Source organism: Perissodus microlepis, chromosome 12 (genome assembly GCF_051167445.1).
Source record: "Perissodus microlepis isolate ML-2025 ecotype Zambia chromosome 12, ASM5116744v1, whole genome shotgun sequence".
Classification (NCBI taxonomy): domain Eukaryota; kingdom Metazoa; phylum Chordata; class Actinopteri; order Cichliformes; family Cichlidae; genus Perissodus; species Perissodus microlepis.
In genome coordinates this window covers 5,204,293-5,276,381 of record NC_140472.1, presented here as the reverse complement: position 1 = coordinate 5,276,381, position 72,089 = coordinate 5,204,293, and the positions used below count along the sequence as shown (strand labels likewise).

Genomic DNA, 72,089 nt, shown 5'->3' with positions numbered 1-72,089 from the left:
CATGAATGAATGACAAATATCAAAAATACGATAGCAGCTACAATAAACACAGCTGTTGCAGCCAAACTCAGGACACAAAGGAAATGCCAGCAGTGTGTGAATCTAATTGGCAGAGCTGCACTGAGACTTAAAAGGTGTCGTTAAAGTGCAGGTCATTCATTGGTGTACAAAGGCCTATAGAGCTTGGAAATACAGACTGGGTGCAGTCTTCCTCCACAGCACCAGTCCTACTGAAGAGCTGGCCTTTTCCAATAACGAGCGTGACCTCTTAAGGAAGTAACTAGCAGCTCCTTCCTTAAAGGAAAATTCATACAGTGTGTGTCAGTGCTTGATTAATATAAAAAGATTATCATGTAACAGATTAATTAGACCACCACCAAAAGTAAGGATTATGGCACAGCCTTAAACGAGCAATATCACTAAATACTAGAATCACTTTTTATGCTTCTGCAATGGTTAATCCGCCAGTTTACACATGCTTTTATTATCAAAATGACATTTCTAATGCTAAAGTATAATTACTGTTGTTATGCATGAATTTTCCTATTTAGCCTAAAGCAGAAAAAAATAGCAAAGCACATTATTATTATTATTATTATTATTATTATTATTATTATTATTATTATTAATTTAATAAGATTCCAAATTACAGTTAATTACTTGCATTCCTTAATAGAAATATTAGTTTTGGTGTGATTGTTATCCTTGATTAATTTCTGATTTCTAACAAGTTTTTAACATTGTAAGCAATTAGTAAAATTTATTTACTCTCTCTACATTTGTAGACATCGGTCTTGCTTCCTCTACCCACTTCCATACGTAGGAATGCAAATTGTAAAGAATCAACCTTTTTAAAACAGTGTAATCAAAGTCCATTTGCTTTCAATGTATGATCTCTAGATGAAAGAAGAACTCCACATAGCCTGTACTCATGAGAGTGTAGCCCAAGCTGGAGAAATCAGGGTTCGACTCTGTCTGTCTGCATATAAGCTGTATTATGAAGCACAACACATGATGTGACTCAGAAACAGTCACATCATGTCAGTCTGAGGCTGCTCTGAGCCCACTGGGGCATCTGATGATGTTGTTTCCAAGATGGCGCGGCCACGTCCAGACGCCTTCCTGACCGCTCCGCTCCGACTATCCACTTTTCTTGTTTTTTACTTATTTTTTGCTCTGGTTTACATCCCAAAATCCTCTAGTCTTATAGTATACGACAGCGGATCACTTGTAAACATCGGTGACAAGGTTGCACATCTAATCTTGGACACTTTTAAACCCGACCCTTCCTGGCCGCCAGAGATTCTACGCAGCGCGGAGAACAACAAAGGACGGGCCACTCATCCGAGGCGCAGAACAAAGAAGCGCTGGGGGAACCGCGCTGGCATTAGGAACAGACTGAGACAGCAGGCGCATCGCGCACCACTGCCCAGTATCCTACTGGCCAACGTACAATCCATGGAGAACAAGCTCGATGACCTAAGAGCAAGGGTCACCTTCCAACGTGACATGAGGGACTGCAACATTCTGTGCTTCACGGAGACATGGCTGACCCCCACCGTGCCGGACCGTGCTGTAACTCCGTCGGATTCATTTTTGTGCTCCGCGCGGACAGAACGGCAGAGTCGAACAAAACCAAAGGTGGAGGAGTGTGTTTCATGGTAAACAGAAAGTGCCAGGAGCATTTCTACTCTCTCCAGCGGCTGCTCGCCACATCTGGAGTTCCTGAGCATTAAGTGCCGCCCTTTCTATCTGCCCCGTGAGTTCACCTCGGTCATCGCCACGGTGGTCTACATCCCACCCCAAGCGGACACAGGTATGGCTTTGTCCGAATTACATGATGTGCTGAGCTCGCTTCAAAACAAGGACCCGGGCGCAGCCCTCATTGTAGCAGGAGACTTTAATAAAGCGAACCTCAGACAAGTCATGCCAAACTTTTACCAGCATGTCTCGTGTCCAACGAGAGGGGATCGAATTTTGGATCACTGCTACACGCCATACAAGCAGGGCTACAAAGCTGTCTCACACCCGGCTTTTGGAAAGTCTGACCACAACGCCATCTTCCTCATTCCCCAGTATAAACAAAACATACGGAGGGAAGACGTAACCACGAGGGAGGTAAAACGGTGGACTGCCCAATCAGAAGCTACGCTACAGGACGCACTCAACGACGTCGACTGGGACATGTTCAGAGCATGCGCAGTCGACATCAACGAGTTTACGGAGGTAGCAGTATGCTTCGTCAATATGCTAGCGGAGGAGATTATCCCCACTGCGAGAGTCACCACATTCCCAAACCAGAAACCGTGGATGGACAGATCGATCCGCACTGCAGTAAACGCCAGGACCGCCTCCTACAACGCGGGTCTCGCCACTGGCGATATGAGCGCCTACAAAGCAGCCTCATACGGCGTGCGGCGCGCGGTGAGAGATGCCAAATGCCGGTACCGGGAGCGTGTGGAGTCCCGCTTCCACCAGGGCGACACACAGAGTATGTGGCACGGACTACGCACCATTACAGACTACAAAGCCAGGGACACTGCGCCGATCAACGCCGACTCTGCATTCACCAACGAGCTGAGTCAGTTCTACGCCCGTTTCAAGGTTAGCCAGGCGGCTAATGCTATCTACCGCCTGAATACCGAGGACAGTGACGTCATCAGCGAGAGACCGGTGACCAGCATCGCGGAGCATGACGTCCGAGCGGCATTGAGGAGAGTGAACACAAGGAAAGTGGCGGGGCCAGACGGCATCACCGGCCGTCTGCTGCGCTGCTGTGCTGACCAGCTAGCAGGTGTGTTCACTTACATCTTCAACGAGTCCCTGGCGAAGTCTGTGGTCCCCACATGCTTCAAAAGATCCACCATTATCCCTGTGCCCAAGAACAGCAAACCCTCATCCCTGAACGATTACCGGCCAGTTGCACTGACCTCGGTAGTAATGAAGGTGTTTGAGAGGCTGCTGAAGAACATCATCTCCTCCTCCATCCCAGACACCACAGATCCGCTGCAGTTTGCCTACCGATCCAACAGATCCACAGAGGATGCCATCGCCCACGTCCTGCACACCACCCTCAGCCACGTGGACAAGAAACAGGGTAACTATGTGCGAATGCTGTTTGTTGATTACAGTTCAGCGTTTAACACAATAGTGCCCTGCAGACTGTTCACAAAGCTCAGGGATCTGGGACTTAACAGCCGTCTATGTGCATGGGTGTTGGACTTCCTCACTGGCAGAACTCAGGTGGTGAGGGTGGGTAGATGCGTCTCTAACAGCATCACCATCAACACAGGAGCACCTCAGGGATGTGTCCTCTCGCCACTGCTCTACTCCCTCTACACTTCAGACTGTGTGGCCACCCATGGCTCCAACACCATTGTGAAGTTTGCTGACGACACAGTGGTGTTGGGTGCCATCTCCAACAACGATGAGGCAGCCTACATGGATGAAGTGAAGAATCTGGCATCATGGTGCCAGGACAACCACCTCCAGCTGAACGTCGGCAAGACCAAGGAGCTGGTGGTGGACTTCAGAAGGGGTCAGCACAGAGACTACAAGCCCATTATCATCAATGGAGCTCCAGTGGAGAGGGTGCAGTCCTTCAAGTATCTTGGTGTCCACATCTCCTCAGACCTGACATGGGCTGCCCACATTCAGGTCCAGACCAAAAAGGCTAGGCAGCGCCTGTATCACCTACGACAACTGATTAAGTTCAGGGTCTCTCCAAAGATCCTCAGGATTTTCTATACAGGCGCTGTGGAGAGCATCCTCACACAGAACATGACATCGTGGTTTGGGAACAGCTGTGTGAAGGACCAAAAAGCTCTCCAGAGAGTGATCCGTACAGCAGAACGCTGCTGCAGGATTGCTCTCCCCCCGCTTCAGGACACCTACACTAGGAGATGCCGGACTAGAGCAGCGCAGATACTGAAGGACCCGTCCCATCCTGGCAACAAACTGTTCCAACTTCTGCAATCTGGTAGAAGGTTCCGCATCATCCGGGCAAGGACAGAGAGACTCAAGAGGAGCTTCTATCCCCAAGCCATCCGGGCCCTAAACACACACACACCCGCCCTCTCACATCATCTATAATTGACTGAGACAGGACTCTCTTCCAGACACTCTAAACCAAGGCACAATGTACATTCCAAATTCCTTTAATTTCAAATATGTTTATATTGTCTATTCTGTAAAATAGTCAGATGTCTATTCATATTAATGTACAGAATTCACCTGCTTGCTGCTACTACTGCACATTCACCCAATGTATATACTATTTATATATATATATATATATATGTATATATATATAATGTTCTTCCTCTACCCCCCCCCCCCCCCCTCCCCATTTTTGCACATTTCGAGGAGCGTGTCAGGCTACATTTCACTGTGTGTTATACTTGTATAACTATGCATGTGACAAATAAAGAACCTTGAACCTTGATGCAGGTTTTCACTATGCTAAGTGAAGTTTTATCCTTTTATTTCTGTCTATATTATGTTAAATATAATGTACTCCATAAACTCTAAGCTACTGTAGTGACACTGAAAACTCAAAGTTGAGCCTGCAGTTAATTCTTAAACTGATAATCCAACTCCGAATTGGTCTTTACTTAAATGAACAGAGAGAAGCGAGTGAGGCTAAATCCTTAAAGCTTGTGTGATCTCAGATGCCCTCATGTGTGAATTATGCAGCCAATAGTGTGGTGCATTTACCATTAGCAAGTAGGCATCATGTTTGCTGCCTCTTATATAATCTTGGCTCTATCCTCTAGCTTTCCCTCGCCTGATCCACACAGACTCTTTCCAGTAGAATGAACGTGACAGCTCTGTGCTACATATAACAGATAACTAATGTGGAAAATACCCCGACCTGATTCACCTCCAAATTGTCTAAATTTCACATAGTGGCTCTAGGCTGTATATAAAAGACATATTATCCAGGACATGCCGTCATGTGAAAAAGACAATTTTCACAGGACTTGAAGTAAAAACTAAGTACTGTTTCCATAGGAACAAAGAGGGTAATTAGGGGGGGGGGGGGGGGGGGGGCGCAGAGCCATTGCAGGGGGGCGCGGTATGAAAAGGAAAAAAAAAAAAACAAAGCTTGGACACTGCTAGCATGGGGCGCCTCCACAAACGCAAATCAGGAGATGAAGAATCGCTGTGCTTCCCAAAAAAAGTTTGGGAACCACTGTGATAGACCGTGTTCTGACTGAGAGATTTGTGAAAAAACAAAACGTACAGCTCTGCTATCACTTCTAACATAAATGAAGACAGAAAACTAAACAGCATTGACTTTTGTAGGGTTACTGAAGTTGGACTAGCTGGTATATAATGATGTGCTACGTGATCGCTAACGATATAGCAAGGTTAGCATAACCAATACAGTGAAGCTGTAGGATGAGAGCTAACTTTTTTCCTCTCAATAAAACGTTAACGTGAAGGTTCCCAATGGTTAGCGACAAATGCAATCATATGGCAGGATGCTGTAAACAGAACAAACCTTAGTCAGAGAACAACTGAGATAAACTATCCACAATACGAGGTTAGTCATTAATATAATGCTACAACAGTAGCTGTGAGAGAACTCAACATTAATGAATCAATGGTACAGAAGTTGAGGAAGCAAGAAGAATGAGTAAAGTTTGGCTTATCTGACTGTTTTGTTTCACTTAATGTGCCTTATGTATGAAAACAGACCCGTTCATCAGCAGTGCACCTTATAATCTGGTGCCCTTATGGTCTGTAAAATACAGTACTTGCTTTAATTCAGTTACTTTATTGCTGCTAAAGGTGGTTCTACAAGCTTTTGAATCATGGGGTTGTGAGAAACGTTCCTTTGCACAGAACTGTAGTACATTCTTTCAAATGGCCAGCAGGAGACGACATCTTTGATTGCAGAAAAGAAATCCAATTGCATAAAACAAGTCATCAAGTTAGAGACCCTATCGCTCGCTTTAATTAATATTTAGTAAACACTTTCCTGAAGACTTTATGGTCTCAATCCCTTGTTTTGAGTGTGAAATAATTCATCATGATGTTCATTTAGCAAATTATGGTCCCATTTAGAGAAAAGATGATAAAGCACAGTGTAATTTAGGCCCTGATTACCTTGTGATGAAGAGTTTGCTACCGTATGAGTGAAGTGTCCTTATCTTCTCAGTCGGATCCACTTCTCATTAAAGAAACTTAGTGATGACACAGTAATGATGTCCATTTTAAGTGTAGTGAAGAGATGATGTTTGGTGATGATGATGTCTTAAAGATCTAGGGAAGTCGAAACATAACATCCTTATTTTACCCGAACCTTTGCACAGTACAGCATGTGTAAAGATAAACTCTCCTTATGTTGCTCTTTGGTTCAGGCTCCTGTGGACAACATTTGTACAAGCACACATGTTTTTATCCACATATTTCTATAATAATGGTGATATCTTTCTTGCTGTAGAGGATCACAACGCTTGCATATTTACTAGTTAAATACGTTGCTCTAAAATACATTCTTTTCAGATCAGACCATCATCTGAAGGATTTAACAGTGGTATTTTTTTTAATATATCACAGTCTGTAACCAAGCACCTCTATTCTACAAACGACACTAGATATTACAAAGCATTAAGACTGGATAACAACATATGTTCTGAGTCATGAAATTAAGTGCTTGACTAGTAACAGTAAGAAAAAAAAAAACGTTTTGTGTTGAAATGAAATCTGATTGGTTTGTAAAAGTTTTTAAAATAATTTTTATAAGTCACATTAATGTAACAACCTTTGAGTTACCCAAAATCTTTGTTAAAGTGATGCCGAATATCACACACAAAAACCTCAGCTATAAGCTTACAGCTTATTAGCCCCATGATGCTTTAGTGAGGACGTCTGAGGCTGCACATCACAACATCGCCAGTAAATTCTCACTTTAATTTACTCCTATTGGTAAACTTTATCATCAACTTTGCTGGTGATTTTAACAGTTGCTTGCAAACTGAAAAATAATGAGTGAGGAATCACTATTAAACTATATGTGTTCTTTCATAATCTTACGTGTTGTGACTGCACAGTGTTTAAAGGGGATCCAGTGATTTTAGTAATGTTTGTTTTTTCCATATAACATGGGGGGAAAAAAGTTCTGCTCATATTTTAGCTTCATGCTCTCTTTCCAAACATATCTGCCAAAAATATAATTCAGTCAGGACAAAGATAATGAAAAAAGATTGATGTATTGATGACATTAGTGCACCAAAACACTGATAAAACGGTAATAAATGGACTGATTCTTATATAACACTGAGTGATGTAATGGGATACATGCAATATCTTTGCAATGAACAGCAAACTGTCATAAGGTGTCAAAAATATGCTGCCGCTGGCTACATACTTTGCATAAGCTGCTTACATTCAGAGTCCAAAAAGCAACTCATAGATCTGAAAATTCTGAAATTCCTTTATAAATAGTTGCTACAGAACAGAAATTTACATGTAAAGTGACATAGGCACTATTAAATAGCAGAGCAACCAGAATATAACCAGATGGCAACCAACTGAGCCAAGTCCCTACTTCAAAGAGGCGGGTTGCACACGGGTTGCAGAGGAGTCTGCAGACCGATGCAAACTGATTGTAACATATTGTCTAAGTTAATAAATCAGACACCAGTTATTTGCAAACCTTAGCCAATCTGCAAGACTGCAGTTGTTTGGAGACAGGTTGCTTCCCACATGTCTGACTTGCCTTAACATCTGAGCAACAGCTGGTGGTAGAGTAGGTCATCTACCAATCTACCAATCAAAAGGTTGGGGGTTTGATTTCCGGCTCCTCCAGCCCATGTGTCGAAGGTTCCTCGGGCAAGATACTGAACCCTGAGTTGCCCTTGTCAGAGTGTGAATGTCAGATAAGAAACGTCTTTAGATATAGATAAAAGCACTGTATGAGTGTGGCTGTGACTGGTGAATAAGACCAGTTGTAGTAGAAGTGCTCAAATTGGGTAGAAAGGTGCTATATTAGTACCCGTCCATTTATCATTTACCAAGCAGGCAACCCATTGTTACGGCCCTGGGCTTTGGAGGGAGTGAGACTGCCCTTTTGTTTATGCAAATCCAAGTGTGCTAGGACTCGTGGAGGATTGGTTACTGGGAGACCCGTTTAAAGTTTGAAATTAAAACCTTTTACTTTACTCAGTTTTGTGTGGGGGGCTTGTGTATGTTACTCCTTCCCTGACGCCTAGCAGAGGGGGTCGTAACATAAGTCACCTTTCTGTTGAAAGTGGTCAATTAGAGGCTGAGGGTTTTGCACACTCAAACTCAACCAGCTGGTTGCCTTAACTCTTGGCAACATTCATTGCAATGAATGGGCAACCAACAATTTTTGTGGTTACAAAGGACATATGTATATTTTTCAACTTAAGGTAATTTTTAGGTTACAAAGCCAATTTCTTCTAGCTACTTTCTGTGCGTAAAAATCAGTGGAAATCCCCTTTAAACTGAAATCTATATTTTCAGAAGAAATACCAGCTTTCTCCCAAGAAAAACAGAAATGCTATTTTGAGCAAGTAATCATTTTTAAATAATGGCCACAGCCATAGTCATAGTCATAACACCATTAAGTTATTTGCCCTGGAGCAGATAACAGCAGGAAACTAAAGTTAGCACATCTCACATTCAGTTTGTTCTATGCTGTTCGTTCCTATATAAACATCTAGCACGAAAAGGCACAACGAGAGTAATGCTGCATTTGTAATAAAGCGACTGACTGCAACGCTGTGGCGAGAGGTTTGCTGTGATTGCAGCAACACTGCATCACACTGCATTCAGTTTCCCTGTAAGAAAAATGTAAATATGAATCTGGCCTTGCGTCATTATTCATGAGTTTTTTAAGGGAGCTCCTCCTCTTTAATTGCTGCATTTTAGAGAAACCGAACCACGTGCAAAGAAATGCATGTTGGGTACTTTTGTCATCCACATCGGCGGTATCTCTTTCTCTGTTGTTTTACTTCAGATGTTGCGCAAATTGTGATTAGTACCATTTCTAGAACTCGTTTTCTGTTCCACTTGTGTGATTTTATTTTAGTTCTTCAAAGTCAGTATCATCTTCCTCCTCCCTCAATATATCTGTGGTTTCATTTAATATCACATTCACTTCATATTATTTCACTTAATTTGTGGACGTTCTAAGGTTAGCCTGTAGTTATAACAACTTCCATTTGTTTCACCGGGGGCACACTTTCTGCTCGGCTGGAAAACCATCAGTTGCCAAAGGCAGCTGATTAGAGCCTTTGATACTGATTCATTCACGATCACCACTGTCAGCCTCGACAATCTAACATTCACACCTACCTACACACAGTAATTGGCTTAAGTGTGTGGGGGCGTGCAAGAAAGCAGCTTTTTTTTTCTTTTACTTTTGTCTCCTGTGATGTAGTTTTTTTAAGCATAACCGCAGTTTTTAGCACATTACAAGATACACGCTCCATCTTTATCAGCTTTACTGGCATCAATCACCAAGACTAACCACTGATTGGAAAATATTTGTAATGACTTTCTAATGAATAGAAAGCACTTCAGCATATTAGAATGAGATTATTAAATTGTATTTGTGCTTTTTTCATTTATCATTTTATGCCACTTAAATGTTTTAGAAGTTTCATAGTAGTTTGAGGTAGTTGACCAGTAGCTTCCAGTATGAATCTGAATTTGCTTACATTTGTACATTTGCATGATTGCGGAGGTAGGATTTTGATTGTTCTTTAAAGGCAGTTTTTCAGTGACTGCTGGTTGCCTTCCTTTAAAATATCCACGTTTGCTAAGAGGTGCAAAACTAATACACTGAAGTGTTTTAGATATTTTGTGGTGTAGTTTGTCATTCATAATCATTCACTGACGCCTATGCAGCATCCTTTATGCTGCACTTTTCCCTCCATTTGATGCGATCTATCAAGATAATGTAATGTTTTATTCTCATGTACTGTTTACACAAAACCCTAGGCTACATGGAACAAATTTCATATCACAAGATGCAAAGCTGAGCTATATTAACTGCCAGATGATTGAATACAAAGGCTAACACAATATCTAATCTGTCTTAGTTTATCTTCCAATATTTTTGGGGGGTGTTTCTATTAATAAGGCTCATAGTGGTTTGTTTAAACATGTTAATTTTCACTCTGGTTGTTTTATCAGATGACTAATATTTGGCTGTTGTGCTATATCAGTTTTGGGATAAACAGGCTAAGTGTACAAAGTGCAATGAAGAGCTGAAAAACTTTTTTGCAACAAAAATGTCTTTGTGTGCTCGGCACAAAGGCTGGATGATGAGATAAACAGACAGAAAAAAGGCTATTGGTCTAATTCCTACTTCAAATAAATACAGACAAAATACCGACCAAGCCTTATGACGGCAAAGATCGTGCATGGATCTTAAATTAGGTCTGTATATTTAACCTGCATAAATACTGGCATTGTTATGGCATAGAAACTGAACATTTAACAGTGTTTCCTGAAAACCCTCTCCTGTCTGATCATTTCCTGATAACATTTACATTTACAATAATTGATTACACAGCGGTGGAGAGTAGATTTTATCAAAGTAGATGTCTTTCTGAAAGCGCTGTAACTAAGTTTAAGAATATAATCCACCCACTGTTATCATCTTCAATGCCCTGTACCAACACAGAGCAGAGCAGCTATCTGAACGCTACCCCAACAGAGGTCGATTATCTTGTTAATAATTTCACCTCCTCACTACGTACGACTCTGGATACTGTAGCTCCAGTGAAAACCAAGGTCTCTAATCAGAAGTACCTGACTCCGTGGTATAATTCTCAAACACGTACCCTAAAGCAGATGACTCGTAATCTGGAGAGGAAATGGCGTGTCACAAATTTAGAGGATCATCATTTAGCCTGGAGAAATAGTTTGCTGCTTTATAAGAAAGCCCTCCGCAAAGCCAGAACATCTTACTATTCATCACTGATTGAAGAAAATAAGAACAACCCCAGGTTTCTCTTCAGCACTGTAGCCAGGCTGACAAACAGTCAGAGCTCTGTTGAGCCAACCATCCCTTTAACGTTAACTAGTAATGACTTCATGAACTTCTTCACAAATAAAATTTTTATCATTAGAGAAAAAATTACCAGTAATCATCCCACAGATGTAATATTATCTACAGCTACTCTTAGTACCATTGATGTTAAGTTAGACTCTTTTTCTCCAATTGATCTTTCTGAGTTAACTTCAATAATTACTTCCTCCAAACCATCAACGTGTCTTTTAGACCCCATTCCTACAAAACTGCTCAAAGAAGTCCTGCCATTAATTAATTCTTCGATCTTAAATATGATCAACCTATCTCTAATAATCGGCTATGTACCACAGGCCTTCAAGCTGGCTGTAGTTAAACCTTTACTCAAAAAGCCATCTCTAAACCCAGCAGTCTTAGCTAATTATAGGCCAATCTCCAACCTTCCTTTCATATCAAAAATCCTTGAAAGAGTAGTTGTCAAACAGCTAACAGATCATCTGCAGAGGAATGGTTTATTTGAAGAGTTTCAGTCAGGTTTCAGAGCTCATCACAGCACAGAAACAGCTTTAGTGAAGGTTACAAATGATCTTCTTATGGCCTCTGACAGTGGACTCATCTCTGTGCTTGTCCTGCTAGACCTCAGTGCAGCGTTCGATACTGTTGACCATAATATCCTATTAGAGCGATTAGAACATGCTGTAGGTATTACAGGTACTGCACTGCAGTGGTTTGTATCATATCTATCTAATAGACTCCAATTTGTGCATGTAAATGGAGAGTCCTCTTCACACACTGAGGTTAATTATGGAGTTCCACAGGGTTCAGTGCTAGGACCAATTCTGTTTACATTATACATGCTTCCCTTAGGCAGCATCATTAGAAGACATAGCATACATTTTCACTGCTATGCCGATGACACCCAGCTCTATCTGTCCATGAAGCCAGATAACACACACCAATTAGTTAAACTGCAGGAATGTCTTAAAGACATAAAGACCTGGATGGCCGCTAACTTTCTGCTTCTTAATTCAGATCAAACTGAGGTTATTGTACTCGGCCCTGAAAATCTTAGAAATATGGTATCTAACCAGATTCATACTCTGGATGGCATTACCTTGGCCTCCAGTAACGCTGTGAGGAACCTTGGAGTCATTTTTGACCAGGACATGTCCTTCAACGCACATATTAAACAAATATGTAAGACTGCTTTCTTCCATTTGCGCAACATCTCTAAAATTAGAAATATCCTGTCTCAAAGTGACGCTGAAAAACTAGTTCATGCATTTATTACTTCCAGGCTGGACTACTGTAATTCATTATTATCAGGATGTCCAAAAAACTCACTGAAAAGCCTTCAGCTAATCCAAAATGCTGCAGCAAGAGTACTGACAGGGACTAGAAAGAGAGAGCATATTTCTCCTGTTTTGGCTTCCCTTCATTGGCTTCCTGTTAAGTCCAGAATTGAATTCAAAATCCTGCTCCTCACATACAAGGTCTTAAATAATCAGGCCCCATCTTATCTTAATGACCTTGTAGTACCATATCACCCTATTAGAGCACTTCGCTCTCGCTCTGCAGGCCTACTTGTTGTTCCTAGAGTATTTAAAAGTAGAATGGGAGGCAGAGCCTTCAGTTTTCAGGCCCCTCTTCTGTGGAACCAGCTTCCAGTTTGGATTCGGGAGACAGACACTATCTCTACTTTTAAGATTAGGCTTAAAACTTTCCTTTTTGCTAAAGCATATAGTTAGGGCTGGACCAGGTGACCCTGAATCCTCCCTTAGTTATGCTGCAATAGACGTAGGCTGCCGGGGGATTCCCATGATGCATTGAGTTTTTCCTTTCCAGTCACCTTTCTCACTCACTATGTATTAATAGACCTCTCTGCATTGAATCATATCTGTTATTAACCTCTGTCTCTCTTCCACAGCATGTCTTTTATCCTGTCTTCCTTCTCTCACCCCAACCGGTCGCAGCAGATGGCCGCCCCTCCCTGAGCCTGGTTCTGCTGGAGGTTTCTTCCTGTTAAAAGGGAGTTTTTCCTTCCCACTGTCGCCAAAGTGCTTGCTCATAGGGGGTCATATGATTGTTGGGTTTTTCTCTGTATCTATGAAGCGCCTTGAGGCGACTTTTGTTGTGATTTGGTGCTATATAAATAAAATTGAATTGAATTGAATTGAATTATCTTTTGATGTGGTCACACGTCTTTGTGGTTCCACACGTGATCAGCCAAACCTTTTGGTAGCAGGGCGAGGACAGACGACAGGACCTGCTTACCTTATTGGATGTTTGTGGTTCAGATACAGGAAAATAATATGAAAGTGACCAACAGAGATGGGCAGTAACGCGCTACTTGTAACACGTTACTGTAATCCGATTACTTTTTTCAAGTAACGAGTAAAGTAAGGGATTACTATTGCAAAAACGGTAATTCGATTACCGTTACTTTCCCGTAGGAACGCTGCGTTACTGCGTTACTAAAACCGTGATTTTTTTGCGAGAATGTCTCATGACAGTGACATAAGCGAGTGCGACGTTCGTGACAACAGCTGTGTGCAGATCAACAGTGGATCATATATCCAGTGCAGGAGAGAGTGTGAGCATGCAGCGTTTAAAGCATGGAAGTACTGACCTTATTTTGAGTTTGATTCCATAAAAAGTGACAAAAACATTAGTGTCCGTTGTGCGTGGGAAGAAAACTTCTTTTTACAGCGAAAAAACCCCCTAAACTTCCAAGCAAGCGGCGAGTGCATTACGAGGTAATGGGAAATTCACAGAGAAACTCGCGGATTCTTCCACTGACCGCTGCGACACACCTGCCCCAGGGTAAACCTCCGCCTACCCACTCCTGCTTTACAGGTGAAAATAGAGCAAAAGGACCGCTAGTCTTTGACTTTATTTATTTTCTGCTATGTTTTACTTGCATCTGAAAGAGTGAGTGTAAACAAAAAAAAAAAATATATATATATTTTATGTGCTGGAATGTGCAGAAAATAGGTTTAAATGTTAAACAAATTTCTTCCAGTCAGAGAATGGTGCATATAATTAAATTTTTTGCTTGATGCATAAAGTTAAAAGATTAAAACTAATAAAACAAGTTTTAAAAAGGGACTTTTCAATTTGATTACATTTTGTATGATGGATTATGTAGAAAAAGTAGAATTGGGCTTAAAGATCTATCGCTTTATTACCTATTCAGGTTGTAAATCGTGTTTTTAAAAAGTAACTAAGTAACTAAGTAATTAATTACTTTTGAAAATAAGTAATCAGTAAAGTAACGGGATTACTTTTTTGGGGAAGTAATCAGTAATTAATTACTGATTACTTTTTTCAAGTAACTTGACCAACACTGGGTCAGTGACCAATATAGTCAGATTGTCTTTGGTTTATGGACTGGGAGAAGTGTTAGTTAGTCCTGCTGTTATTTTCATTTCAACTCCTAAAACTTCTTTTAATTGTAGAAAATTAACGTGTGTACTCTCCAACCAATCATTTAAAGTGTAACCATATTTAACCTGTGACATCAGATAGTTAATGACTGTCCTTCATGGGGCGGTAGTATAACAGTATGGCTTTGTTTCGGGTTTCTCTTGCTAGCACTGTAATTATTCAGTTATCCCACACCTGATACGGTGAAATTGCCAGTGAACTAACTTTTTCTGATTCTTCTTCATTACTGCTTTTCTTATTGACAGCAGTCATTTCGAACTCTTGATCCGTAAGCACCCTTCCCGAGTGAACCACCGCACACTCGACTCTCGCACTCCTATTCACCTCAGCCGTGTCATTCAACTTGTTGTCATTATGGACTCGATTTCTTAGTCCCAACACAAAATGGTTGTGATTAACAACTTCTCTAGAAACAGTACCTTCACAAGGTGCTTGCACAGACCTTCTTTTCCTCCTCCACCCAACAATTCTGCTCCACAGCTGGCTCTGCACAACGCAACAAAAAGGCCTGGACTTGCATATCGCCTCGAAGCCCCTCTTAAAATTCTCATTGTAGTAGCCATAGATGATGGGGTTGACGCTGGAGTTCGAGAAAGCTAGCCAGTGTGCGAAGGGGAAGATGTAGCTGGTCAGAAGGTCCAGCTGGTTCCCATCCAAGTCTGCATAGTCTGTTATCATCATGAGGGTCCAGAGAGGCAACCAGGACAACATGAAAAGCAAAGCTACCACAATGAGCATCTTTATCACCTTTATCTTTTTCCTTGATACCCTCGGATGAGCGTGTCTCCTGCTTCCTTCCTGGACTGTAGCATTGGCCAGGTGCGGCTCCTTGTTTGCAAACACAGAAGAACACAGTTTGACTCCAATGCTTATGTACATCAGTGAGATTACTGTGAGGGGCAGCAGGTAGATGTGTGCAAACAAAACCACTGTGTAGACATTTCTCATCCGAGGGTTGGCAAAGTTTTCGTAGCAGGTGTACAAGGGCAATGTCTGATTGAAGTTGTTATTATATATCATGTAATGGAAAGGGACTTTCTCCACAGTCAGGGCAACTACAGCAGGACACATGAAGGCCACAGCTAACACCCAGATCGAGACGATGGCTAATTTGGCAACGAACACCGTCAGCTTGGGTCGTAGTGGGTACACAATACAGCGAAACCTGCAGTGGACAAGGAAACAAAAGAAGCATTGTTATGAATTAATGAAATAAACTTGTGGGTTTTCAGAGATAAATATCATAACTTGTTTAATTAAATTTTTTCAACCCTGTGAGATAAATCCATTACATCACAACTGTTTTACAGGAAGAAGAAAAGAAAAAGTGTAAATTGTTTCCGATGTGTCATTCCTATGTAAAAAGTCTGTGGTTGTATATCAATTGCATTGAATTTTTTCACGTTTGTTAAAAAGTAGTTTCAGGTATGAAATGATTTCCTAGAGGTAGAGCATGCAATACTTTCAACTTCTGGCCAACAACTTTCTATTCCAAGGTAGTAGGCAACCTGTCTCAAACACTTGCGGTCTGACTTTTACCGACTGCAGTCTTTGTCAAACTGGCAAAGGTTTGCACATAATTAGTGTTTAATTTAAAAACACAGACAGACTGTGTATTGCATTTGCACATTTTGCATTAGTCTGTGCAAAATAGCACAAGACACATCTCTCTGCAATATGGGACTTGACTCAACTGGCTGACTACTGGTTGCATTCTGGTTATTTCTATATGAAATCAAGGTTGTCCTAAAAGCAGTGTCCATTTAATATTGCAGTTCAGTTGCTCTCCTGCAGAAACTGCATCATTGAGGAGGAATTTTAGAACTTCTTTTTCATATGTATGTCATTTTAGTTGGATTCTAGTTGGAGTAGCTAATTTGAATTTCTGTGAATGTAGATGACAACACTCATCTCAGTTTTTGCTGATTCATAACAGTTAATTGATGTATTATCACAGACAGATTTTATGTCATTTTGAACTTAACTCCATTCAGTCACAGACCTATTATCAGACTGACTGCGTCTGCTTGCCATTTTGTTGTTGTCTTAATGCACCAAGGTCACGCTGAAGATGACAAATGAATATGAGTGGATGCAGATCTGATCTTCATTTTCAAAAAAACAAAAAACAAAACAGATTTCAAAGGCAACAGGATCACAAGTTGACTGCACATCCTTGCATTAATGTTGGTTGCAAGTTCCTAGAGTGATCTTAGCAATAAGTGACAAAATAAAGCTTTTAAATATTTGGGTTTTTTGTCAGTCTGGGTATGGCTGGTTGGACTGTCCAACTTAAATGTATAAGTAAAAACAACGGCGTTCCCAGAAAGGTTCGGGTGCTCTGTAAAATGTAAAAATAAAACTGAACGCAGTGACTTGCAAATCTCACAAACTCACATTTTATTCACAGTATAATACAGAAAATGCATCAAATGCTTAAACTGAGACAATTTCACATTTAATGGAAAATATCAGCTCAATTTGATACACTTTTCATACCATCATTAGGCCAAAGGTGTATATTTGTCCGCTGCTGTTAGTAAATAGTATTGTTCTAAAATGAAATAGGAATAGAGCAAACATTGCACCACTAACATTATTAGAATTTTTATATATTTGTCCATTAATTATTTCTCTGTTATTGTGTTATATTCCATCAAGAACCAAAGAACAATGTGCACTTACCTTTCAACAGCAATAGCCACAAGGGTGAAGACTGATGCAGACACTGACATGCCCTGCACAAAGCCGCTCATCTTACACACAGTGTTGGAGAAGGGCCAACCTGTTAAGAAAGTAACATCATTGGCAATACAAGGAAATAACTGTCCCAGTGATTTTAGAAATCCTTAACATCAGTCTGATTATATTGCTGCAGGAAGAATATTGAGGTTGGCAATCAGTTTTTAGACTCCACGCTGTACAATGTTGGACAATGCCATGTCTTTGTTGTCGAACGACAGTAGACACACAAATTGAGATGTGCCATTTAGAATGGAAGACGTATCCGTTCACATTTTTCTTCCTTCCGCTTCACAGTGATTGTTTCATTTTTCAGCGGAAGCAGAAACAGAGTCTTCAAACACAGCTGACAGCGTGACTATAGCCTCCCAATTTCTTTTCTATGATGAACGGCAAATTGCTCGAATTGAGCGTGATGGGATTGTAGCCATGGGCTGGTGTGCTGAAAAAATTTGAAATCAATTGACAGTGACCTCGGGGTGTTGGAAAATTGCAGCTCCATAGGCAAACATTTCCTGTCAAATAATACTGTACCTTCCTCACTCCATTGCACACCATCAAAGGACAAAGGAGGGGGGAACAACTAAGCTGTAGTGCCTCTTCACCTCACTGTGCAATTACCTTTTGTGCAATACTTTTTGTTAATAGTCAACGGTGCAATAGACTCCATACTTGAAATGTGCAATCCACTTGTATTTTTATTTTTATTTTATTCCTATTTATTCTATTTATCCCCTTTGTATATATATATATATATATATATATATATATATATATAATATTCTGTAACTCTATAACTTCTGTCGGTGCTGTGCTTATTTGGAACCGAATTTCCCAGAGGAACCCACCCGAGGGATTAATAAAGTTTTATCTTATCTTATCTCTTATCAGGCAGAGCAAGTGTGAGGTGCTAAATACCTCTATGATTATGGACAGGGGCGGAGCGTGGGGGTGGCTTACTGGGCTTAAACCCGGGTTGTTTTGTCAGAAGCCCGGGGTCTTTTGGAGTGTAATTTTTTCATAGTTAGATGCCTGGCTGACAACTGTATAAAACAAAAAGTACACACAATATTCGAAGCACATAGTGCACACTGTGGGAATTTACGACTGTGCGTGAATCCCCCCTGATATTGGTATGATCCGAGCTCAGGCACTAAGCGACTGAGCGAGAGGGCGGGGCAGCTGCTGCCTGTGAGTGCGCTGTTGGAGAAACGGAGCCAGCCATACTAAGGAGAGCTTAAGTTTGACCAGGTACCAAAGCAAATCATTCGTACCGTACAAATAATGTAAATATGACGGTGTATCACGAAAGATTGATATCAAACTGATCACTTGACCAATATCACGTTACTTACTCTTCAAGTGAATCAACAAATGGCGAAATGAAAAGCTGAACAAATGCTATTTTTTTAGGGAGTCTTAGCTTACATGTGTTTATTTCATATCGGTTTCAGTTATGTACTGAAATATAAGAATGGACATTAGAGGGTTCTTTCAAAGAAAAAACTCAGGTAAATGTTATTTTATATATTATGCTTTGTATGTTGTTCAGTATATTTCTATGCAAAACAAGAGGGATTTCAGTACACAGCAGGATATTCACATTTGTAACCAGATATTTACATACACTTTAGGGAGAAAACATAAAACATTTTTACTGTACAACATCAATTTAGAGTAAACTTTTGTTTTAGATAAATATTGAAATATCTTTTGAATTAGCTAAATGTCAGAATAAAGAGAGAGAGCTGTCTATTTTTTTATCACTTTGATCAAATTTAGGAGTACATATACACTAAGTTTATTGTTAATTAATAAGAAAACTCCAGACGATTCCATTCTGAGCTGAAGAAGCTTCTGATAGGTTAGTAGAGTCCATGTGAGTAAATTGGTGGCACACCTGTGGATGCATATAAGGCAAAACACAGAGCCTGTTTCTTTGAAATGGGAAAATCAAGAGATATCAACCAAAACACCAGGAAAAGAACTGTGGAGCTCCATAAGTGTGGCTCAATTTTGAATACAATTTGGTGCCATTTACAATTAAGAAATACAGATAGTTTCTCTCTTTACTCTTAAAGTTAACAAATATGTTTTTTATATTTATCAATCTAAAAAAATAAACATTTAGTCTGATTTGATGTTACAATTAAAAAAGTGTTTGTGTTTTTATCTGAAGAGTTTGTAAATGTCTGGTTTCAACTGTATATTTGATGATTGTCTGCACAAAGAGGGAGAGAGAGGAACAAAGAGGGAGATGGAGAATGAGGACAGAATAGAGATGAACAAGAGCAGGTGAGACACACATGTTAGTCAAATGGTTGTTTACCAAAAGTATCACCGTATCACAGGTACTCATGTATCGCGTACCTAGTGTTTCTTTTTAGGTTTGCTATTTTTCAAATTCTACATTTATTAAGTTATGCAGGCTTGTTTGCACAACAAGGCTAAATAATTATATAAACTGTTCTCAATCTAAATAGTGGACTTTGGTAGAATTAAAAAAAACAAGTGTAGTGCAGGTCTATGATGATTTTTAGTGCTACTATCATCTAGTTCTGATTCTGGTTCTGTCTTGGTTAAGTCCTCAGTAGTCCTGATTTTTAACTGTTGTAGTCCTGTTTTAATTCCGGATCAGTCCTCGTGTCTTGATGCAGCCCCGACTTTGTTCTGCCTTGCTGCTTAATTAAAAAACTAGTTTAAGGTGTCCTGCATATATATATATATATATATTTTTCCCTATATGAAGTCATTGTTTTTTGAACAAAACTCAAAACAGAGCCTATTAATCGTTCAGTCATTTCTAACCCCCCCCCCCCAAAAAAAAAAAAAAAAAAAAAAATCCCACATGCATGCTACCCTTTAGGGCTAAGCCTCGGGTGTTTCAAATGTCTGGCTCCGCCTCTGATTATGGATTACAACAGTGCATAATAATGTTGATACTTTTCCAGCATTGTATGTAATTTCTGCAGGACAAATAAGCAGGTGAAATTTCTGAGTTCAAGCAAAGCTGCATTTTCTCCCTGCAGAAACTTGCTGTGGCTAAGAATCCATGTGTAAGAATGATCATTAGAGCTTATAGGCTGAAAATCCCAAAGTGCTAAAAATTAAAACAAGAAAACACAAACAAAAGATTTTGTAAGAAAAAAAACCCTTAGGGACAAAAAGGTGCGACAGAGGACAAAATATAAAAGAAACTCCAGTCAGCATTGTGAAATGCCGAGAAAGGATTTTTATTGTGAATTTAGGGGTTCACTGGCTTCTCCATCAGACCTCTTAACATAAGTTCATCATTTATCACTTTTTCCTCGGGTCATTTAATAATCAACACCAGAAACCAATCGTCCTAGATTCAACATACAGAATGAAACTTCTTCTCTGGACCAGAGCTCATTTAAAATGGACTGAGACAAAGTTGGAAACTGTTCTGCTGTCAGATGAATCAAAATTTTTAAATTCGTTTTGGAGAACACGAATGCCACGTCCTCCAAACAAAAGAAGAGAGGGACTGTCTGTTATCAGCAGATTTCAAAACCCTGCATGTCTGATGGTATGGGGGTGCATCAGTGTCTATGAAAACCACAGCTTGCACATCTGGAAAGGCACCATCAGTGATGAAAGGTACTGTATATAAAGGTTTTAGAGCAACATATGCTCCCACCCAGAACACTAAACTGCATTCTACAGCTATTGCAGCAGCATCGCCTCATATAAGAAGAGTCCAGGTGCTGAACTGACCTGCCTGCAGTCCAGACAGAGCAGCTAGAATCCTACAGTACTGATTGAATTGAATGGATTGTTGTTAAAAGAAGATGGCATGGTCCCTACTGTGTGATGCTACCATGAGCTGGCATTTTGTATAGTAAAATGGCTCAATTTAAACACTTATATGTTTTCAGTTGTGTTGCGATTCGGGTCCCAACTTTGGAATTGTGGATGGAGTTGGAGTTGTATGATAATAATAATTATAATAATGGCAATTCTTTACTGTATTCTCCCGATGGTTCTTGCACAGAGCTCACTGAGCTGCCACCCACACGTTCCACCTTTTGTCACTTCACCATCTGTACATTTAAACCATTGTGAGCAGCCCTAAAATAAAGACAATGACATCAATAGCATGGTTCATCCTCATTATCATATTATGAGACAAGTTCAGCCAATTCCATTCTGTTCAGTTCAAATTTATTTACATAGTGTCAAATCACAACAACTGTTGCCTCGAGGTGCTTTAAATTGTATATCGCAAGGTAAAGACCCTACAATATTAGAAAGAAGACCCCCAGGAATCAGACGGAATGAAAAGAAAATGTTGATTGCTGCTATCAGTTCAGCATCTTGTGAAATAATCAGTCAGGCTGCTGTAAAATTTAAAAATAAAACCCGCAGTAAAACTTGCATCTTGCTGTTTGGTGGTGGACACTGCTGGAGGAATAAAGACCCATCGATCAGCAGGCTCATTGCTATGCATCTCCATTCACAAGGTGCTTTGCAAAGTCTTTTTATGGTTAAATGCCATGCAGAGCATGAAATAGGGATCCACATATGCATTTAATTTATAAAGGGGAATTGTCTGCAGTTTACATAAACCTGATTATCCTTTGACACACAGATTTTAGTTTCTGTGCACATATACACTTCTAGTATGGTCCCATGTGCTGTTTTGTAAATGAGGCCCCAGGTCATTGTTTTAATAAGGCATCATCAGAGTCACTGTCACACACCATTGCAACCAAACCACTACAGGAGGGGCTCAATCTCTCATAGTATAAAACACAGAGGACAGACACTGAGTCACACTAGGCTGCAAGGACAACATACTCGCTGTTGGTTTACGTTGATTCACAGCATACTGCTATGTGCTTAAAGTGAAATGCTTATGAAAAACAAAAACTTTTCAGGTGGTGATGATTTATCACCGTGTTTGACACTGGTTTTAAAGGCATCTATAGTATTGTGTGCGATACAAACCTGTAGTAGATGGAGAATTTCATTATTTTCATTCATGGTTATTCATGCTTTTATTTCATCTCGCTTAGATTATTGTAACACTCTTTTTCTTTGTTTGAGCAAAAGGAATCTTGACCGTCTCCAGTTAGTCCAGAATGCTGCTGCAAGGCTTTTAACAAAGACACGAAAAAGAGAGCACATTACACCAGTGTTACGTTCATTACTCTGGCTTCCAGTACATTTTAGAATTCATTTTAAAATCTTGGTACTGACGGAATGCTCTCCCTCCATCATTACGTTGCCTTGACTGTATTTATTCTTTTAAAAAGCAGCTTAAGACTCATTTATTTAGATTGGCTTTTAATTAGATTTGTACTGTCTTCCGTGGAGGAAGCAGAGTCTGTGGATGAGAGAAGGGTCTGGCTGCAGCCACCGGGGAGCGCCATATCCGGTCGTTAAGTGATGACGTGACGAATCCTACTTCCGGGCCTAAAGTAGTCTGCGTTTAACTCAATTTTGTTGTAATTTCTACTCAAAGTTGTATGAATCCAATTATAACGCAAAGGTCGCTACCCAATTTATTGACTCTGTAAACAATGTTGAAATGATTAAAAGTGCTGATAGGCTTTTTTGTGACAGTCCAATTACTGAAAAAGAGATATTGACATCTATTGAATTTCTTAAAAACAACAAATCTCCAGGCACAGATGGGCTGGTGGCTGAATTCTATAAATCATTTTCTTCTCAGCTTGCACCCTTTTTGTTGCAGGTTTATAATGAAAGTATTGAAAGGGGCACTCTTCCTCCCAGCCTTACTCAAGGACTTATTACTTTAATTCCCAAACCTAAGAAGGACCTACTTTTTATAGACAACTGGAGACCAATAAGCCTCCTAAATAATGATTATAAAATATTAGCTCTATTGCTAGCTAGAAGAATTAAATATATTTTGGATGATATTGTAGATGAGACACAGTCTGGTTTTATGACAAACAGGCACATCTCCAATAATATTAGACTCATCTTGGATATTCTGGACTACTCAGCATTAATATCTGATGACTCATTTATCCTTCTCCTGGACTTCTATAAAGCCTTTGACTCAATTGAGCATGAATTTATATTTCTTACACTTCAGAAATTTGGTTTTGGTGATATCTTCTGCAAAGCTATCAAAACTCTGTATTCCAATGCTAATAGTTCTATTAGAATGAAAAATGGCACCACTTCTCGTTTTAGTCTTAATCGAGGGGTACGCCAGGGTTGCCCGATTAGCCCTTATTTTTTTTTACTTTGCACCCAAATTCTTGCCTCTCATATTTCAAATAGCGCTGCGAAAGGTATAAATATTTCAAACAGAGAGATTGTCATCAGTCAATTGGCAGATGATACCACAATTCTTCTTAAAAATGCCAATTGCTTTACATGTAATAGGGGATTTCTCAAAAGGGTCTGGATTGGTCCTAAACTTAAATAAATGTCAATTATTACCTGTCAAAGAGTGTAATGTTCAGAGTATTTGTAATATAACAGTTAAAAATGAAGCAACATATTTAGGTCTGATTATCTGCAAAGATCCAAAAGACAGAATTTGACTAAATTTTCCCCCAATTATTAAAAAATCTCAAACCAAATTAAATCAATGGTTGCAGAGAGATTTAAGTTTAAGAGGGAGGGTATTGCTCTCAAAAGCAGAAGGTCTGTCTCGACTGACCTATGCAGCAATTTCTCTGCATGTGGACGGCAAAACTTGTAAGGATATTGACCGAATGCTCTTCAACTTCCTCTGGAAAAACGGGACACATTACATCAGAAAAAGTGTATTGATGAATGACTATGAACACAGTGGTCTCAATGTTTTGGATTTTACTACTCTAAACAATACATTTAAGATTAATTGGGCAAAATCTGTCTAACAAACCATAGTAAAAGTAATAAGAATATTCGTGCTTTGTTCCAGACAGAATCTCTAACTATTCCACATGTGGTCTCTTATTGGAATTTCTTTGTCAGTGACATTAACTGGAAAACAGTATGGACAATTCCTAACAAGTATCTGGTAACGAATAAAGTGAAGGAAGTCTCATTTAAAATACTGCATAAATTTTATCCTGCTAATCATTATATGACAAAGTTCAAAAGGGACATAAATGTGAACTGTGGATTTTGTGGAAGCCATCCTGAGACTGTGCAACACCTCTTCTGGATCTGTTCATACGCTAGAACATTTTGGAAAGACTTCAGTAGATTCATTGCTGGACATCTCTACAAAGACTTTACTGTGAAATGGGAAAATGTTGTACTTTGTTTCTTTTGAAGGCAAAAAAAAAGATGTTTACTTTATAATAAACTTGTTAGTTATCTTAGCTAAATTTTATTTTCACAGATGCAAATACAGTAACAAAAAGCCTAATTTTAAACATTACTATAACGATGTTTTATGTTACATAAAATTGATTCGTGGATCACTTAACAAAAAGGCTATGAAAACTATTACTATTTGTAGTAATTACAAATTATTTGAATGTATGTAATTCTTTGTATTACACCCCCTGGCATATGTTAATTTTGTTCTGGTTGTATACATGTTCTGTATACTGTTTCTTAATAAAGTTTAATAATTAAAAAAAAAAAAAAAAAGTAGTCTGCGTTTAATATGGCTTTTGTGTTGTTAACATGTTTAATGTTTTGTATTTTCTTCTATTTAATCTCAAAAAGCTCCTAAAACAGTCAGTGATCACTGTTGACCTCCCTCGGCTTTTATTACCGCTAATCATTTATCATCAAGTGTGTTTTCATTAAATACTTTTTTCTTGTTCACCACATTTCTTGACAGCTCTTGTGATCCACACCATTTTGCTTTCATTATTGAGGATGGCTTGGACATTTTTGTTAATATGTACAATCTGATTGTTAGATAAACTGACTGCATTCTATACAACTGCATTTAAATTACATATTGTTGTTGTTTTTCTTTTTTTTTTTGTCTCTTACAGACAAAATGATATGCCGGTGCACTTTCACTGCCCTGTCTGTAACATGACAATCATACAGCGTGGGGATATGGCAAGGCAATTACTGTCATGTCAGCATTCAGGACTGCTCCCCACTGAACTCTCCGTGGAGCCCCATCTCCCTCTCGATGTCTTGTCTCCAGCATCTAAACCATTTTCTGAATTTTTGGTAGAACATTCATGTGCTCTACCGTCTGTGCTAAATGAAACTGCGGCTTGTGGAAAGTCCATGAAAATGAAATTCCCTCACTGTGGTCTTAGTTTTCTTAAAAAAACTTCATGGGTGCATGGGAGTTTGCCCAACCAGTCTACATGTGTTTTGTGGACTTGGAGAAGGCATTCGACCGTGTCCCTCCGGGTGTCCTGTGGGAGGTGCTGCGGGAGTATGGGGTGTCTGGCCCATTGCTACGGGCCATTCGATCCCTATACAACCGTTGCAGGAGCTTGGTTCACATTGCCGGCAATAAGTCGGACTCGTTCCCGGTGGGTGCTGGGCTCCGCCAGGGCTGCCCTTTGTCACCAATTCTGTTCATAATTTTTATGGACAGGATTTCTAGGTGCAGCCAAGTGGCGGAGGGCTTTCACTTCGGTGGCCTCAGAATCTCATCTCTGCTTTTCGTGAATGATGTGGTTCTGTTGGCTTCATCGGGTGAAGGCCTTCAGCTCGCACTGGAACGGTTCGCAGCCGAGTGTGAAGCAGCGGGAATGAGGATCAGCACCTCCAAATCTGAGGCCATGGTTCTCAGCCGGAAAAGGGTGGAGTGCCCACTCCGGGTCGGGGATGAGTTCCTGCCCCAAGTGGTGAAGAGGGAGCTGAGTGATAAATGAAGCTCTCAATTTACCGGTTGATCTACGTCCCTACCCTCACCTATGGCCACGAGCTGTGGGTAGTGACCGAAAGAACGAGATCACGGATACAAGCGGCGGAAATGAGCTTCCTCTGAAGGGTGGTTCGTCTCTCCCTTAGAGATAGGGTGAGAAGTTCGGCCAGGGGCTCAGAGTAGAGCTGCTGCTCCTCCACATCGAAAGGAGCCAGCTGAGGTGGTTTGGGCATCTGACAAGGATGCCTCCTGGACGCCTCCTGGGTGAGGTGTTCCGGGCATGTCCCACCGGGAGGAGGCCCCGGGGCAGACCCAGGACACGCTGGAGAGATTATATCTATAAAGAAAAGTAGTACCTATACAGCTATAATGATAAATGAAATCGAAATGGTTCGCCAGTCTTAGGGTGTGTTAAAAGTGTAAAGATTTAAGCTGTATGATCAAAGGCGAAAAAGTGTGAGTTCAAACTTATTCCTGACAATTCTAATACAATATCTGTAATGTAGCTAATTCACCGATGGCGATGTGGAAATGCTGTATATAAATATGTATAGTTAGATCTGAAGTCATACTCCATTGTGAAATTATCATTAGTGCCATCCAGTATTAAAGATTCTTAGTTTCTTACGGTGTGTTCACACCGAACGCGATGGACGCGAACAAAACGCCCCAAACGCCCCTAATTTGACGCGTGCACATTCGCGTCTCAAAGCGTGTCCAAGAAAAATCCATAGCGTGTCAAAATATCATATTTTGACGCGCGTTAACTGGAAATGTGGGAGGAATGTTGGAGGAAGTTGTGTCAGACCGGTATCTTTGCAAGATGGCAGCTGTCGAGCTAGCGCTTGAAGAGAGAGTCTCCCTTCTCTATGCACTGTGGAGAGCAGAGCAGCGGCATAAAAGACGTCCTCGCTGTACCTGGGTCCATCAGGTCCTCCAGAGGCGTGAGCAGTTTGGGGAGTTTCACCATTTGCTCCAGGAGCTGCGCCTGGATGACGGCCGATTCCAGAGATATCACCGGCCAGTTTGAGGACCTGCTTTCCCTCGTCGGTCCCAGCATCGCCCGCCTAGACACCAATTACAGGCGCTCAATCCCACCTGCAGAGCGCCTGTCCATCTGCCTGAGGTTAGTAAAAGTATTTAATACGGTAGTCCTTTATTGATACCTGTGCTAATATATGCTAAACCATCCATTTATACACTGCTAACATGGATGTGCTATGCTAACAGTGAATGCTCTCGGTGTTTACTGATAGCAAACTGTGGTACAGAGACGACTGTTTATAATATTTCTAGTGATACTCAGAAGCTCTCATCAAGTCCCGATTTAATTCGATTTATGCTGTTATCAGTGTTAGCAATGATAGCATGGCTGTGGTGTCACATCAATGTATGCGCTCGGTGTTTGCTGATATCAAACTGTAGCATTAGGACCACTGAGTTAACCTTTGTAGTGATACTCACTCCTTTTTATTTAGACCTGGTTTAATTCTGGGATAGTTGAATATTTGTATATAATCCCTGCAGCTGTCAGACTCTATAACAGGGGCCACCAGCCTTTATTAAAACAGAGTTAGATAAAACTGTGAACAGTTTGGTTCATCTTTAGTTACATGGTTCTATCTTGATAAGCTATGTCTTATCACAGATTAATTTTTCAAAAATATTAATGATTTAAGCAAGGAAAGGGCTACATGTCAACATACAACTCTTTATTTCTATTAATGTCTTACTTCATTCCTACCTGATTGACATGTTTAAGAATTATGAGTGATTGGCTCACTGTAGTTGTGAAAGTTGCTACCAATCAAATTATGTTAAAGTTAAAACAAAACACAACAGTTTTAGATATGATCTTACATTATGTAATTATCCTTATAATTACAAAATGTTTCATGTAAGATTTAAGTTTTGTGATTTAAATCTGACATCACAAAAGTATTTTGGAATTTGAATAATGTTGTCATTTTGTAACTGCAGTACACATAATACTAATTTTGAACAATTTTGTCCAGGTTCCTTGTCACCGGGGACTCCTTCAGGACCAAGCGTTCAGTTTCAGAGTCGGTGTGTCAGATCATCCCCCAGGTAGCGACGGCCATCTGGGACTGTCTAGTGGACGACTTCATGGCTGTGCCTTCACCTGGAGACTGGCGGTCCATCACAGAGGGATTCCAGGAGCGCTGGAACTTTCCTCTGTGCAGCACGTCCAGACAAAGGCACCCCATATATCATATATGAGACACACATTGATATACACTAAATATTTATTTCATTTCTTTTTTGTGGTGCCCAAATTTATGCACCTGCTTGATTTTGTTTAAACAATTATTGCACACTTTTTGTAAATCCAGTAAACTTCTTTTCACTTCTCAAGTATCACTGTGTGTGTCTCCTGTATGATATATTTAACTGACATTTTTTTATTGTAACCACCAACGATTTATACAGGAAAATGTCTATTAACAAGGTTGCCCAAACTTTTGCATCCCACTGTATTAGTATATTTTGTCATTAGTATAATAATAAATTCTACATGTGTCAAGTCGTGTGCCAACATTTGCTGTGTAGTAGAACTGAGACAGTCATTGTAAAAATTTATTTGAAATAATATTAAAATTCTCAAACAGAAAAACATTAAAAATATATAAAATATAAGAATTTACAGAGAGACAGGAATAAAAAGGACCAGCTGCTCTCCAGAGCAGGAAATGCTCCATTGGAGACTGGTGTGGACTCTTCAGGGATACCAGGATGGCCAGCTCCACCGCCGACGGACCGTCCTGGGACCCGTCCCTCATCTGCCTCGGAGCAGTCCTCCCCTGTGGGCCTGTAAAACAGCACAAAACACAAAGAAATGAGAAGGCTGCTACTAGATTTTAATTTCAACATTGAAAAAACAAAAACAGGATATAATCAGATTGGTTGTAGATATTTAGTAAAGGTGATCACAAGGCAATCCCACCAACTAAAAAGGTATCAGTGCTTGCTGTACATATCTGTGGGTGCAGCAGCAGGAGCTCAGGGACTGGGGAGCCAGGAGAAGCAACAGGGGATGCTCTGCTGCAGAATCAGTTGGCTCTATCAATACAGTATTAAATGTTAACAGGTTGAATATAATAATCATAGAGTAGACGGTGGTCCCTCATTTATTGCAGCAGGGGTTCTCAGAATAACTAGCCCCTGGTCACGCACTTTATACACTGTTTTCCCCACACACATGAACATTGGTCACAGTTTTCACAATTGATTCTCAAAGTGCAAACCTTTGTAGATTGCAAAACGTAAAAGTATTATTATGCCGCGGTTTGTCTTCATCTGCCTGCCACTTTCGTGCGCTTTTTCCCCTCGCGGTGCAGGTGTCTATTTCCGAATGAGGCTCATAGTTATGGGTATTTTTGTGCTGTTTTTTTTTTTTCTATTGGACGTGATGTTATTAAACCAAACATGATAAATTTGGCAAGCGCAGGAGACACGACACGGAGGAGATTTGTCAATCAGGCTGCAGAATGCAATGCTGTACGGTGCAAAAAAAGAAAAGAAAAAGTAAATCAGCGAAAAAGCGAAGCAGCGACGGATGAACAGCGGGACCACTGTGTGCTGTTTATTAATAAACAATAAAATATATTCCTATATGACAACATGCATAAAAGCAGAACGGTATTTGTACGTCAGTGGGAAAATAGCGGTGGCTTGCTAGCTTTTGTGCGGCTTCCCCGGGTCAGCGAAAACTTTCAAAAGAGAAATGAATGAACTTACCAGGTTGCCCGATCTCTTCACATATCTTCCTCCAAGCTCGGTCCTTTATATTCCTGTCTCGGTACAGAAAGCAGCTGGTGTCGTACAGCTCCGGGTTGTTTGTTACAGCGCTGATTAGCCTTCCCCCCATTGAAGTATGAAGGGCTTTGGCTGGATCTGCCCCTTTGACCTAGGTCACAGTCACGTCACCAGGCTCCTGATTGGTTGTCGCGGCGCGATTTGACGCTGGAGTTCAGATTTTTCCAACTCGAGCGGTAGACGCGAAATGCGCGTATGCACAAAATGCAACAAAAACTCACGCACGTGGTTTTTTTCGCGAGTCAAACGCTCCAAACGCGCTAGACTGACGCGAGTTTCAGGCGTTTTGGCGTTTTCGCGACGCAAATCTGCTTCCGAATTTTCGCGGGAACCGCAATCGCGGGTCATCGCGCCTTTCCATGTAAACCTGACGCTCTGGCCGCCTCTATCGCGTTCGGTGTGAACACACCGTAAGTTTCTGCCTCGGGGACTAGAGTATCACTTCAGAAGATGTTGCGGGCTCCACTGGCAGCAGATGGGAGATAATTTGTTAGTTAATGTTACAAAGTGTCACAGTGTGCCTCTGGAACTGTCACCTCACAGCAAGAAGACTCTGTTGAAAGTTGACGGGTCCTTTCTGGGTGGATTTGTATGTTCTCCCTGTGACTGTACAGGCTCTTTTTGGGCACTCGAGCGTTCTCTCACAGTCCAAAGGCATGCATGGAGCTCCTGTTGGTTGATATGAGTTAAACAGTTGCCCCTCTCTCTGTCTAAGGCCTGTGATGAACTGGCAATCTGTCCAGGGTGTACTCCACCTGACAGGTGGAGTACACCCTGGACAGATTGCCAGTCAGGTGGAGTACACCAAATATATAATACTTGGATGTATATAAGTATAGTTTATATGAGGTGGTTTTCAAAGAGCTTTCAGCAAAGAATAAAGACTTAACACTTTAAGCTCAGTTCATTCTTTCAGCGTGCACTAATACCAGACTTCCCCTCTACCAGACTCAAACAATGTACAAAAACCTCTACCACAGCATGCCACTTCAATAATTAAATCAAGCCTTTAGCTAAGCAATAATACGGCACACCTCCCATTTCCATCAATTATCCTCTCCTCTGCTGCTCATGTGCACAGACCACTCAACAACCTGCAGAGAGCACAGTAATCAAATAGTATTGTCACGGCGAGTGAGAAGAACCGTGTGAAAAAAGGAAAAAGAGGATCCAAGTGCAGGCAGTCGTGAAGGTGTGAAGGTGATTTATTGACACAAAAATATAGAGAGGCGAACGACAAAACCGAGAACTAAACCATACTGGGACAACTAAACTACAGAGCATGAACACAAACCTGAACATAAAGGAAGACGATGGCACCACATCATCATCATCATCATCATGACGACGACGACGACGACGACGAGGAGGAACATACGGATGAAACATGGTGAATACGCAGACAAACCAGCAACTACAATGACAGAGGACACGACTTAAATACACACAGAGAAACACAGGGGAATTACACACAGGTGGTGGACACAGCTGGGAATAATCAACAAGACGAGACAGAGGTAAAACTGAACACACTCACATGAGACGCAGACCTTCACAATAAAACAGGAACAAGAAACCATCACACTAAGACGCAGACTCGACATAGAGAGACAGACAGAAAATGACACATGGAACTAGACAAATACTAAGCAGACACAACCAAAGAACAAATCCTAAACACAAACAGAAACATGAAACTCTAATAATAAACATCATAATCATCATCATCAACACGACAAGAGAACAAGAAAACAATCCCTGATGCAAACTTAAACCAAAACATAATAAACTCAAAATACTGGGTAAAAACTGACCCAGAACCGTGACAAGTATATGGGCTAAATAATTTCCTGTAATTACCTGATATTTATTTTAATTGTATTTGACTACACATGAGTAATGCCATGAGATGCTCTGTGTCTACATACAAACCCACTTCATAAATGTTCAAAAAAACATTTGGAGCTTCATGAAAAATATAGAACAGCTAGAATCCTCTATCAGGCAGGAATGAGAGATCATTTCTTTCAGAAAAATTTTACAACTGGTCTCCTAAGTTCCCAGATGTTTGCAGACTGTTAAAAGAAGAACAGTGGCTCTACTTTTATATGTGCTGCTGCTATCAAATTTCAAGTGCTAATATTCTTCATGAAACAGGAAGATGTCTAGGTTAAAACATTTGATAAGTTTTCTGTGCTCTGTTTTGATTAAAATATTGCTTCTGTTATGGTCCTGGGTCTGTGACCAGTGTTTCTGTTTCTATATTACTATTGAACTTTGATTTTGTCATTATCTTTTCCAGTCTTTTAGTTTATATGTTCCATGGTTGCTATCTCACCTAGTCAAGCCTGCGTCTGTTATGTTTCCTGTTTTACTTTGAAAGTCTGTGTCCTATGTCAATGTATTGGGTTTTGCTTCCCCTTGGTCTTGTCATATCTGATTACTCCCAGCTGTGTTCCCCTTCTGTGTCTCATTCCCTTGTTATCCCTCTGTGTATTTAAGCCTTGCGTTTCCCTCTGTTAGTTGCTGGTTCGTCTGCGTGTCAACCCCTGTATTTCGGCCGTGTTTTTCTTCATGTTCCACGTCTCAGTTTTTCAGGTTTCCTGGTGTAGGTTTTTGTTCCTTTTATTGTTATTTTGTAGCTGTTCCCAGTTTAGGTTTTTGTTAGCGTAGTTCCCTGCAATGCTCTGCTTTGGTTTTTATTTTGCCTTTCATTGTTAATAAACTTTCCCACAGCTACGCTGTCGTCCATGCTTGCGTTTGGGTCCAAATCCTCCTCCTCCAGACGATCTGTGACAGCTTCTTTGAATTCTTTTTTAGTTACACAGCGTTCCAGTGTTTCTGGAATTGGGTTTGTAAATATAGAATGATGTGCATTTTAAAAATACAGTTCTTCAAGATAACTACCGGTTACTGTATTATTGATTTCTATAGCCACTTAAATCACAATACCATACGCATAATAGGCAAAGAAAAATGTTAAAGCTCGTTTTTAAGGGCAAAAACAGAGTGGGCCTGCTTGCAGAGCACTCTAGACACCTTAAAGGACTACGTCCTTAATGATATGCTGATACTGAAAGTGATGACAGAGCCACTCATTAAACAAGCAGGCCTTTTCAGAGCAGTCCTATCTTGCAAAACCAGTGCAGTAATAAAGCAACAAAACTGCAAGCGACCCCGTCCACGTGAATTCTGATGTCTGTCCAGGCAGAATCATTTCTGTTCTAGCAAAGTGCTTTTTATTACTGCCTATGTTATTTGTTGAAGCCAGTCCTCCCCCATATTGCAATACACGCATACATATCAGTAGTTGGTTTGAAGTCTCTATTGCTGACTGCTGATGTTGTGGCAGAAGTTGTCTACATGCTGTGATTTAAAATGACGATGAGGACAACTCAGAGTCGTTCTCTTTATGTCTATCTGCTCCCAATACTGCAGAGCAAACTACATATTTTATTTTCTATAGGAATGTTACAAATCCTGGAGAGAGAAACTGCAGAGTAGAATTTAAAGCATAAATTAGTGTAGTCTTCTTAATTATAGGATTACTGCAGATTTATTGTACCAGGCTTTTTTTTTTTAATTGATTACATCAGACCATTTTATACAGTCCCAGTCAAAAGTTTAAGACCAGTTGAAAAACTGCAAAAAAAAAAAAAAAAAAAATCATATTTTGCATGTTTGGATCTTAACAAGGTTCCAGGCAGACCTTTAACATGCAACAAGGTGAAATGGGAATGAGACAAAACATTATTGGAAGATGCAATTTATGGAAAAGCACACTTAAACTGAAACTTTTGTACAGGTGATCAAAAGTTCAGGACCACATGCTTTGAAATGTCAAATCTGTGCAAAGATGTGGATTCATTGTCATTTTCTGTCAGGTAGTCACACTGTCATGATGTTCTGATGGCAAAGGCAAAAAAAACCTTTCCCTTTTTGAATATGGTCGGGTTGTTGAACTGCATCTGGCAGCCTGCCATTGCTGCTGAGGTGGGACACAGACAGATATTTGGAATTTCTTAAATGATCCTGAGAGTTATGGAACAAAAACGTCAAGTGAAAGACCCACTGAGCCGGAGAATCCATATAGCTGTCCGTCAAGACAAATTAAGGCCGTTACTGGTGCCGACTGCAGCCCCATAACCATCAGGCAGCACCTGAGACTGAAGGGCTTCAAAAACAAAAAACCTCTTCAAAGACCTAGTTTCCTTGAACACCACAGAACTGACCGTTTGGACTTTGCAAGACAGTGCCAAACATGGGACATTGAAAGGTGTAAGAAAATTTTAATCTCTGATGAGGAAAAATTTAGCCTTGATGGTCCTGATGGTTTCCAATGTTAGTGGCATGACAAGCAGAGTCCACCTGAGATTTTTTCTACGCGCCACAGTAGAGGGGGTACCATAATGGTCTGGGGTGCTTTGCCCTTCAGTGAAACAATGGAGCTTCAGGAGGTGCAGGGGCATCAAATGGCCGCTGGCTATGTTGAGAGTTTCCCTCTTGACTGAGGGCCCTCGTCTGTGTGTTAACGACTGGGTTTTTCAACAGGACAACACTACAGTACACAATGCCTGCAGGACAAGGGACTTCTTCCAGGAAAAAAAATATAACTCTTTTGGACCATCCTGCGTGTTCCCGTGATCTAAATCCAACTGAGAACCTTTGGAGATGGATGGCAAGGGAAGTTTACAAAAATGTACAAGCAGTTGCAGACAGTAGATGCCTGTCGTGCAGCCATCTTCACCACTTGGAGAAATGTTCCCACTCACCTCATGGAAAAGCTTGCATTAGACATGCCGCAACAAATTTTTGAAGTTATCAGTAATAGTGGTAGAGCTTCTCATTACCGAGTTCATGTTTGAAACTTTCTGTTGCATGCTCAAAAAACATTTTGTCTCAATCACATTTCTTCTTGTTGCATGTTGAAGCTGTACTTGGAACCTTGTTAAGATCCAACCATGCAAAATATGAGTGGTCTTAAACTTTTGATCTGGACTGTATATACCCCCTTTCATAAATCTGAAAGAATTGCCACATTAAACCACCTAGCGCTAAATGAAGCAGCCAGATTTCACATGGTCCAATGACACAGTAACATATTTCTAAGGCAGGGCTTTTAACCTTGGTAGTGGTCATCAAACTGAAGCACAGGTCTATATACAATGTAAAAAAAAAGTGCTGTTTTTACAGGAAAATGCTGGCAGGGACTTCCTGTAAAAAATATAGCAGCACAGTAGATAGCTTTACATACAAAATATGTAAACTGATTTACAGTGAATGAAACTCACAACTGTTAAATCTACAAAAAAAAGAAGTTAATTTCACACAACAATTGTATATTCATAGAATATTTCCTGTATTTTTTACATGTAATAATTGCTTATTGTGGATCCATAAATTGTAAAATTAACAGGGAAATATCAAACAAAAAACTAATTTGAACTGGTAAAACAACTGCGAAAATGTGCATTTTAAATGGAGCTGCTCTGTATATTATACATCAAATCTATTACTATGCTGTATTTTTATGTTTTAATGTAAAAGTATAAATCATAAACCTGCAAACTTCTTACTGCTATGCCTACAACTAAACATGCAAAAATACATCCTGAGAAAAGACTAGTGAGGAAAATATCACTTTTGGGAAATTTATTTTGCAGCCATCATCAATAAAACAATTGACAACAATTGGATGCATTTTTTCCAACTTACACAACATGCAAGGAGCACAACAATCACACAATTCAATCAAAATGCTATAAAACTGTGGAACATTCCCGCAAAGCAAGAACCATCTTCATGAAACAAGCATGTGGCAGACCCTCTACCAGAAAAAGTTACATAGTAACCTGTTAAGACTTAAACAAAAATGACATATTGTGCAAAAATTACCGTAATTACCATCCCGTTCTTCAGTCACCACAACCATGGCCCTGGTCATAGGAAACACATGTGTAGTTACCATACCAAAACATCAGGAAAACCACCTGTGGGGAAACAAACCTATAAACACTGCAGTAACAGCACTGTAAAAAACAAAACAAAAAAAAACTGTGGAACATTCCTTCAAAGCAAGAACATCTTCATGAAACAGGCAGGTGGCAGACCCTTGACCAGAAAAAGTTTCAAAGTACACATTGTGGATTTAACAAAGTAAAAGCTACCAGTCCACAAAGAGTCAATATTCAGGCTTAACGCCACTCGTGGTCAGAGAGATCCTGAATCAGGGTGAGGACTCGAGGGTTCTTGTTGGAAAGACGCTTCGAGTTTTTGTTCTCTGTTTTGGTTCCTTTTTCTGGATTTATGGAGAAGAAACACCTGTAGAATAAAATCATATAGGAGCATATTAAGCATTTTAATTGATCAGTTAAAAAACAAGTACAAGCATGTACGTACACATACACAGTCATGGCCAAACTGCAACAACAATTGGTTTCCCCAAATTCAAGACAAAATATAACCAAAATGCTTTGGGAAGTGAACACTGCAAGGTCAAAAGTATTGGCACCCTTCACAACATGTGTCTTTTGCAGGGGATAAATCCCACTTTTGCATTTAAAAAAATCCAGCGCAAAGGTTATAGGTAGTCAGACGTCAGCTGAGTCTTGGTCTGGCTCTGAGTCTTGGCCAGGCTTGGACCCAGATTCAGACTGTTATTTTATAAAAACAGTCTTAATCCGGGTCCAAACCCACCCAAGAGTCAGAGCCAGACCTGGATTCCAGCCAAGAGTCAGAGCCAGACTCCAGATCCCAGAGTCTCAATCACAACTGTTGTAACGCGAGATTCTCAGGTCAGAGAAATAAGAAAGACATATTTGCTCACCTTTGAAGAACCTCCAGAGTGGAAGCCAGCTCAGATAATGGATGTTAAAATTGTAGTAGCTCCTGAACATGGTGCACAATGCAGAAATGAATGAGGATATGTTTGTGCTGACGAGGTTCCGATCAAGACTCAGCATGTATCTTCTTAAGGAATAGCAGGACTGTCCTGTGAACAAATTATTTAACAGGTTATATTAAAAAGTACTGCAGTACATGACATTTTATAAACAGTGCAATTAAAAAGGGAGAGAGAGAGCTATGAAACAGACTTAACAAAGACAATAATAGTGGGTGTCAGAGACACTTGCTCCAGTTGCACCTCATCTGCCAGACATGTATCTTCTACATGGAAAAGCATGGACTCCTCCTTCTCTTCAAAGTGGCTGAGCAGAAGCAGGACCACCTCTTTCACTTCATCTGAGCAGCCACTCTGCGGTCCCCGTATCCTCTGAAGCCTTGCATAAGTCTAAAGGAACGTCTTACTTTTGCTGACACCAACTGTGGTCATGTAGTCCAGAAGACCTTTTCCCCTTCAAATCCAAGTAGTCTGTATAATAGAGGCAGGAATTAGCAGCTCTGTACTGTCTTTTGGGGGCTGAGGGCGAGATTGTACATGTCATCAATCCCATCTGGGGAACATGCTTTATGCTTCCTACACTTTTTCCTTACTTTTTTGTAAACACATGCATACAACCATTCTATAATACTGGACTTATTTTTATACGAAGGTTTGAACTTTGAGAGTGTTTAAACAAGACAGAAAAGTGTGAAAATGTTCATGCCTGTCTGAGAAAAGTGTATAAAGTGTGTAGTGAGGGGTTTTACAGCCTTAAAACATCTATAACAATTGTAAAACATAAAGCTAGCTACTTCGGATTTCGCCTATGGCGGCTTATTTTTAGAACCTAACTCCCGCACTAAAGGAGGGACCACTGTACACAGCCTCTTAATGTGACCAATATCTTTTTACAAAAGTCGCAGGTGAACATTTTGTGCTTTTCAGCTGAACTAGCATGCTAGCGCTAAGTTATCAAGTATTAGTCTAAATATCAACTGGTGCTAGTGATGTTTTGGTCTCGAAAAAAAGTAGCCTAGATGTTAAACTTACCGTGCAAACTTTCAGATGACCAACCACAGCTCCTCAAAAAAACAATTAAAATCGTATATTTGTGATTTGTCCTAAAAACGTCATTGGCAAAAGCTCAACGTTTTATGCTCCCGCGTTCTCTCTCCACTCTGCAGATGGTGCATGCTGCTGGTTCGTTTGCTGTAGCCGTGAACTAGGAGCTCTTCTCCCGCTCCTCCTGCCCTCACGTCATTATCCAATCCAAGACGAGCTACAGATGCACATTCAAAATTAGGCGCACTCAGTGCAGCAGAGCGTAGCCTATAGTGATGTGGATACCAATGATTTCCTTTTCCGATCCAATACCAAGTAAAATTCAGGGTGGTATCGACGTTACTGATCCGATACCGATACTTTGTACAAAAACATATTTTATTTATTGTATCTTTTATTGTATCTCAAATTATAGCATCATAATGATTACAGGACATCAGATTACTTGTTCTTATCACTTAATAATGCAGAGTTCATCATATAGAAATAAAAAGACTGAAGTTTGAACACCTTGCCTGCCTGCAGCACTAAAGGACTCCGTGAGAGACGTCTTTCTCGCCCTAGCAGCACCTGTCCACTCCTCCTTTTCAGTTCGCCTCAGCATAAGCTTGTCATATTCTATGATATGATTTACTCTGAGGTGTTTGGCAAGGTTAGTGGTGTTGCCACAACACCTCACTTTTTTGCCACATGTATTGCAAACCACGTCTCGGCTGTTTGTGGATGTAAAATACGTCCGCACATGACTCCATTTACACTCAGCCATTGTTGTGAGTGCGCACACCAAGGGGCTGCGACACATTTATACAACCGTATTTCGCACATGACTATGAAAGGCGGAAGAGGAAGTAGTTCCTTCGAATGCAGACAATGTTATAGTTTCCTTCCACTGTGTTTCTGTTAATTATAAACTACAAATTGACCCTAAATTACTAAAATATCGATATTTTAATGTAAGAATTGATTCTAGAACATAAATGACTGGTATCGGAGGAATTGATATTTTAGTATCGATCCGCACATTACTAGTAGCTTACAGTAGCCTACAGTTCTGTGGAGAGGAGGCACCATAGACATCCTATGGGAGGCACTGTTAGGTTGTTTAGCCTGTGATATGATACATTGCTTAACTAACCCAAAAACAGTAGTCTAGTCCAAGTATCAAATTACAATTAAAAGAAACATAAAGAATACAAGGATTATGACTGAGCAGACGTGTTACTTAGGCTATCGATAATACAGGGAGTGCAGAATTATTAGGCAAGTTGTATTTTTGAGGAATAATTTTATTATTGAACAACAACCATGTTCTCAATGAACCCAAAAAACTCATTAATATCTGTAGCAGCCCTTGGCATCAAGAACGACAGAAGAGTCTCTAACGGGTGCAGCCATTTATTTCCTCACCACACACGGCTCATTCTCTGGACATTGAGCACCGTGAAAACTATAAAATAAGAAAAAAATTGATACCCGTACAGTACTTTTGAACTATAACAATGAGCAATAACAACAATGAGCTTAAGTTAATTCAGGCAAGTTCAAACAAGTAATTCTGAGATATGCAGTCACATATTAAATAAAACAAAAGGGGTTACTTCAAACAGCATCAAGGGGTTACACAGTTCGGTTAAATAAAATATAACAACAGATCACCTCTCATCACATACCTCAGTCCGCTTGCCAAGGGTGCAAAACTCCGGTAAACACTTAAACACTTCGGCCCGTTTCTCATGGGGTGCTGCTAGCTTGCATGACACACATGTCTAGCTAAAAAATATTACATGGATGTAAGTAACGTAAGTACAGAACAAAAAGGTTTTCAGATAGCTCACAATACAAACGCAGCAACATACCTTACATTAGAAACACACTTATCATACTTATCAAAGTATTATCGTAACTTACATGGACTTTGTACAACTTATTCCTGCTGCGACAGACTGCTCCATACACGTTACGGGGCATGCCTCTGAGCACATCTGTCCTTAGTGCGACTGCGCATACAGTTCCGACAACCCCCGCAAGGATGACTTTTGGTACAGATCAGCGGTTCATTACACTCCCACCAATCATGCTATGATTTACAAACTAGCTAATCAGACATGATTTGAACAACAACAAAATGAAACCACTTCAACCAATATACAGGTGTACAAACATCATAGAGCAGGTGCCACCTGGACTGTTACATTGTTTATGTCAGTATGTCAGTTCCTCTCAGATAATAACATGGTTGTTATTATTCTCTTTCAACAAGAACCACCAGTTTTTGAATAGGCCGCTCGATAATGGGGGGCTTGAAAGCACGGTCCTGTTTCTTGGTCCGACTTTGGACTCCTACTTGAACCTTGACCCGACGGACTAAACCATCATCGCCTTCGATAGTTTCAACGATACGCCCCAGTTGCCACTGACACCTTGGTAACATATCTTCCTTGATGATAACAATGTCATTCACTTTTAGATTACGGCGGGTTTTGTGCCACTTCTGTCTTGTGGAGACATTCATAAGGTATTCTCTTTTCCACCTACCCCAGAACTGCTCAGTTAAGTATTGTACTCTACGCCACCTCTTCGCTGCATACAAGTCTTCTCTCACAAATTTCCCAGGTGGTGGTAGAGCAACTTTGGACTTCATCAGTATAAGATGGTTCGGAGTAAGAGGTTCAGGTGCCTTTGGGTCACAGATACTGCCCACAGTCAAGGGGCGGCTATTTACAATAGCCATGGCCTCATAAAACAAAGTTCTAAGAGAGGCATCGTCTAGTCTTCCTGCACACTGAGCAGTAGCGGCATTTAGCACATTACGAATGGTCCTAATTTGGCGTTCCCAGATGCCACCAGCATGACTTGCAGAGGGAGCATTGAAAACAAACTCACACTGTTTGTCTGCCAGGAAAGCCTCCAGTGCCTGCATGTCACATTGCTTGAGAGCCTCTCTGAACTCATTTCTGGCTCCTACAAAGTTTGTGCCTTGGTCACAGCGGAGTTGGCAAACAGCTCCTCTGAGGCTGATGAAGCATCTAAGGGCATTGATGAATGCATCTGTTGATAGGTCTTCTAGCATCTCGATATGGACAGCACGTGAAGACAGGCATGTAAAGATAAGCCCATACCTTTTGTACTCCTTACGGCCCCGCTTGATGGAAAATGGACCAAAGCAATCCATACCAGAGTACGAGAAAGGAGCGGAGGCTTCAGTCCTTTCTTTCGGGAGCTCTGCCATGCGTTGCTCCTCGGTGGGGCGCCGAAGTTTTCGACATTGCACACATTTATGTATTAACTTGGCAACTGCTTTGCTTCCCCCAAGCACCCAAAACCCATTTGCTCTGAGTTCTGCTAGGGTTTGACTGCGACCCTGATGACAGATGGTGGCATGGTAATGAGACAGTATTAGTCTTGTAATGTGACTTTCCTTTGGAAGGATAACCGGGTGTTTTAGTTCTCGACTGAGCGTTGCCTTTGTCAGTCTTCCACCGACACGAAGTAGTCCTTCATCTAAGATGGGATCAAGACAGCTTAGGGGGCTAGAGCATGGAAGAGAGTTGCCCTTCTCAAGTGTCTTTATGTCTTGCAAAAAGGCTTGTCGCTGAACCAGAGTGATTACTAGCTCGCAAGCTTTTCTCCTTTCCTCTACCGTCACAATGCTGCTGACACGATCTGCCTTCATGCCTAGTCTCTTAATTCTTGCAACTACTCTAATGAGCGTTGTCCAGCTGGAAAAGCGGCTTAGACGGTTCAGAATGTCATTTTGCTCATTGGCATGGGTGGCAAAGGTTTTCACCGATTTAACTTCAGGGTCACAGACTAGCAAATCTGGTGAAAAATGTAGTGTTGGGTGTATCTCAGGTTTCCATAGAAATTTAGGACCCGATAACCAGTTCGTTGACAGAATGTCCCCTGCACAAAGACCTCTCGAAGCGTGGTCAGCTGGGTTTTCTGCCGTATCCACATAGTGCCACTGAGCAGGGTCTGTGGTTTCTCGGATTAGCTGAACACGATTTGCGACAAACACATGGAATCGCCGTGCCTCATTGCTGATGTAGGCCAATACAACTTGGGAATCAGTCCAAAAGAATTCCTCGTCAATCCGCATGCCGAGCTCTGTTTTTAACATGACGCTTAGCCTTGCGGAGATTACTGCAGCCGAAAGCTCCAGCCTTGGGATGCTCATGACCTTTGTTGGTGCAACTCTTGCTTTGGCTAACACAAGGCTACAGTGTACTTCATCCTTTCCATTCTTGTATCTGAGGTAGGAACATGCACCATAACCTATGTTACTGGCGTCTGAAAAGTGATGCAGTTCCACCCTCACTATGTTGCCAAAGTCTGGAGGATGGTAGCATCTGGGTATCGCTATTTCCTTTAGCCTGTGTAGATCCCTTTTCCATTGCTCCCACCGTGCATGTAGGCTATCAGGAAGCTGATCATCCCAACCTATGCCCATGCGACACAGCTCCTGGAGAATACATTTACCACTCAGGATAAAGGGAGCTACAAGACCAAGAGGGTCGTAGAGGGAGGAGACAGCAGACAGGATACCACGACGAGTTGAGGGTTGGTCCCTTTTGTCAATGTTGAAGCTGAAGGTGTCACTTTCTATTGACCACTGAATGCCAAGTACGTGACCCTCCGCTGTTGAATCCAGGCTAAGGTTGAGAGGTCCAGTGGTTACTGCCCTTTCTGAAGGCGCAACACCACATAGCGCCTCCACCTTGTTCGAGTTAAATTTGTGCAAGTGTAAACCTCCAGTCTTACACAGCTGCTGTGCATTGATAATCATGTCTGTAGCTTCTGTGACTGATGGGACGCTAGTTAGTCCATCATCAACATAAAAGTTCTTTTCAATGAAAGCAGCAGCCGAAGGATAATCGGCTTCGCATTGCTGTGCAAGATATTTAAGGCCGAAATTGGCGCACCCTGGAGAGGAACCAGCACCGAAAAGGTGCACTGCCATTCTATACTCTTGGGGTTCTGTTTCCAGCTGACCGCCCTTCCACCATAGGAACCTCAGGTAGTTCCGCATGTTGGGTGGAACATAGAACTGATGGAACATTTTTTCAATGTCGCAGGTGATGGCTACTGCTTCCCTCCTAAAGCGGCAGAGAACTCCTACTAGAGAGTTTATCAGATCAGGGCCAGTCAATAAGGTGTCATTCAGAGAGATGCCCAGAAACTTGGCTGAACAGTCGAAGACCACCCTAAGTTTATCTGGTTTCCTAGGATGGTACACCCCATGATGTGGGATGTACCAAATTGTCTCTCCCTCATGTGCTGGGGGGGCTGGTTCTGCAACACCTTTGCTGATGGTTTCCTCCATGAATGCTGTGTAATGGTCATGGTACTGCCTGTTGGACCTTAACTTCCTCTTGAGGTGTTGCAAACGAGCTTCAGCCAGTCGCTTGTTGTTTGGCAGCATGGGTGGAGAGCTGCCCTTGAAAGGAAGTGGCATCTCATAGTGTCCATCCTTCCTTTTTCTGATTGTGCTGCTGAGGAGTTTTACAAAATGAACATCATCTTGAGAAACATATTTATCTTGATAGTTTCTTTCGCTGAAATCCATTTCTAGGACCTTTAACACATCATTGACCGGAGGCAATGGCATTTCCTTTACTGCCACTCTGTGCGCAAAGCTTTGATGTTCCTTTCTATCAAGATATGGATTTGCTGATCCTATGATGCTCCAGCCAAGCACGGTTCTTTGAGCAAATGGATGGTTTTCTGACCCTACAATGACTTCTAGAGGGGCCAGTGCTGATGGGCAATCATAGCCAATCAGCAATCCCACTTCACAGTCTTGAAGTGGCTGCAGCTTGTTTGCCAGTTGCCTCAGATGTGGCCACTGAAGTGCGGTGTCCTTTGTAGGAATGTGAGACTTATCGACTGGGATGAAATCCCTTGTGTATGCCTGGCGTAGCTGAACATGCGACTCACTATGGAGCCCACGAACTTGCAATCCACAAGACACTTTACTAGCTATGACTGTGTCTACTGCTGTCATTGTACTGAGCTTTAATTGCACTGGCTGAGTCTTCACATTTAGTGCAGAGACCAGATCTCCCAAGATGAAAGTTGAATCGGTCTGTGTGTCGAGCAGAGCATATGTGAGAATCTCACTGTGGGGGTCTTCCGCCAATGACACAAAAACTGGAACAATGCTAGACGTAGCTGAGGAGTATCTTGTCAATGTGTGTGACATGACATTGCGGACTTCCTTTGTCTCATTTCCTGCAGATGGTGAATCACTGTTTAACATTTCACTGGCTCCCTCAATTCTCTCTATGTGCAAGCAAGTTGGATGATTTCGACAACATATAGTGCATGTGTGCCTTCTTTTGCATTCTTTATTAGTGTGACCCTTTCTTAAACAGCCGAAGCAAAGACGGTTTTCACGAATGAAAGCTCTCTTTTCATCAGGAAGCCTTGTGGCAAAGGTTGGGCACTTGGCGACACCGTGTGTTTCATCGTTGCAGACGAAGCATGGTGGCCTTGGCTTTGAAATTAAGGTCCCTGGTTTACCTGCAGAGTGCTTAGCTTGAGCATTGGTGCTGAGTGCCTTGGTTCTCTTAGGAAGCCTTTCATCTGTTACTTTAGTGGTTAATAAGAAGGGAGAAGCAATGGGGTTGCAGGCTATTCTAGCTTCCCTTTGTAGAAATCTGGTGAAATGAGCAAATGGTGGATACTCTTGACATCTGTCTAGTTCATCCACAACAACGCGACCCCATCTGCGTACCAGCCATTCGGGCAGTTTTTTGAGAAGTTTGTGATTTTCTTCACAATCATTTAGAATTGCCAGCCCTTTAACATGAGGGATGGCCTCGGCACAACTTTGAAGGAAATCTGAAAACTCTCTGAGGGCTACTGGGTCATTGGGAGCTATTTTTGGCCATTTCATCAGTTTATCCCTGAAAGCCTTTTGGACGACAAATGAACTTCCATACCTCTCCTGAAGAATCTCCCAGGCACCCTGATATGCATCTTCTGAGTTTCGATAGAAGAATCCTTCGACCGCCTTCCGTGCCTCACCTGCAAGATAACTTTTCAAGTACAACATTTTTTCACCTGCGGGGAGGGGTTTGTGGCCAATCAATGCCGTGAAGGATATCTTCCAGTCTATAAACTTTAAAGGGTTACCCGTGAACACTGTGGGTTCAGGTGCAGGCAGACGGTTGGAGACGAACAAGCTTGCAAGCTCCTGTGTTAAGCTGACCTCCTGTTGCTTTTGCAAAATCTCAGGTGGTGCACACTGAGGTCGAAATGATTCAGCCTGTGGATTCAATGGATTCTGAGATTCAATGATTTGGCTGTCAAGTTGCGATTTGTCATCTGCTTCATACTTAAGGCTTTCCAATCCATCGTAGTTGTTGTAGGCTCTCACTCTGGCTGCTGCTACTTTTACCTCATTTTCTGCCTGTAGCTGTTGCAGTTTAGTTCTCTCTTCCTCTAGCTTTGCTGTCATTTCTGCAATCATTTGTGCTTCCTTGATTTTCCACTCATGCTCTAAGCTACTCAACTTGGCTTGCTGTTCATGTATTCGTTGCATTGCCTTCGCCTGTTCTAGTTTAGCTGCAAGGTCAGCTTCGGCATCCACACGTTTGCTAGAAGTCGTAGAGGTGGCTCTTGAGTATGAATCTGAGCCCTTTGAATGCTCTGAAATAACTGTTTCTGTTTCAGTTTTCCCAAAAACAGATCCATACTCCTCCTTACTTAATATCATCCTTACACGCTCCTTCTCGAGCCTGTCATTAAAAGTCTTATCTATATCTTCTAGTCGTTTACTAATGAGATCACAAATTTCTGTTGTTAGGGCAACACACGCATCCATTCTCTTGACAACATCTGGAGTAGAAGTATGATTACGTCGGATAGGCTCATACAGTTCATGCACTAATGCTTCTTTAGCCTTAATGTCCGTTTGTGTTCTAACAAGGTCTTCGTTTGAGCAGAAACCTTTCAGTTTTGTTCTAACTCCTCTTGCTAACTCCTTCCAGGACTCATATGCCTTGCTAAATGACCTTTCATTTTTCTTGGCTTCCTGTTCATGCATCTCCTGCCCCTTTTCTGTTAGTCTTCGCTCTCTGGAGCTGGACCTGGCCTGTTGTGCCTCTGTAGATTTGTCTATTTCTTCAACAGGGGACAACATTATTATTAATTTTAGTTTTGGCTTGTTGCACCTGCCCTTTTAAGTGTATATATCTGAACTCAAATGGGTTGAGTGGTGGTTTCAAACTTATTAACACTCAACTTAGATATTTACACCTTTAACCTCACAGACTGGCAACAAAACCCAAATAATACTGATGATGCCCTCAAATCAGACAATTTGCCACTTAAGGTTTTACAGAAGTACAACTAATAGCATAAAGCCCAGATTCAGTCTTAGACATTCTGATGCAAGAAATGTGGGATATTCAGCATCACAACTTTACATGCTACTGTGTTAAATACAGAAGAGGTCTTTCTTTCTTGCATTACTTTAGACTGCCATGTTGAAGATCATTTGCTCACACAGCTTACAAGATGCAGATGTGCATGACATTGTATTTATAATGTCCTTATTTTGAGTCCTTTACTGATCCAGCAGTCTCTGGATGATGCGATACACTCCTTTACTCACAGTTCGACGAAAGAATAAGATGAGTGTAGATGGCTGCAAGGCAGCGATGAGTTTTCACTGTAGCAGCCCTTGGCATCAAGAACGACAGAAGAGTCTCTAACGGGTGCAGCCATTTATTTCCTCACCACACACGGCTCATTCTCTGGACATTGAGCACCGTGAAAACTATAAAATAAGAAAAAATTGATACCCGTACAGTACTTTTGAACTATAACAATGAGCAATAACAACAATGAGCTTAAGTTAATTCAGGCAAGTTCAAACAAGTAATTCTGAGATATGCAGTCACATATTAAATAAAACAAAAGGGGTTACTTCAAACAGCATCAAGGGGTTACACAGTTCGGTTAAATAAAATATAACAACAGATCACCTCTCATCACATACCTCAGTCCGCTTGCCAAGGGTGCAAAACTCCGGTAAACACTTAAACACTTCGGCCCGTTTCTCATGGGGTGCTGCTAGCTTGCATGACACACATGTCTAGCTAAAAAATATTACATGGATGTAAGTAACGTAAGTACAGAACAAAAAGGTTTTCAGATAGCTCACAATACAAACGCAGCAACATACCTTACATTAGAAACACTTATCATACTTATCAAAGTATTATCGTAACTTACATGGACTTTGTACAACTTATTCCTGCTGCGACAGACTGCTCCATACACGTTACGGGGCATGCCTCTGAGCACATCTGTCCTTAGTGCGACTGCGCATACAGTTCCGACAACCCCCGCAAGGATGACTTTTGGTACAGATCAGCGGTTCATTACAATATCAAAGCTGAATGTTTTTGGAAGTAGTTTTTAGTTTGTTTTTAGTTTTAGCTATTTTAGGGGGATATCTGTGTGTGCAGGTGACTATTACTGTGCATAATTATTAGGCAACTTAACAAAAAACAAATATATACCCATTTCAATGATTTATTTTTACCAGTGAAACCAATATAACATCTCCACATTCACAAATATACATTTCTGACATTCAAAAACAAAACAAAAACAAATCAGCGACCAATATAGCCACCTTTCTTTGCAAGGACACTCAAAAGCCTGCCATCCATGGATTCTGTCAGTGTTTTGATCTGTTCACCATCAACATTGCTTGCAGCAGCAGCCACATCCTCCCAGACACTGTTCAGAGAGGTGTACTGTTTTCCCTCCTTGTAAATCTCACATTTGATGATGGACCACAGGTTATCAATGGGGTTCAGATCAGGTGAACAAGGAGGCCATGTCATTAGTTTTTCTTCTTTTATACCCTTTCTTGCCAGCCACGCTGTGGAGTACTTGGACGCGTGTGATGGAGCCTTGTCCTGCATGGAAATCATGGTTTTCTTGAAGGATGCAGACTTCTTCCTGTACCAATGCTTGACGAAGGTGTCTTCCAGAAACTGGCAGTAGGACTGGGAGTTGAGCTTGACTCCATCCTCAACCCGAAAAGGCCCCACAAGCTCATCTTTGATGATACCAGCCCAAACCAGTACTCCACCTCCACCTTGCTGGCGTCTGAGTCGGACTGGAGCTCTCTGCCCTTTACCAATCCAGCCACGGGCCCATCCATCTGGCCCATCAAGACTCACTCTCATTTCATCAGTCCATAAAACCTTAGAAAAATCAGTCTTGAGATATTTCTTGGCCCAGTCTTGACGTTTCAGCTTGTGTGTCTTATTCAGTGGTGGTTGTCTTTCAGCCTTTCTTACCTTGGCCATGTCTCTGAGTATTGCACACCTTGTGCTTTTGGGCACTCCAGTGATGTTGCAGCTCTGAAATATGGCCAAACTGGTGGCAAGTGGCATCTTGGCAGCTGCACGCTTGACTTTTCTCAGTTCATGGGCAGTTATTTTGCGCCTTGGTTTTTCCACACGCTTCTTGCGACCCTGTTGACTATTTTGAATGAAACGCTTGATTGTTTGATGATCACGCTTCAGAAGCTTTGCAATTTTAAGACTGCTGCATCCCTCTGCAAGATATCTCACTATTTTTGACTTTTCTGAGCCTGTCAAGTCCTTCTTTTGACCCATTTTGCCAAAGGAAAGGAAGTTGCCTAATAATTATGCACATCTGATATAGGGTGTTGATGTCATTAGACCACACCCCTTCTCATTACAGAGATGCACATCACCTAATATGCTTAATTGGTAGTAGGCTTTCGAGCCTATACAGCTTGGAGTAAGACAACATGCATGAAGAGGATGATGTGGACAAAATACTCATTTGCCTAATAATTCTGCACTCCCTGTAATAATTTCTTATAGGTTACTCTACAATAGGCTGCAAATAGCCTGAATGATTAAAAAAAACCCGATAATGTCATTATAATTGTACATCTTTGTATAGCCTATAAATAGAGAAGTAACCTCTGAGGTTCACAATGACATATATACCTGAATTTGCATAATTTCATGAATAATGTTAAAAGTAGGTCCGTTACAGGCCTACAGTAAACTTCTAAAGTGACTTACATATAATTCGTGTATTTTAAAAAAACAACTGACTAAAACTATAGTTTTTACAATAGTTGCATGTCAAATTAACATAATTGTTTTTTTATGAGTATTAAAGTATTTCACTGTTTTTGTTCCCAATATTTGTAGTTTTAACAAATACATTTGATTATAATCACACATTGATGTTGTAAATATAACAAAAACATTCTGCTTAATAGTTTACAAAAGTTCACTGTGATTGAAACAGAAAAATTGTTTCAATCTCTACATTTATGTAGAGTCAGGCGTTATGTGGAGGCGAGGAAGAAGGAACCCAAACGCAGGACTCGCAGGTAGGTGAAGGTTTATTACAAGGAGTGGATGAACAGAGGGTGAACGGACACTGACTGGCTGGACAACTGAATGGCTGACTGAACTGAGGGAATACACGGAAAGGACAACATCAATGACACGACAAGGGCTGAAGGGAAGAGAGGGCTTAAATACATAGACTGATGAGGATGATAATGAGAGACCGGTGAGTACACAGCTGAACATAATCTGGCTAATGACACGAGACGAGCTGACACAGGAAAGGCAGGAAGTGAGAACATGGAAGTGGCAAAATAAACTGAACATGAACAAAACTGAAAACACTGGGTCACCGACCCAGGAACCCTGACAGTACCCCCCCCTTCAATGGCCGGCACCCGACGGCCAAAAGAGAAAACGACCAGAACAGGGCGGGCGGAGGGGGCTCAGGACGGAGGGACGGAGTCCACACCGAGACAGTTCAGGTGGGCGTCCACGCGGCCCGTGGCCGAGACGAGACAGTTCAGGTGGGCGTCCACGCGGGGAAGCCGGCGGCGGCCACGGAGCAGGTCCGGTGGGTGGTTGCGAGGAAGACGGCGGCGGCGGCCACGGCGGCGGCGGCCACGCCGGCGATGACGTCCAGAACGTGGCTGGGGCGACGGCGCGGCAGCCACAGGACCAGGCAACACAGAAGCTGAAGCTGAGTCTGATGCTGGACCAGGCGAGGCAGCGGCTGATGCTGGACCAGGCGAGGCAGCGGCTGATGCTGGACCAGGCGAGGCAGCGGCTGATGCTGGACCAGGCGAGGCAGCGGCTGCCGGGGGTGACGGAGCCACAGCTGTAGGGCCAGCGGGCGCGGAAACCCCTGGCTGGAGACAGGCAGGGCCAGCGGGCGCGGAAACCCCTGGCTGGAGACAGGCAGGGCCAGCGGGCGCGGAAACCCCTGGCTGAGGAGCAGGAGAGCTCACAGCTGGCTCTGGGTGCTGTGGCTGCAGGTCCGGGAACTGAACAGGATGGTGGACGGGTGACTGGGAGACAGGAGGCGACTGGACTACAGGGGACCGGAGGGCAGGAGCAGGCTGAACAGCAGGTGAGGGAACTGGCTGGAGTGAAGGCTGAACAGCAGGTGAGGGAACTGGCTGGAGTGAAGGCTGAACAGCAGGTGAGGGAACTGGCTGGAGTGAAGGCTGAACAGCAGGTGAGGGAACTGGCTGGAGTGAAAGTTGAACAGCAGGTGAGGGAACTGGCTGGAGTGGAGATGCTAAGGGAGGAACAGAGGTAGGCGAGGCTGACGACGGAGCTGAGGTTGGTGTGGCTGATGGCTGAGCTACAGACTGAGCTAGACAGGGAGATAAGGCTACAGCCTGGGCTAGTAAAGCTGGTGCCTGAGCAGGGGACACTTCAGCTAGCCTAACCAGGGATAAAGCTAGTGCGTGAAAAGCTGGATCAGGAGGTGGATGAAGGGGTGAAGTAGCAGGTGGACCGGTTAGCTCTTCCAAGCCTCTAGGGAGGTCAGGCTGGGTTCTGGCTGCCCTCAGCCTGGGCGCTGGGACAGGCACGGGAGGTGGCTGGACACCAGTCACCCCCACCCGAGAAACAGAAGCAGGTGTGGCGGTAGACTGGGTCGCAGCTGTCCTCCTCCTGGGAGCTGGCACTGGTGTGGGTGTAGCCTGACTGACGGGAGTGGAGATAACGACTGGGTGTGTGATACTAGCAGGTTTCTCTGGGATTATTCTGGTCCTCCTGCCACCACTATTTACAGTCTTTGACTGAACAGTTTTTGGGGGAGCAGAGCAGAAAAATTCGTCCCAGTCTACGTCGTCCTCTAGGAGGGAAACTCCCCACGAATCAGAGATGAGTCCGTTATTTGTTTTGAGTGAGGAATCAGTCGAGGAGTGCGAAAAACAGTCACTGGAACTCACCACCGGGAGTTGTTGAAAATGGTCCATATTATGGCGGCGTGTGCGCCGCTTTCTCCGGGAAGAGGAAGCGGCCGGGGTAAACAGCAGAGCCCCTGGCGCGGTAGCCTCCGTTGAGCCGAGGTGGGAGGCGTAGCCGCTGTGCCGTGGCGATAGTGGAGGTCCGGCGAATGAGGCGGCGGGTGTGTGAGCGAGGAGCGGAGAGGCGAGAGAGGGAGCGGCCGAAGCGCGGCGTGAAACGTCCACTCTCCGCGGCAAATGCTCCGGTGCAGGTGAGGCAGCAGGTGGAGGAACGCGGCGTCTCCGAGGCCCGCCCAGAGCCAGGCGAGTCCCCTCGAAGACGTGCTCTCTCTTTGCGAAGAGCCGCTGTTTTCCCCTGAGCTCCTCCGCCCAACGGGAAAGCGCTGCCTGCTGCCGCTCGTAGAGGTCCGAGTTTGCTGGGTTCCAATCGTGTCTTCGTGGCACGGGTCGTGTCATTCTGTCAGGCGTTGTGTGGAGGCGAGGAAGAAGGAACCCAAACGCAGGACTCGCAGGTAGGTGAAGGTTTATTACAAGAAGTGGATGAACAGAGGGTGAACGGACACTGACTGAACTGAGGGAATACACGGAAAGGACAACATCAATGACACGACAAGGGCTGAAGGGAAGAGAGGGCCTAAATACATAGACTGATGAGGATGATAATGAGAGACCGGTGAGTACACAGCTGAACATAATCTGGCTAATGACACGAGACGAGCTGACACAGGAAAGGCAGGAAGTGAGAACATGGAAGTGGCAAAATAAACTGAACATGAACAAAACTGAAAACACTGGGTCACCGACCCAGGAACCCTGACATGTAGGGATTTTACATGGTTTTTATATCAATTTTTACAGTGTACTATTTCTGTGTGAGGACTGTGGTGTGAAGGATAATCTGTATTGTTACAGTGTTGCTATAGCAACTCAGATATAATGACTCAGTTAAAGATGATCATGATAATAACCTTGAGAATCTGTGGAAGTCTGTGTAACCATGGATTCTTTGGTGGGGGAGGCTTAATTTTCACCCCAGTCTCAGAAAATAATGTGTCTGAAAAACATGTGAAATATGTCCTTCATTAATTAACTCAATTCAATTGTTATTTCTTTAGAGGACAGATATGGAAGCAGGAAGCTACAGGACACCCTGAAGTAAAACTGAAGGCCACAATAAGGACCTAATATAGACCATAACAAACTTGAACAATAAAAGGGACAAACTGAATATTAACCACAAACCTCTTCCTGTCCTTACACAGCCATCTAAATGGGCTCTGAAAAAACAACAAGAACATTTATTTCATCACTAGTGAAACATCCTTTTGGATATGTGTCAGTAATAGACCAATTTTGATCACAAATTTCATTCTCCCTATTTTATTTCCAGTTTAGGCTAAGAGCTATGATGTATGGTTTGCAGACAGTGGCACTGACAGAGTGCCACTCTGTCTGAGTTAGTGATGTCGAAGTTTTCATTGGAAGTGACCAGAATGGACAAGAATAGAAATGAGTGCATCAGAATGTACGTTTATGCCACAGGCATCACAGATTTGTGAATTTCTGATGCTAAGCCAGACAGCATCTCTTGAGATGTGTGAATACCATAACCGAGGTGAAACAATCTTTTCACCAAGTAATCAACAGATGAAGGAGGATATCTAACGCTTTATACTCTTTTGTAATTAAAAGCAGCTTTTATACAAATTTCCAGAATAAAAGAACAACATTCAGTACTCATAAAAGTAGCAACAATACATTTGAAGGTATAACATAAACCCTGTAAGACTTGCTATGCTCACTTTAATACTACTTTAATATAGAAATACTGTGTTAACAGTGAGTTATGACGTAATGAAGACATATTTCATTACAGGAAATGATACAATGTAATTAATTAGTCCTTTTTACATGATATAGGAACAGAATCTACAGAGACTGCATAGAGCACAGTGCTCTAAGGCAGATATAAGTGATGATGTGATATTTCACCTGCTAGGATTTTATGTTTATGTAGACTATATGGTTAGAAATAAATAGTTTAAGATAGGTGCAAATGTGCACAAAAAAAGAGTGTGAGAAAGCCCGGCGGGCACAGGCTGAAGTTCTGGTTAAAGCAAAATAAAAGTAAATATTTTCTGAAAATGAAAAATGAGAAATGCCATCATAGAGTGCTCCATCAAAACACAGCTGGGTTCTTTTTGTTTTTATTTTGTGCACATTGCACTGAAAATACAATCAAGATTTACTCTCAATGTATTCTTGAATTAATATTACTTTTGCTCCATGGTTCATCACGCATGCATGTGTACACACAACTTGTCACGGATCCGGTTCCGGGGACTCGGGGTCCGTGAACAGTGTGGACCTTTATTATTATTATTATTATTATTATTGGATGTATGTTTGCTGCACTGTGCTCTCGTGTTCCATGCTGGTGTGTGTACGTGTGTGTGGCTGGAGGATGAAGAACAGCCACCTGCAGGCCTGAGGGGTGTGGCCCTGCCAGCTGCTGGTCACGCCTAGGTTCCCACACACCTGCTTCTGATCAGGCTCGTCGGGGGAGCTACTTAACAGAGCGATGGAGCTTCCTCCGGTGCAGGATCGTTGAGTTAGACTCCATGTCAGTGTTTAAAGTGCTGTTCAGTGTATGCCTGCTGGAGTTGGTGCCATAATGGCTGTTTCTGTGGTTTTCCTCAGGAGGACAGCGGAACACAGGACTGCAAGACACACGGGGCGTGCGAAGGCACAGGGGCAGAGAGCACGAAATACCAGCACTTAGGAGAAGACACGTCACGGGAGTCGAGGGAGCACTTTGGAGATTTATTGTGTGGTGTACATTTACCTCACTGTAAATAAACCCACTGCTTATTCCACTTAGTCCAGCGTTTGGGTCCTTTCTCCAACATTCCCCACGGCTTGCCCTGGCAAACCGTGACACAACTTTAACAATTACTGCCTCCTGTTTGTTTCCAATTGGATCCCACAGAGCCTTCACTAACAGAACAGAAGAGACTTGTATCAGAAAGAGCACTAAAAACCAATAGGCTTGTTTTTTAGTTATATAATTATTAGGGGTGTAACAATACTCGTATCGATATTGAGCCGTTCGATACAGTGCTTTCGGTTCGGTACGCATATGTATCAAACAATACAAAATTTTTAATTTACTTTATCAACTTTTCTTCTGATGATGCTGTCTGTGTTGAGAGCTCAGTGGATCTGCGTTCGACTACTCCGCCTAGACTGCACTGTCGAGCGCAGATCCACTGAGCGCAGCGCAAGCTAGCAAGACAGAAGCTAAGCTCGTTGCAACATGGCAACCTCCCCCACCCTCATTCAGATCTGGCCTTTGGAACTATTTTGGTCTTCATGTGAAGTATGACCCTGAAGGTAAGCGCGTCATGGACAAAAGTAAAACAGTATGTCGGATGTGCCACGCAATGCTCAATTACATGGGTGGGAACTGCTGCGTTAGCGCAGTTTGCTCGTTAACGTGTTGACGCCGTGAAGCCCCACGCACGGGGCGATCCGCGGTAGCTCATTAACGGAGATTTGCTGTGTTGTGGCGTTAACGTCATTTCAGATTAACGCTGACAGCACTAGTAGGAACACAATGAATATGACTGCACATTTACGCCGACATCATCCTAGTGCAAAGACAAGTGGAAGCAGACAAAAACAACAAGCACGCATGCTACAAACTTTACCCGAGTCATTTAGACAGCCGTTAGCACATGATTCTCCTTATGGGGATCTGACATGTTTAATATGCTGTTGAGAATATAGCCCAGAAGAAGCGTATAGTATAGCTGGGATGGATTATCTCAGTTGTTCTCCTGACTGAAGTTTGGTCTGTTTACAGCATCCTGCCATATGATTGCATTTGTCTCTAACCATTGGGAACCCTCACGCTAACTTTTATCGGGTGGAAAAAAGTTAGCATTCATCCTCAGTTTTGGACCCAGATTACTCTGCGAGGCTCCCGACAACAGTAGCCGAATTATAAGGTGCACTGTCAATTTTTGAGAAAACTAAAGGATTTTAAGCGCGCCTTATAGTGCGGAAAATACGGTAGCATTAAGGAGTTATTTAAATATGCCTTTCAGTGGGTTTTCAATGACTTAGTCAGGGGATAGAATGATAGTGATCCAAATAGCATTACCTTTAACTGCTGTGACTTTTCCCCCCCACAAAGTTTAGTGGAGATCCCATACCACATATCCATATATCCACAGATCCATATACCCATAGTATAGCTTCGACCCAAAAGCCAATCTACGAGGAGCCATTTGGAAAAGCCAAGATGAGACAACGCTCCGGATAGTACAACTTTTCTGATTGTGTAAAGAAGAAATAAGGACACTTCCTGATGATAGACACGGTTGTTCGTAATTTGGCTGCCATCTTATAAATGTTACAAGAGCAGACAGACACTTAAAGCTCCACTTCATGGACTCCAAAGTCATGACCTTCAACTACAGGGAGAGCAGTAAATGATAATTGATGTGTGACTCATATCGAGGAGAAGAGGAAATCAAATTAAACACACATTTCTTTAGTCAAGTAAAAACAGTCAACCGGCTGAAAAACTTTACCAGTAGTAGTTCACGGTCGGTTTCATGGAAGAAAAAGAGCATTGAAAGTGAACTGAAAGAGATTTTTCTTTTTAATCATTGGTTTCATTTAGCTAGACATCAGTCATTCGTAGAGTCATGGAGTAGTGGTGCAAATGACAAATGAGGCCAATGACAGAAAAATAGTTTCAATTTAAATTTCTAAATGTAAAAAGATACCTGATGTATTCAACTTTCAGTTGCCCTTATTTACATTTTTCAATAGTGTCCTTGAACCTTTTTTCACAAATTATCAAGTTAGGAACTTGGATTAGCTCTTGTTTTTTGCGTGTATGTGTGGCTGGATGAACTAAAACAATAAATTGCACTAAAGCTCCACTAAACTGGAACAATTTACCTTTTCATATTAGAGCCATAATGTGGTGATACCTTGTCTTCATGCTTTCCGATTGGCTGCTACAGTATGTAGTGATTTTTAAATGTACTGTGAATTATTGACAAACTGAATAATCTAACTTTGCCTCATTCCAACATAAGAAACATGTTAACACAATTTATCTGTCAGATGAGTACAAGCAGATCCATTGATCTGGTGAGTTAAGTAGAGGATGTGCAGGTAGCCCAACTCCTAGGATGGTACATTAACATGTGCCACAATACAAAATTTCAGCAAATACATTATCAGTAGGTTTGCTGTATCTCCCAGCACCGTATCAGGTGCTTGGAGGAGATTCTAGGAGACAGGCAGCTACTCCTGGAGACCTGGACAAGGCTTTAGAAGGTCCTTAACACAACGGCAGGGCTGGAATGTTGCCTGACATAAACCCAACAGGGCACCTCTTGGACATTTAGTTTCGCTCTATCTGGCACCGTCAAGTAGCTCAGTGATGCCCTGGTTCAAATATGCAAGCAGATCCTCTTTGACACCATCTGTCGTCTCATTATGATAATGCCCCAACGTTTTCAGGCATGTATACAAGTGAAATTTCAGTAGCATGAACAAGCCCAATGTTTCATTTTTTTCACTCTGATTTTCTGTCTTTCTCTGAATTCAGCCCTCTGTAGGTTGATAATTTTAATTTCCATCAAACAGTGTGGCATCCCTTCATCCCTAAGACATTACCCAGCCCATATCAGTATAGATATCCAGCATGAGTTTTTCCATTTGAACTTGTGTGGTGGGACTGTTATTCTAGGAATTCTCTTTAGGTCTTTACTAGGCATTTGTTGATGTTGTGCAAGCAATGTACCCTGCCTGTTTCACATATCGATCAAAGACATCCTGTAAATATCAGCGGTGAAAGTTTGAGGATAGAAATTTTGTGCAACAGGCTGATGTGCTGATGAGTTGGTGACTGGGAATGTCTGCTGCAGCTGACTGAAGATACGTTGGAAACTGTTTGCTGTGAAACTGGGTGTTGTTGTTTTGCCTTGAAACAGCCTTTGAGTGCAGCAGTCATTGATTTATTATATTGGTTTATGTCTTTGTGTCTGTCAGTCAACAAAGATGACTAATATGATTTTGGAAATGTTTTTTTGGATTATGTATTCTGAAATCAGGAACAGAACTTTGATGTTTTTGTGATTTATCAAACACACAAAACATGCTCCCTCTGTTCAGTTTTTCCTGATCCTACTGAGGATGCAGTGTGTGGATTTGTATTAACACTAAGAAGCAATATAATATCAGATGACTAAAAAATTAGATTTTGGCTAATACAGTAAATGTGCAAAGCATGAAATACGTCTCAGTCAGCTCTCACAGTTACAGGCTTTGTTAGGCACTGCAATGACGACTGATGACTGTTAGATTTGCATTGTTTATTGTCATATATGCTTAGAAATATTTAACCATATATGCTTAGAGGTGTATAATCGATTGTGTAGTGATAGGATGTGTGATCCTTAATAGTCTGCAAAGGCTTTGTGTGCATTCCAGAGTGTTCTGGCATTCACACCTACATCCTGGGAGCATGGGAGAGGTCGTACCTTGTCTTATTGTTTTATGGTAGGATAAAGGTAGCTATGTCAGTTTTAGGCTAAGAGCCTTTTGTTTAGATGGACCGCTAGACTCCTGGCACCAGCTTTGGGGAGTCTTCACAGGGTCACATCTTGACCCCACACACGCACACACACACACACACACACACACATACTTACACAACGCACAGGCAAGGTACTCTTTGTTTGTATGTAGACGTCATATGTTAATGAACCTATGTATATTCATGTAACCTCAATAAAAGAGTAGTGTTACGGGGGAGCGGACAAGAGCAACTGGGGTCAAGCGAAGGGACGGCATTTGTCCAGTTCTCTCTCGTGCACGAGAAACATAAAGAACTTTGCCTACTCGTGTCTTGCTTTGCTGTGTAATTAAATTGTCCTTAACGTTCCAGCAAATAGATTTATGCTACAAACCTATCAATGACATTCTGCAGTTTGCATCTTTTGCAATTATCTGAATTAAGAGGATAATTATGGGCTTCATGCAGCTTCCTATGGCTCTCTTTCTTTTTATAAAGATAACATAACTTAATTAAAGTCGATGAATGCCAGCACCTGCAGTAATGCTGTGAAATCATTATTGCTGACACCTGAACGTCCTGTCTGTTTGTGTGAGGACTAAGAAAAGTGAGCATGGCATCCAGGGAATGTGATTGGAGGTCATATATTGTTATCACTTGTATGAATTATTCAATCTTACTTGTTATGTGTCCTCTGTGAATATTTTCTAAAGTAAGCAGAGTGAGGAAAATTATGTCTTCACAGTTTGTTCTTTTTTCCCTTTTTTTTTTAAATCAGGTAAAATGTCACCACATTTCTTGGTAATAAAAAAGAGATATTAAGGATTAGAAAGTGTGACGGTATTTTCATGTAAAGTTTTTGCTTCAATGAACTAAAAAAATGACAGTATTGTTTACAGGTTTCTGGTTTGCAAGGACAACATTGCTTTTTCCAGAGAGTGCACGAGAGATCTGATGCGACTTCTCTGACTGGAGAGAGCTGCATCCTGTTATCACAGCAGCACAGCTGTTTAAGCTTTTCGCCACTGACACCTGTATCTCCAGACCATTGCTCTCATGTGGAGTTGTTATAAAGTGGGCCGTGCACTGCAGCTACTGAAAGCCTTCTCTATTTCAGAATCTACCACTTAGACCGAGACTTCCTGTGGCACACAGTCCCCTTCCTACTGGGTGAAAGTGGAAGATGTGAAAACTCCGTGATTTTCTGAAACAGTTAGGGGCTGAAAATGTTACTCAAACAGGAGTAAACTTTATTTGTCACAGACTTGTGTGTGTATATAAACAGAAGCCAGCAAAGAAGTTCAGTCAGCCAACTTGAGCTGAACCATGTCATCAAAAGCCACAGCCCCCACCAGAGGCAGAGGCTGTCTCAAGATTAATATGTATAAACAAAAGGTCTCTGTTTTGGTTAATACCAAGATTATTTTTATTTTCCCTGTTCATGACCACAGTCTTCTTAGCAATGCATAAGGCAGTGAGAACCATGTGTTCATCTCCACAGTGACATCATCTAGGTCACTTAACAAGCAAACGAAAGGTGAGGCTGAACATTTCAGACTCTTCGATAAGTCTTCACATATCTGGCACCAAAACCTGTGAACAGGTGGACAGAACCAAAGAGGGTGGATGTAATTGTAGGCGAATTGCTTTGACCATGTGAACAGGTGTTAGATGACACAAAACCAAACCTGGACAACCACTGACCTGACTCTATGCAGGATTTTGTATTGAATTAATTGTAGATTGGTCATTTTAAAGGTTTTTAAGCATTTCTGAGGCCAGAAGTTGTGGTCTAAGCTGACTGATAGATTTTACAATAGAAGGGATATTGATTCATCTATTTTTGAGTGTCCTGTATCTTTTAGACAGTAATGTGGGGGTTTTGAAATTAAGGAATTGCACCACACCTGTTTGTAGTTTGACTTGATTTTTCTTAAATGCCTTTTTTAAAACTCTTTTATTAAACTATTGATAGTATAAAAATCTATTCTGGTTAATCTCATATTCTAATATTCTTCTGCCAAATGGATAAAAGTCTGTTACTTTGAATATACGTTCCAAGTAATTAATTCCTTAACAACCCTAATCTGGGACGTTTGTCATATTATTGTGTTGTAAGATGTCTGGTTGTTCCAGATGGGTAAATGTTTTGATGCATGTACTCATTTTTTTGTGTGTGATGACAACTAAAGACAATTTCTGAATGATGTATAGTATTATTTCACAAAATTGCAAATACAGCGGTCCCTCGCTATAACAAGGGACCGCTATAACGGCCTCGCTGTTTCACTCATTTTTTTTTGTCCAATTTTGCATGTTTTTTGTTTTTTTGTTTTGTTTTTACAGCACATTGTGTTCTGCGTCCTTTTGGCCGTAGACCATTGTCAGTCAATCTCATGCCGTCTCTCCTGTACTGTACAGTACAGAATGCATTCAGCTTCTCAAATTTACATAAATCTTTGATCGCTAGCAGTGTGACTCTGAAGTGCTGTACTGTATGTTTGTAAGTTTTCTTCCCAACAAACCCAACAATGTCAATGAAACATTTTGCACCATCAAAGGCACCTACGGGTTATTTTTAGAACGTAACTCCCGCGATAAACGAGGGACCACTGTATAACTATATACTTTTCAGAAATTTTCACTAGTAACATCGAGATATTTTTTTAAAATTAATCTGCTCTAAATCATAGAATTTTGATTGTAAGAAAGACCAATGAAAATTACTTTGAAACATCGCCTCAGACGTTGTGTGGAAAAAAAGGCCTGAAATGTTGGTCAGCTGAGTATTTTTCAAAACACATTGAAAAGTAAGCTAAAATTTTAGCTTCATATGTATTAGCTATATGTTCAAACTCTTTTGCAAATCAGAGAAGATCGAGAATAAGGCCTGTGATTTAAAATGGAATGACCCATTTGCTTATCGGAATACTCTGAGATTATGCTATGCATCCAAATGGTACATTGCACTGAATTGAAATGCACATCTGCACTCAGGTCCAAATTAACAATGATACGACCGCATGTACATTAGTCACAATCTCAGTATTACCTGTGATGAGGTTGTCCACCAGGGTTGTAGGGATGCAGAAGATCCCCACCAGCAGGTCACTGATAGCCAGGTTGAGGATGAAGAGGTTGGTGACCGTGCGCATACGACGGTTTTCCAGTACGATGAGACACACCAGGATGTTACCCACCATACACAGCAGAAAGATGAAGGAGTAAGCCAGGGTGTAGATGGCAGCCACATACAGAGAGTGCTGATAGTAAGGGAAAAAGGTAATGTTGGTGACATTGGATACACCATCTAGGCTGGTGTTTAAAACGATGGATGTAATGTTTGATCCCTCAAGTGCCATCTCGTCTTCGTCCACAACGTCCAGAATATCCATCCTTGATATCAGTCAACACTGCAGAGGAAATAAAATAAGTACAAATACAAATAAGCAGAGAAGATTTTAAGTTAGAACAAAGAGAAGTAGAGGTGTTGCAGGCTTTGTTCAGACATATGACAACTTTTCATCACCAGCTGCAACAGTACATTGGCAGGGGTTCATCTTCTCCAATGATGCAAGCATCACTAAAACCGGTTAATTTAAAGTGAATGCCATTCATGTCAAGCATCTAATACATAATATTTGTCATACTGTAAGAGTCTGTTACAGATGTCAATGCATCAGAATGTAGGATAGTGTTAGAAGCTCTGCTCTTGAGTTACACCAGTAAAGAGTTAAACAAAACAAATCTTTTTCCTGTGCTTTGGGTTTTCTCAGCTATTCGTGTCTTCTTCAGAGATGCTTTTAATTTGCACCTTCTTGTCACTCGCTTTCATATAAGCTTCCTGTGTGTGTGGAGGAAAAAATGGTGATAATAGCAAACTAAAATTGTAAAATTAAAAAGTGTGTTGTTAGTAAATCACAGTTTTACTTGACACCAAGAGTTTAGTTTTGTTTTCATAAAGTAGGTGAAGACACAGTGGTTTCAACCAAAAAAGAAGGGCTCACTGCCTTACAAGCAACGATAGTTGTGTGACTGTCCTCATCTCTACACTTAACTATGTATATGTATTGCTATTTTGAGGTAGGTATTAGCAATACAGTACAGTGAGGTGTTGCATATATCTATAGTGTGTTTGTTCCCTTCATGATTTATTTGTTTTGTGTTTGTCACACTAAAATGTTTCGGATTGACAAACAAATGTAAAAATTAGACAAAGATAAACACTAAATTAAGGTTTTCATTATTAAGGGGGAAATTCAAACCTACATTGTCCTCTGTGAAAAAACAGCTAAAAGGGTCTCCACAATTCAGGGGGGGAAATGCACAAAGGACAACAAAATGAACTGTCACCAGAATGATGGGAAGAGAAAAGTATGGAGAAGGTGATGCAGCATTCTGCATCATCTATAAAATATCTTATGGCATGTATGGCTGCCAGTGGAACCAGGTCATTAGGGTTTATTGATAATTTGACTGCTGATAGAAGAAGCAGGATTTGGTTGTCAAACAGGGAGGACAGCACTTCAGAGCAAATGGATAATGACCCAAAACACAGGGTGTCTTGTTGTCCTAGTGTTTCATTCTGTTTTCCTAGTCTGTCATGTCTCTCTGCTCCTCTCTCTCTGCCTCGTGCTCCTTCGTGTTCCCTCGCTCCCTTTCGTCTGCTTTTCCTCCACTCCTGTGTCATGTTCCTCAGTTTCCTGTTTTATTGTGAAGGTCTCGGTGTGTTAACTCGTGTCAGCTGTGTTCCCCGTGTGTTCTCCCTTCCCTCCTAATCCTTCTCTGTATTTATGTCAGTGTCTCCCTCGGTCCTGGGTTGCAATCTCCCTCATTTCCTGCTGTGTGTTCTGTCTGCCAGCCAGCCTAGTTTATTTTGTATCCTCAATTTAGTTTTTTTCTTGTATCCAGCAATAAAGCTGTTTTGAGTTTACTTTTCCTCCGTTCCTGCCTGCCGCACAAAGCTTATGACAGAAATGTGATATTTGCAGTAGTCAGTCAGTTACCTGATTGCAACACAAAGCACACGATTTTCTGTTACTGAAGATAAAAATGAAGGCAGAGAGAATTGAAAAAGCAACTGGCAGAGCATCTCACGTGAATAAAACGCAGCATTTGGCAATGTCCATCTGGGATCTTTATCCAAATATTAAAAGTAATTCTTTTTATATAAAACTATGTTAATTTGTAGAATTACTTTTCAACCTCTGAAAAATAGAGGACTTTATGGACTGCTGCAAGCGTTACTTTGTTTTATTTATTTATTTATTTTTTGAACAGTGTATAAAAATTTCAATTCAAAAGTACTCTTTGAATTAAAGTTGAACGTCTGCACTTCAGCGTCATCCTGACTATTTGATTTAAAAGCCACTGTGGTAAATGTATAGAAGCACAAATACAAGAAGTGCCACTGTCCAAAAATCCTTGCACCTACAGGAAGTGTATTTCAGTGAAAATAGACCAATTTGGAGAAAAAACGTAAACAATTGAAAGAAAACCTGTAATGTAAACAAATGTCCATTTGTGCTGCTGGACATCAGAGTAGACATTTATTTTAAAAGTTGCCAAAGAAGCAAAATCTAGAGGTTTGTGATTGCAAAACATAATCAGGCAGATGGAACGGATGAAACAGGCTAACTGAGGATTAGAGCACATTTCAAATCCCACAAGGTTTCCAGATTTTGTCAATCATTAAGTGTTAAATACATGTAAAGTAAGTCGGCAAGAAAGACAAATCAGCTTAGGCAGCAGCTGCTTTTCTGGCACGTTACCGGGTTTTGATTGCAGCAGACATTATCACGTTAATAAAAGGAGCACGCAAATAACCCAAATAGGCCATGTGGTGATATGTCTGTGATATGAAACTTACTTTTTCTAGGTAAAATATCAGTGAACATAAACTTGTCTAAAACAGAGTCTGTCAGAGTCAAAAATCTGTCAGCAAACGCTGGTGTGAAATTTATTGGACGTGACTGTAAACTACAAGATTTTATAAAACAAGAGATTTGGATGGCTTTAGTCTTTCAAACAAGTATGCACCAGTTCATTATGTCCTTAGGCAAGTTACTGAATGTCAATCTCAATGGCAGTAAATAAACTGCTCATTAATAGATGAAGTACACCAGTATGGGAAGACGAACAAAAATAAGTGGAAGACGGGGTGTGGGATTAGACGACGTCCTCAAACAGAATGCTAAGGCTGTGGTTCTTCAGCAAAGTTAATTATGAGTTATGCCTCCAACATTCTGCCACATTGTAATAATTTACACAAGCTGCTGCTGTGATGGTTTTTGTTGACAGGGACTTCAGTCACAAGCCTTTTGGTAGATGAGAGCAGAGTGTTGAATGAATGCATTTAATGGGGGAGGATGTCAAACTTGGCTGACAACACCAATTTTGTATATTTACAAAATGTTGTCAGATTATAATATTATTTTATGCCATGTTAGACCCTTAATTAAAGATGGTGAATTATTATGTAGTTTTAGTTTGCATTATTCTCCTGAATTAGAAGAAGGTGATAACTATTGCATTTGTTAAGCTGATTTGCATTACATTAGACTGCTGGTTGATTGTGAATGAATGATATTGTTTTATGATGCATTATACTGCTGAGTTATAAGAAATACTGTTCGCAGGAAGTCATCGCCTTATTTGTCTGATTAGAAGAGAACAGAACATACTGGAGTTTTCTGCCCCATCTCAGCAGGAGCAGATAAACAGGGAGCCAAGGTTGTAGCTTAGGCACTGTGTGAGAGAAAGAATGTGAATGTTTAGGCTTTTATGATTAGGTGGGGGCCACTAGAGGCTATAAGAGTTTGATCAATGCTCCACCATTTTGAGATCTGATGCTGTCTGCGTACGGTGTCCATCTCCCACGCGTGTGATCATTAAAATCATCGTTTGACTCAACCCGGCCGGACCAGTGTTGTTATTGTGGTTTTTCCTCTTGTATCCATCCCCAATATTTGAATCCGTAACAGTTTTGGGGGCTCGTCCTGTGGTATTGGGGTGGAATTTTGGAGGTTTGGACGGTCCGAGGTTGTCGAACGGACAGGCACAAGCCAGTGGTCTGACGTGAGTGGGCATAAGCCGGCTTATACAAAGGTAAGGCACTACCTGTTGAATTATTTCCAAAGTGTGCCAAATTGGACATGACAAAATTAAAGTCTACTCACTGAAATTACTGGTAAATGTCTGTTTTGATTTTGATGAAAAAAAAATCTCATGAGTTGAAGCAGTTAGAGTCTGCTAAGAAATAAATGCAGTTAGAGTCTGCTAAGAAATAAATGCAGTTGGAGTCTGCTAAGAAATAAATGCAGTTGGAGTCTGCTGAGAAATAAATGCAGTTAGAGTCTGCTAAGAAATTGGGTTGGAGTCCCAAGTAGTTTGATAGGGAATTGGTCATTTTGTGGGTCGGAGTCCCAATTGGTCATAAGAGTGGACCTGAGTGGTCATTTTGTGGGTTGGAGTCCCCATTGACCACTGGGTTGCACCTGCCTCAGTCAGACTCTTGTGTTGGGGTGCTGACTGTTGTTTCAAAGTGTTATAAATTATTATAGGACGGCAGTTGGAGTCTGCTAAGAAGCGCACAGCTCGGAGGTTACGCTCCCTCCTGGCCGTGGACGCGCGACCTTGACCTGTCGGCGAACAGGGTTAGTTCAGTTTGGCTTAACTGTGGGGTACGGGGCATCCTGGAATAAGCTAGGAGTTAGAGTCTCCTTACCGTTTGTAACGGTATCTGCGCTTTTTTGGACACTGTTAAATTGAGTTAGGGACTTTAGAGATTAGGCCAGATACAGTTAGAGGCTGATACTGGTTAATTGATTACAAAAAAGTTGGACTTTCTTCGGTTGGACCCGTTAACTTAAATTTGTCAAAATTGTGTAGGCGCTAAAGCTGTCAGGCCTGACAGTGGTTGTAAATATAAGACGTCTTTGTAATATAAAATAACAGAGCTGTGTGTGAGACTGTGTGTGACGACAGCGCGCTGCAGCGCTGCGAGCTATTTTTAGACGGTGTGTGAACATGCAAATGAGGTGGCTGCTGTGAAGCGCACAGAGGACTTTTGCTTCCGGTTTAGCGTGTTTTTTGAGTTTTATAATTATGATTTGCAAATACTGTTAAAGGCTTGTAAATAAGACGCTGATTTTGCTGATTATAATATTACAAATAAGGTTTTGAATGACTAGGGTGAATGTTTGATGTTTGGCTGGGTTTTGATATAGAAAAGACAAATCGTGCATGATTTAGACCGACACTTCAGTCGGCAGAGTAAGACTGAGTGATAAATACAGCTGTGATTTGTTTCAGTTTTGTGGTAGGAAGCAGGATTTATAAGATTTTTAAAGTGTCCCTTGGTTCAGCTCAATAATATAAGCGGTTACATTTGATTTACTGTTGGTTTTATCATAATATAGGGTGTGATCAAGCACGAATTTCAGCTGTGTGTGTGACAGGAACTCTGCATGCCCATAAAAGGCAACGGCCGGACTGTGAGAAGTATGCACCCAGAGAGAGAGAGAGTAAAATCTAGTCAGATGAAGTGAATCAGGAGGTTTTTAGAAAAGAAATAGTAAGTGAAGGTTTTTAAGAAAAGAAATAGTAAGTGAAGGTTTTCAGAAAGGAAATGGTAAGTGAATGTTTTCAGAAAAGAAATACTAAGTGAATGTTTTCAGAAAAGAAATACTAAGTAAATGTTTTAGTGTGTTAATACAGGTGGATTTCTCCCAACCTGGAAACCTGAGTACAGCGGCAAAAGCATAAACAGAATTGGGACGACAGACAGGCCAAGCTTTGGCTCAAAAGTTTACAGCTTGACCTCACTCTATCCCCACCCGGAAAAGAAACTTAAAGGACATCTTCTCCTCCAGTTATCGGTTACCATCACTGGAAATTTTCAGGCAAGTTTTTGACTGAATTGTTATTGGCACCATGTGTCCCTGAATCTCACAAGCAAGCTCTAACTCCTGGCTGAAGACATGAAATGCTGTTATTTAGGGGGGGAATCAAAATTTGGGAAACAAAATAAAAACACACACACAACCAGAGAAATGTATGAGAAAGGCACGTGTTAGAGGAATGCCTTGTTTGAGAAAAAACTTAAATTAACCCACCCACAAACGCACACACACGCAATTAAGAAACAGCTTACATTCATGAACACGTGAAGATTTTCCAGCAAGGTTAAAGCAGCGAAATTTAACATACACCTGTTATTAAATGATAAAGTTTATCCACTACTAACAAATAAACTTTCTGGGTTGCAGGACAACAACTTAACTTCAAAAAAAAAAAAAGAGAGAGACACTGGTCTGACCAACCAGTGACGACACGACAAATTTAGTGGTTAAAAGATTCAAATTGTGACATGTTTTCTGCTGATTGATTAATACAAGTGATTACTGAATGAAGGAAAATTCCTTTTATGGGCTTTTAAACATGATCTTAACAATTTTAACATGTACCTGTGTTGTCCTGTCAGCTTGGTGGGTTATGAGTTGATTATATAGTGAGAAAAAACAAAAAAAAGGGGGAGAGAAGGCTGACACAGGGCCTGGCCCCGTTGTTTCTCCCCTCCGAATAACACAGCCAACACAACATCATTTTCCTGTTCGTCTGTTTTTGTTTTGTTTTTGTTTTTTCTCTTTATGCTTGATTACAGGCTGCTTTGCCGAGGCTGACCTGGACTCCTGCTCTCCCCTCTACCATCTTTGCTCACTCCTCTACCATCTTTGATGTGACCCTGACCAAATGCTACAGCAGCTGGACCCACAACAACAACCTGAAAATGTCAACAGAGCTGCAGGAAAACGATCTCATGCAGCGGAGACGGAGAGCGTTAAATCCAAGGCCCGTTTCACTACACGGGGGAGATTTCCAGACAGCTTCAGCTAACAGAGCTCTGACGAGACGCCCATTAAGCCCAGATGAAAAGTGAGGCCGAGCAGAAGAATGCTGACCTTAACAACTCTGCATTAAAACTGTGCAGGACAGTGACGGACCAACACGGATGACCGGGCAGCAAAAAGGGTGTGCCAGAGACAGGAGGAGTAACTGAGGTCAGGAGGCACCTCAGAATGGACAAAAGCACAAGAAGAAAATAAGCTGAAGGCACAGGTGTCGGGGCTCGGCCAGGAGCTGACCTCTGAGAAGAGCCGGACAGCAGAGCTGCAGAAGGCCGTGGAGCAAAGCAAGGAAAACATCAATGGACTTTAATCTGACGTGTACGGAAAAGACTCTGAGGTTTCTGCCCTCAGTAAGAGCTCAAGGCATCAGAGCAAAAACTGAGCATGGCTCAGGAGGAGCTGGCTGCTAATCGAACCCATCAGTCAGGCTTAGAGTCCCAGACACAGGACTTGAAACCAGGCTGGAGCTTGCTGGAGCAGGAGGTCGCCAAACCTGACAAGAAGCTCCTACAGCAGGAGCAAGCCCTGAAGGAGCTACAGAAGCAAAAGGGTCAAGTTAAGGAGGAGCTGGACAAGGAGAAGATGCAGGACACTGGAGAAAAGGACTGCCTCAATTGGGGCCAGAACCAGTATGGACAGAACTTTGAGCAGCAGCACCAATGGATGCAAACAGACTGAAATGGAGGAGGGCAGGACCCCAGGGCACGCCTCAGGCCGTGGTTTACCCAGAACACCAGAACAGGAAAGTGATGAACACAAACACACACAAACACACACACATCTACATGCACTGACTCAGAATGAAGAGAAACACACATATGAACACATATGCACTCGTTGATTCACTGACACACACACACACACACACACACACGCGCTGAGTCAATTGAGTGAGAAATGACGCACACACACACGCACACAAATCGAGATGCTGATTCAATTCACTGAGAAGTGATCCACACACACACACATGCACACGCTTGTGCAATGAAGAGTGATACGCATACACACACGCTGCTGCAATGAAGAATGCTTTACTAACAAATGCTTATGCTGACACGCAAAATGCTGCACACAAACATCCAAATACAGAATCTGTTACAACAACAAGAAGCCATTGATTGTTTATTGGTTAAATGCATTTCATGTCACCCAGAGGGCATTTGTGTAGGTTTAGGGGACAAGGTCTAAAGCAGTTTGGTTATGAAAACAATGTCTGTGCGTGATGTCTGTCTATGGCTCAAGGCCTCGACTGAATTGTTTACTGTGCTTCACACAGCATGATAAGGAGCAGTGGTACAGAGTGAAAATGATGAATTAACGGTGTGAGTTTTATTTCGGAGCGCCACATTTTTGATGGAGATTTAATTGAAGGAGGAACACACTGAAAAAAAAAAAAAAAAAAGGGGCATCTCGCGTGTGTTAACACAATTGCCTCAGGCTTTAAAGATCTGTACGAAATTCAACAACTCAATTTGTTCTCATTGAGATGACACGATACGATCTAATAAGAGTGGTTAGCTGCTGAACTCACGGAATCCACAACACCGCATAAGATTTCAAACTACAGGAAAATCACTGGAGTTATAAGAGGCAGACAACGACACACACACCCCATGCATGCTATTGCTATTTATTGTGAATTAACCTGTCAAGGGCAAGAACAAAATAATTCTGCATCAAATACAGGAAATCATAGCTTTCCTGTATTTCCTACATTGTTGGCATGCTGGTTGGTGCTGTTGCTCCACATTAAGAAGGTCTTGGGTGCAGGTCCACAGTCTGGCTAGTTTGCAGTGGTTTCTCTCTGGGTATTCTGGTTTCCTGCCACAGTGAAAAGTCATGCAGCTATTAGAGCTAGGTTAATTGATGATTCTAAATTATCCATGAATGTGAATGTGAATGGCTGTTTGTTTCTATCTGATAGACTGGTCAGCTGTCCGGGGTGTACCCTGCCTGGCAACCTATCACTTCAGGGTTATTTCCCAGCCCTGGTGCAACCAGGAGAAAGATAGGAGGATGGTAGTTGTTGTAGACCCATTCAATTTTTATGGTAACCAGGATCTAGACTTTGTTGAACTGCATGCAATATGTAGACAACATGTAGTATTTAAGTGACCAAGTAGAATTTGAATAAAAGTTATTGAATAGTGTTGAAATAAACTGACAGAATTGAAGGATCAAAATATTCCAGGAGCTCAACTTACTCCATCTGAACATGTTTCAATCGTGTTTTATGAACACAAAATGCACAGGTTTACTGAATATGAAAAGGTTGTGTTGATTTAACTCAGTTGTTTAAGTTTCTGTCGGAGCAAAACATTTGTGTGCAACCAGTGTCCATTATTGAATCAAGTAAATCCAACACGTTTTTTGTCAGGGCAAAAAGGAGTTACGGTCCCTGTATTCCTACACAATAATTGTCCCAGGAGGGAGAAAAACTTTCTGGTGAATTTTAGTTGATTTTTGGGTTTTGCTTAACACTAGGTTGATTTTATCAGTGAGGTTTGGATTGTTTTCTTTCTCTAAGAGAGAGAAAGATGGTTTTATGCTTGGACATGTTTGCAATGGGCCCCAGTATTTGTTATTATAAGAGTATTTTATTGGTTACGTTTGTTTTTGCTTTTGTTACAGTGCACTGAAATAAGAACATCTGAGAGGTGTGATCCACCGGTGGTAATATTTTGGTATTTTGTGAGTTCCTGATTTAACAAATCAGCTCTTTAATCCAGGCCTGAGAGATTGAACTTTAAAGCGCTATAAAATATTCTTACTGGAAACAGTCGCCAAGTGTTTTTCTCCATGATTATAATGGGCTTGGGAGAAATTCACTTATATGGGACATTGATCACATGAGAAGTCCTGAGCCTAAAAGGATTGCAGCGAGTCAATCCAGTCAAAAAACAAGGAACTGTTTTCCTTTAAAATAATGACGTCATCTTGCTGGTGAGGGAGGCTCGAATAGGTTGCGCGTGAGACTCCATTCTCAGCAACTTCTGGTATGAATGTGTGTGGATGTATGCATGTGGCTGGACTGTGATGGACTGACAACTAAAAGTTTTAACTGATTTGATACTGAGACAAAAACGGTGCCGACTTTAGGATTAGTAAATGTCCACAAACAATTCACCCAGCCTGTAAAAAAAAAAAAAAAAAAAAGGTGGATGTTTTGTCTTGCTTTGATTTGTTTTTACAAGAACAGAAGGATGACAGAGACTAAAGGGGGAGGCTGTATCTTCACATGAGCGTGAACTGCAGACTTAACCCTTTGGTGGCTAATTTTGAGTTACTGATGTTTGCATTAAGAAAATTGTGTTTTAGTAGCTGTGTTTCGATTAATGTATCACATTATATTGTTGGGAAGGTTAAATGCTAAATTGAAGAAAAGGTTTGATTTCACTCATGACTGAACATGTTATTATTAACCATAGCAGGCCACTGTAAAGAGTCAATTAACTTTTATAGAGGAAAAAAGAAAAGAAAAAAGCAAAAAAAACCCAAAAAAAACCCTCTATTGATGTCTATGAATAACAGGGGAATGATAGGCTTGTCACATTCAAAATGGAGATATGTAAGGATAAACACTGGTCCCCATCTTTTAGGTCCTTTCATTGAAATAGTCAATAATTCAGAAAAGTAGAGATATAACCGACAGGGGCATGTGCTGAGAGGTGGTGCTGCACAAGAACAAGAGCAAAATAAAGAAAATTATTGTGTTTAGCTTTGATAAATTCAAATTAAAATGTACCATTACACTCAGAGGATCAATATGAAATCAAATATATGCTAATTTTGTATGAAGTACATGACTGGTGACTGTTCTGTCCTGAGCTTTTGTTTTTACAGCACCCACTTGACCACACCAACAGTTTCTCGCCACCAAAAGGGGGTACTTGCAAAGAATAGGGAGGAATATCATCAAAACTGGGAAAGGTAAGCCCCAAAAGGGGGTGATAACACCATAACTTTCACTTATGGTCAAATTCTCAAAATTTGATCCCCGGCTTGAAAAATTCTTCAAAACATTTAGAGACAGAGTGGAGTTTTAGATAAATATAATGTACCAAACCACATGCGGACGGAGAGTTGGAATCGATAAGATGGTGAAATAACACACAGGAAAAATATTGACCATGTTGATTATGTTGATTCCAGAGTGCAGAGATTACCTAATCTGACCAGGAAATGTTATAAAATGAATTGTCGGAACAGTCAGCGTTAAAGTCACCTTTGACAGTCCAGAGCAAGGGTATTATCGTTAATAATTCGGTCTAAACTGCTGCAAGTGAATTGGAAACAAAATTTGAATGAATTTAGGACACTTCATACTTATAACACAAGTGATGGTAAGCCATAACTTGATTAGGTAAAGCTATTAAGATAATTAGGAGCTGCCTTGACACAAAGAAAGTGGAGTCCTTCACCCTGAAAGGATGGAATGATGCTCTGCCTCTGTAGTCAAGTTCAGACATAGGCCTTAAGCAATCATGAGCCACTAATAAGCGTG

At 41.4% G+C, this 72,089-nt stretch overlaps 2 protein-coding genes across 2 annotated transcripts; one reads left to right on the top strand and one right to left on the bottom strand.

Annotated features, from left to right (window-relative positions):
* Positions 1–14,479: 14,479 nt before the first annotated feature.
* Positions 14,480–61,069, bottom strand: npffr1l2 (neuropeptide FF receptor 1 like 2). Its single transcript, XM_084946499.1, has 3 exons — positions 60,727–61,069; positions 17,147–17,246; positions 14,480–15,626 (listed from the first exon to the last, which is right to left on the bottom strand). The coding sequence occupies exons 1-3, from the start codon at positions 61,067–61,069 to the stop codon at positions 14,621–14,623; spliced, it is 1,449 nt and encodes a 482-aa protein (XP_084802625.1). The 3' UTR covers positions 14,480–14,620.
* LOC146375662 (uncharacterized) lies at positions 26,843–28,426 on the top strand. The gene is made up of 2 exons (XM_084946500.1): positions 26,843–27,114; positions 28,004–28,426. The coding sequence occupies exons 1-2, from the start codon at positions 26,858–26,860 to the stop codon at positions 28,227–28,229; spliced, it is 483 nt and encodes a 160-aa protein (XP_084802626.1). The 5' UTR covers positions 26,843–26,857; the 3' UTR covers positions 28,230–28,426.
* Positions 61,070–72,089: the final 11,020 nt, after the last annotated feature.

Coding starts and splice junctions, on each gene's coding strand:
- LOC146375662 (XM_084946500.1), top strand. CDS start 26,858: ATGCACTGTGGAGAGCAGAGCAGCGGCATAAAAGACGTCCTCGCTGTA. Junction 27,115..28,003: donor CGCCTGTCCATCTGCCTGAG/GTTAGTAAAAGT, acceptor AATTTTGTCCAG/GTTCCTTGTCACCGGGGACT.
- npffr1l2 (XM_084946499.1), bottom strand. CDS start 61,069: ATGGATATTCTGGACGTTGTGGACGAAGACGAGATGGCACTTGAGGGA. Junction 17,247..60,726: donor GGTGGACAACCTCATCACAG/GTAATACTGAGA, acceptor CTTTCTTAACAG/GTTGGCCCTTCTCCAACACT. Junction 15,627..17,146: donor GTGGCTATTGCTGTTGAAAG/GTAAGTGCACAT, acceptor TGTCCACTGCAG/GTTTCGCTGTATTGTGTACC.